The sequence below is a fragment of the Stenella coeruleoalba genome (genome assembly GCF_951394435.1).
Source record: "Stenella coeruleoalba genome assembly, chromosome: 2".
NCBI classification, from domain to species: Eukaryota; Metazoa; Chordata; class Mammalia; order Artiodactyla; family Delphinidae; genus Stenella; species Stenella coeruleoalba.
This window is the reverse complement of record NC_137147.1, coordinates 173,083,795-173,155,883: the sequence shown is the minus strand read 5'-3', so window position 1 is coordinate 173,155,883 and position 72,089 is coordinate 173,083,795. Positions and strand designations below refer to the sequence as shown.

General features: G+C 39.4%; 1 protein-coding gene across 1 annotated transcript; it reads right to left on the bottom strand.

Annotated features, from left to right (window-relative positions):
* Nucleotides 1–30,862: 30,862 nt before the first annotated feature.
* LOC307182397 (DNA topoisomerase I, mitochondrial-like) lies at nucleotides 30,863–67,170 on the bottom strand (the record flags this gene model as incomplete). The annotated part of the gene is given in 7 exon segments (XM_079913623.1): nucleotides 30,863–31,198; nucleotides 31,202–31,531; nucleotides 31,535–31,788; nucleotides 31,791–32,094; nucleotides 33,920–33,956; nucleotides 66,781–66,880; nucleotides 66,993–67,170. Coding segments are annotated over 7 exon segments (1,539 nt in total).
* Nucleotides 67,171–72,089: the final 4,919 nt, after the last annotated feature.

Sequence of the window (72,089 nt, the reverse complement as noted above, 5' to 3'; positions counted from 1 at the left end):
AACTGCTGTTACTGAACACTTATATTTCTTATGATTACTTAATATATATAAATCTATCTATCTAAACTATATAATAAATATCCTACTATGTACATTTATATGTTTAGAGATTTAGGGGGGGAGGATTGTTCCTTAAGAGAAATCCCTACAAAGGAACTTGCTGCATTAAACAGTATGCACATGATACTTTTTTTTTTCAGAGGGCTACCACTGTCTTTTTGTTTTATTAACTGTCCCTCAGCATTTCATTTCTTTTTTTAACATCTTTATTGGAGGATAATTGCTTTACAATGGTGTGTTAGTTTCTGTTTTATAACAAAGTGAATCAGCTATACATATACATATATGCCCATATCACCTCCCTCTTGTGTCTCCCTCCCACCTTCCCTATCCCACCCATCTAGGTGGTCACAAAACACGGAGCTGATCTCCCTGTGCTATGCAGCTGCTTCCACTAGCTATCTATTTTACATTTGGTAGTGTATAGATGTCCATGTCACTCTCTTCATCCCAGCTTAACCTTCCCACTCCCCGTGTCCTCAAGTCCATTCTCTAGTAGGTCTGCATCTTTATTCCTGTCCTTCCCCTAGGTTCTTCAGAACCTTTTTTTTTGTTTTTGGATTCCATATATATGTGTTAGCATGCGGTATTTGTTTTTCCCTTTCTGACTTATTTCACTCTGTATGACAGACTCTAGGTCCATCCACCTCACTACAAATAACTCAATTTTGTTTCTTTTTATGGCTGAGTAATATTCCATTGTATATATGTGCCACATCTTCTTTATCCATTCATCTGTCGATGGACACTGAGGTTGCTTCCATGACCTGGCTATTGTAAATAAAGGTGCAATGAACATTGTGGTACATGACTCTTTTTGAAATATGGTTTTCTCAGGGTGCATGCCTAGTAGTGGGATTGCTGGGTCATATGCTAGTTCTATTTGTAGATTTTTAAGGAACCTCTATACTGTTCTCCACAGTGGCTGTATCAATTTACATTCCCACCAACAGTGCAAGAGGGTTCCCTTTTCTCCACACCCTCTCCAGCATTTATTGTTTATAGAGTTTTTGATGATGGCCATTCTGACTGGTGTGAGGTGATACGTCATTGTAGTTTTGATCTGCATTTCTTTAATGATTAGTGATGTTGAGCATCCCTTCATGTGTTTCTTCACAATATGTATACCTTCTTTGGAGAAATACCTATGTAGGTCTTCGGCCCATTTTTGGATTGGGCTGTTTGTTTTTTTGATATTGAGCTACATGAGCTACTTGTAATTTTGGAGATTAATACTTTGTCAGTTGCCTCATCTGCAAATATTTTCTCCCATTCTGAGGGTTGTCTTTTCTTCTTGTTTATGGTTTCCTTTGCTGTGCAAAAGCTTTTTAAGTTTCAATAGGTCCCATTTCTTTATTTTTGTTTTTATTTCCATCTCTCTAGGAGGTGGGTCAAAAAGGATCTTGCTGTGATTTATGTCATAGTTTGTTCTGCCTATGTTTTCCTCTAAGAGTTTTATAGTGTCTGGCCTTACATTTACATCTTTAATCCATTTTGAGTTTATTTTTCTGTATGGTGTTAAGGAGTTTTCTAATTTCATTCTTTTACATGTAGCTGTCCAGTTTTCCCAGCACCACTTATTGAAGAGGCTGTCTTTTCTCCATTATATATTCTTGCCTCCTTTATGAAAAATAAGGTGACCATATGTGTGTGGGTTTATCTCTGGGCTTTCTATCCTGATCCATTGATCTATATTTATGTTCTTGTGCCAGTACCATACTTTCTTGATTACTGTAGCTTTGTAGTATAGTCTGAAGTATGGGAGCCTGATTCCTCTGGCTCCATTTTTCTTTCTCAAGATTGTTTTGGTTATTCAGGGTCTTTTGTGTTTCCATACAAAGTGTGAAATTTTTTGATCTAGTTCTCTGAAAAATGCCATTGTTAGTGTGATAGGGATTGCATTGAATCTGTAGATTGCTTTGGGTAGTATAGTCATTTTCATAAGGTTGATTTTTTCCAATCCAAGAACATGGTATATCTCTCCATCTGTTTGTATCATCTTTAATTTCTTTCATCAGTGTCTTATAGTTTTCTGCATACATGCCTTTTGTCTCTTTAGGTAGGTTTATTCCTAGGTGTTTTATTCTTTTTGTTGCAATGGTAAATGGGAGTGTTTCCTTAATTTCTCTTTCAGATTTTTCATCATTAGTGTATAGGAATGCAAGAGATTTCTGTGCATTAATTTGGTATCCTGCAACTTTACCAAATTCATTGATTAGCTCTAGTAGTTTTCTGGTAGCATCTTTAGGATTCTCTGTGTATATTATCATGTCATCTGCAAACAGTGACAGCTTTACTTCTTCTTTTCCAATTTGGATTCCTTTTATTTCTTTTTCTTCCCTGATTGATGTGGCTAAAACTTCCAAAACTATGTTGAATAATAGTGGTGAGAGTGAACAACCTTGTCTTGTTCCTGATCTTAGAGGAAATGATTTCAGTTTTTCACCATTGAGATTGATGTTGGCTGTGGGTTTGTCACATATGACCTTTATTATGTTGAGGTAAGTTCCCTCTATGCCTACTTTCTGGAGGGTTTTGATCATAAATTGGTGTCGAATTTTGTCGAAAGCTTTTTCTGCATCTATTGAGATGATCATATGGTTTTTCACCTTCAATTTGTTAATATGATGTATCACATTGATTGATTTGCATATACTGAAGAATCCTTGCATTCCTGAGATAAACCCCAGTTGATCATGTTTTATGATCCTTTTAATGTGCTGTTGATTCTGTTTGCTAGTATTTTGTTGAGGATTTTTACATCTATGTTCATCAGTGATATTGGCCTATAGTTTTCTTTCTTTGTGACATCTTTGTCTGGTTTTGGTGTCAGGGTGATGGTGGCCTCATAGAATGAGTTTGGGAGTGTGCCTCCCTCTGTTATATTTTGGAAAAATTTGAGATGGATAGGTGTTAGCTTTTCTGTAAATGTTTGATAGAATTCACCTGTGAATCCATCTGGTCCTGTGCTTCTGTTTGTTGGAAAATTTTTAATCATGGTCTCAATTTTAGGGCTTGTGATTGGTCTGTTTATATTTTCTATTTCTTCTTTGTTCAGTCTTGGAAGGTTGTGATTTTCTAAGAATTTGTGCATTTCTTCCAGGTTGTCCATTTTATTGGCATATAGTTTCTTGTAGTAATGTCTCATGATCCTTTGTGTTTCTGCAGTGTCAGTTGCTACTTCTCCTTTTTCATTTCTAATCCTATTGATTTGAGTCTTCTCCCTTTTTTTCTTGATGAGTCTGGCTAATGGTTTATCAGTTTTTCTTACCTTCTGAAAGAAACAACTTTCAGTTTTATTGATGTTTGCTATTGTTTCCTTCATTTCTTTTTCATTTATTTCTGATCTGATCTTTATGATTACTTTCCTTCATCTAACTTTGGGGTTTTTTTGTTCTTCTTTCTCTAATTGCTTGAGGTGTAAAGTTAGGTTGTTTATTTGAGCTTTTTCTTGTTTCTTGAGGTAAGAGGGTATTGCTGTAAACTTCCTTCTTAGAACTGCATTGCTGCATCCCATAGGATTTGGGTCATTGTGTTTTCATTGTCATTTTTTTCTAGGTATTTTTTTATTTCCTCTTTGATTTCTTCAGTGATCTCTGGTTATATAGTAGCGTATTGTTTAGCCTCCATGAGTTTTTATCTTTTACAGATTTTTTTCCTATAATTGGTAACTAGTCTCATAGCATTGTGTCGGAAAAGGTACTTGATACAATTTCAATATTCTTAAATTTACCAAGGCTTGACTTGTGACCCAATATATGATCTATCCTGGAGAATGTTCCATGAGCACTTGAGAAGAAAATGTATTCTGTTGTTTTTGGATGGAATGTCCTTTAAATATCAATTAAATCAATCTTGTTTAATGTATCATTTAAAGCTTCTGTTTCCTGATTTATTTTCATTTTGGATGATCTGTCCATTGGTGAAAGTGGGGTGTTAATGTCCCCTACTATGTTTATGTTACTGTTGAATTCCCCTTTTATGGCTGCTAGCACTTGCCTTTTGTATTGAGGTGCTCCTATATTGGGTGCATAAATATTTACAATTGTTATATCTTCTTCCTGGATTGATCCCTTGAACATTATGTAGTGTCCTTCTTTGTCTCTTGTAATAGTCTTTATTTTAAAGTCTATTTTGTCTGACATGAGAATTGCTACTCCAGCTTTCTTTTGATTTCCATTTGCATGGAGTATCTTTTTCCATCCCCTCACTTTCAGTCTTGTATGTGTCCCTAAGTCTGAAGTGGGTGTCTTGTAGACAGCATATATATTGGTCTTGTTTTTGTATCCATTCAGCGAGCCTGTGTCTTTTGGTTGGAGCATTTACTCCATTAACATTTAAGGTAATTATCGATATATATGTTCCCGTTACCATTTTGTTAATTGTTATGGTTTTGTTTTTTTAGGTCCTTTTCTCCTCTTGTGTTTCCCACTTAGAGAAATTCCTTTAGCATTTGTTGTAGAGCTGGTTTAGTGGTGCATAATTCTCTTAGCTTTTGCTTGCTTGTAAAATTAAAGGTCTTAATTTCTCAGTCAAATCTGAATGAGGTCATTGCTGGGTAGAGTAATCTTGATTGTAGGTTTTTCCCTTTCATCACTTTAAATAGTCCTGCCACTCCCTTCTGGCTTTCAGAGTTTCTGCTGAAAGATCAGCTGTTTACCTTATGGGGGTTCCCCTTTATGTCATTTGTTGTTTTTTCCTTTCTGCTTTTAATATTTTTTCTTTGTATTTAATTTTTGATAGTTTGATTAATATGTGTCTTGGTGTGTTTCTCCTTGAATTTATTCTGTGTGGAACTCTCTGCACTTCCTGGACTTGATTAACTCTTTCCTTTCCCATATTAGAGAAGTTTTCAACTATAATATCTTCAAATATTTTTTCAGTCCCTTTCTTTTTCTCTTCTTTTCTGTGACCCCTATAATTTGAATGTTGGTGCATTTAATGTTGTCCCAGAAGTCTCTGAGACTTTCCTCAATTCTTTTTGTTCTTTTTTCTTTATTCTGCTCTGTGGTAGTTATTTCCACTATTTTATCTTCCAGGTCAGTTATCTGTTCTTCTACCTCTGTTATTCTGCTATTGATTCCTTCTAGAGAAGTTTTAATTTCATTTATTGTGTTGTTCATCATTGTTTGTTTGCTCATTAGTTCTTCTAGGTCCTTGTTAAACATTTCTTGTATTTTCTCCATTCTATTTCCAAGATTTTGGATCATCTTTACTGTCATTACTCTGAATTCTTTTTTCAGGTAGACTGCCTATTTCCTCTTCTTTTATTTGGTCTGGTGGGATTTTACCTTGCTTCTTCATCTGCTGTGTATTTCTCTGTTTTCTCAGTTTGCTTAACTCACTGTGTTTGGGGTCTCCTTTTCGCAGCCTGCAGGTTCGTAATTCCCATTGTTTTTTGTTTCTGCCCCCAGTGGCTAAGGTTGGTTCAGTGGGTTGTGTGAGCTTCCTGGTGGAGGGAACTGCTGCCTGTGTTCTGGTGGATGAGGCTGGGTCTTGTGTTTTTGATGGGCAGGACCACGTCTGGTGGTGTGTTTTGGGTGTCTGTGACTTTATTATGACTTTAGGCAGCCTCTCTGCTAATGGGTGGGGTTGTGTTCCTGTCTTGCTAGTTGTTTGGCATAGGGTGTCCAGCACTGTAGCTTGCTCGTCGTTGAGTGGAGCTGGGTCTTAGCATTGAGATGGAGGTCTTTGGGAGGGGTTTTGTCATTTGATATTACTTGTAGCCGGGAGGTCCCTGGTGGATCAATGTCCTGAACTCAGTCTCCCACCTCAGAGGCCCAGGCCTGACACCCTGCTGGTGCATCAGTCAGCCACATGGCTCAGAAGAAAAGGGAGGAAAAAGAAAGAAAGAAAAAAATAATAAAACAAAACAAAGTTATTAAAATAAATAAACTATTAAAAATAAAAAAAATTAGTCTTAACAAAAGAAGAAAGAAAGAAGAGAGCAACCAAACCAATAAACAAATCCAACAATGATAACAAGTGCTAAAAACTATACTAAAAAAAAAGGACATGCACAATCCTAGGACAAATGGTAAAAGCAAATCTATACAGAGAAAATCACACACAGAAGCATAGACATACACACTCACAAAAAGAGAAAAAGGAAAAAAATGAAAATATCTATCTGTATATAAAAAAGAAGAGAGGAACCAAATCAATAAACAAATCTACCAATGATAATAAGCTCTAAATACTAAACCAAGGTAAACATAAAACAAGAAACAAATTAGATGCAGGAAAGCAAACCTCAAGTCTACAGTTGCTCCCAGAATCCACCATCTCACTTTTGGGGTGATTCATTGTCTATTCAGGTATTCCACAGATGCAGGTACATCAAGTTGATTGTGGAGATTTAACCCGATTCTCCTGAGGCTGCTGGGAGAGTTTTCCCTTTCTCTTCCTTTTTCGCACAGCTCCTGGGGTTCAGCTTTGGATTTGGCCCTGCCTCTGCGTGTAGGTTGCCTGAGGGCATCTGTTCCCCATCCAGACAGGACGGGGTTAAAGCAGCGGCTGATTAGAGGGCTCTGGCTCACTCAGGCCCAGGGGAGGGAGGGGTATGGAATGCAGGGCCAGCCTGCAGTGGCGTGACACTGCAACAGCCTGAGGCATGCTGTGTGTTCTACTGGGGAATTTGTCCCTGGATCACGGGACCCTGTCAGTGGCGGGCTGCACAGGCGTCTGGGGGGGAGGTATGGGTAGTGACCTGTGCTTGCACACAGGTTTCTTGGTGGTGGCAGCAGCAGCGTTAGCATGTCATGCCAGTCTCTGGGGTCCGCGCTGATAGCTGTGGCTCATGCCCGTCTCTGGAGTTCGTTTAGGTGGTGCTCTGAATCCCCTCTCCTTGCACACCCTGAAACAATCATCTCTTGCCTCTTAGGCAGTTCCAGACTTCTTCCCGTTCTCCCTCCCAGCCAACTGTGGCACACTAGCCCCCTTCAGGCTGTGTTCACGCAGCCAACCCCAGTCCTCTCCCTGGGATCTGACCTCCAAAGCCCGAGCCTCAGCTCCCAGCCCCGCCCACCCCAGCGGGTGAGCAGACAAGTCTCTCTGGCTGGTGAGTGCTGGTCGGCACTGATCCTCTGTGCGCGAATCTCTCTGCTTTGCCCTCTGCACCCCGTTGCTGCGCTCTCCTCTGTGGCTCCGAAGCTTCCCCCCCGCCACCCCCGTCTCTGCCAGTGAAGGGTCTTCCTAGTGTGTGGAAACTTTTCCTCCTTCACAGCTCCCTCCCTCTGGTGCAGGTCCCGTCCCTATTCTTTTGCCTCTCTTTTTCCTTTTGCCTTAACAGGTACATGGGGAATTTCTTGCCTTTTGGGAAGTCTGAGGGGTTCTGCCAGCGTTCAGTAGGTGTTCTGTAGTAGTTGTTCCACATGTAGATGTATTTCTGTTGTATTTGTGGGGAGGACGGTGATCTCCACATCTTATTCCTCTGCCATCTTGAAGGTCTCCTGATACTTATTTTTAAGTTGCTCTTTAGAAAGATTTTACCAACTTACAGAAGAAGTTTGGCTACTTTCTCGCATTCTGATTATACTGTTAGTATTTATTTGTCTTTGAATAGATGGAAAATATTACCTCCATTGTGTTTCTTTTTTTTTCATTGTGTTTCAATCGTACTTTTTTGCTTACTGTTGAGCCTGAACATCTTTTTAGCAGTTTATCCTTTTTTCTACTTTATTCATGTTTGAATTCCTTTAATGCTATAGCTTTTGCTCAATTTTCCATTAAAATGTTCCTATTTTATTTATTGATTTGAAAGAAATTTTTACATATCAGAATTAGCCATTTGCCTGTTATAGACACTAAATTTTTTTTTTCAGATCTGTGGTTTGCTTTTTAATAATGTTTACAGTGGTTTTCTGCCATTCTGAAATTTTTGTGCTATCTCCTTTGGTTTTTAAGTAAGGGTTTGTTGTTATGATTGTTGCTGATCTACAAACGTTCTCCCTATGATTTTGCAGGTGGCCAGGCATAGAAAGGCCTGCCCCACACGAAAATTGTTTATATATTCACCAACTTGCATCTAGTGTTCTTTGGATTTTTTGCTAGTTTTTGATCTAGCTATGACATAACAATCTAATATTTTCCATAAAATGCCTTTATATATTTTATAAAACATATTTTATGCTTTGTAATACCATTAAAAAAAGCCCACCTTGTACTTAATGGATTGGTGAGCCATATCATTATGGGTCACAATACTACATTTAATAGCACAATACTTACTGTTTGATGGCATAAACTATAGTTTTATGAAGACTCATCTTTATTTATTTTAGTGTTATGGTCTCATTCTTTAACCAGTCTAACCTACTTCTAGGAACATGCTGTTGATTTATTATAACTTCATAATGTGTTTTAATATGTGGAAGGACAAATTCTTATGTCTTCTTCAAAATTTTCCTAACTATTCTCTCAAAATATTCTTCAAGATTAACTTAGGAATAGTTTTGTCAAAAAAATTAAACTACACTGAGATTTATTATTAGAATTCCTTTACATTTATAGATTCATTTTTAGATATTTACTCATTTAAATTCTTTATTCTTATTATCCAGAAAAATATTGTGCCACTTCTTTTATGTAGCTCTTATTCTATGACACTCCATATAGTTTCAGAATTATGTATTGCTTATGTCTTTCACTAAGTTTATTCCTGAATAATCTGTAGATTATTTGCTATTGTGAATATAATGTTGGTTTTCTATTGTATTTTCTAACTAGTATATAGGAAAGCTACTAAGTTTTTGTATGTTTACTAAATAAATGGCCACTTATTTATATTTTTATTAGTTCAAATGATCTTGCAATTGAAGATCTTATGTTTTCTACAAGTTCAAGAAATAGTCAATAACTAATGACGAGTCTGTGCCAAACTGAATACCTCTTATTTCTTTTTGCTTTCTTTTCACACTTGCTGGGGCTTTCAGAACCCTGCTAACCAGTGAATGTGGCTAAGGCCTTGATAATCTGTTCTTTCATCAATAGGAGGTCCTCAAGCCCATCTCCATTCAGTGCAATTCCTGCTACTGGCTCAGATAAAATATCTTATCACAGAGCTATCCCTAGTTTGCCATGGATTTGTTTTTTTTTTTTTAAAGAAAAGTGTATAAGAATGGATGCTGAATTACACCTAATGTTGGTCAGTTTGTTTTTAGTTTGTCATAATGGACTGTATTTGCCACTGTTTTCTGAGCCTGACATTCTTGGACCAAGTAAACTCTTATGTATGACCTTCTTTCCTTTCTTCTTTCATAAGAAGAAATATTAAGAAATATATTAATATATATTTGATTATATAATATATCAAATATATTAAGGTAATATTTGATACATACAAAAGAACATAAGTAATTTATCTGTAAGTTATAGAACATAACTTCAAAAAGAACTCTTAAATCTCCACCCAGGAAGAAGGGCATTTCCAGTATCTTATGTCGTCCTACATATGACAGTCCCCTGTCTATGTTCCACCAAACCAACCAGTACCATGACCTGCATTATGTACTATTCTTCAAACACACCCTCTGGCTGAACATAGTAAAGATTTTTTGAAATCTTTCATCTATATTCTTAAGGGGGGGTAGTTTATAGTTTTATTCTCTATGCTATCTTAGTGATGTTTAGAAGTATCAAGCCTCAGGAAACGGAAAAGCTTCAATATTATTCTAAAATCATAGGATTTATCTGTTTCTTGAGGGCTTGACAGGACTCACTTTTAAAACCAAAGGTTTGGGGGCTTCCCTGGTGGCGCAGTTGTTGTGAGTCTGCCTGCCGATGCAGAGGACACGGGTTCGTGCCCCAGTCCGGGAAGATCCCACATGCCACGGTTGCTGAGCCTGCGCGTCTGGAGCCTGTGCTCTGCAACGCAAGGGGCCACAACAATGAGAGGCCTGTGTACCGCAAAAAACAAACAAACAAAAAAAACCCCCAAAGGTTTGGGGTAGTTCTTTCATGAATTTTCTCATTTTTTTGTAGTTTTTTTTTCTACTCAGGAGTGCTTTCTTTTGTTATGGTTTGTTTCGTTTGAGGGTTTTCTCTTTAACTCTTATTGCTTCACTTTTAGTGATGCACGTTTCATATACACAACACACACACATGCAAACATATTAGCCCAAAACTTAATCTTTGCTTTTTATTAATAATCTCTATATAACCTAATTCCTAATGTTGTTGGAATATGAATTTTCACTTGGCTTTCTTGTTAGATGTTCTAGCTCTGGATTCTAGCTGTAAATTCTACTCAGTTCTCCTTTTTAATTAATTTTTTTTCTATATTTACTGTTTTATTCCTTTTTAAATTAACAAATTGTTCTCTCTAGGTTCTGGAGTTGATTCTTAGTAGTGGAATTTTTATTCAAGCAGAATGTTATCAAAAACTTTAATACAATAGAAAAAAGGTAGGGATGTGATGTAAAAAAACAGAACGGAGCAGATCTAGACAGCACAGATGGAAAACAAATGTCAAAGAGTATGTTACGCGCCGCACATACATTGCTATGAATATGCAAATGGATTGAAATGTTAGTTTTTGTTTTCTCATTGACCAACATTGCGGTACGCGGGCCTCTCACTGCTGTGGCCTCTCCTGTTGCGGCGTACAGGCTCCGGACGCACAGGCTCAGCGGCCACGGCTCATGGGCCTAGCCGCTCCGCGGCATGTGGGATCTTCCCGGACCGGGGCACGAACCCGTGTCCCCTGCATCAGCAGGTGGACTCTCAACCACTGCACCACCAGGGAAGCCCTGAACCAACATACTTTTAAAAGGTGTTTAAATATGATTTTCTAAGGGAAAGTTGTGAATTTACAGCTCTGTTGCAATGGCTAGAGAACACAGTCTGGGCTCTTCTGATCAGGTCTGTCTGTGAAGTTGCTTTGTGACTTGTGAAAACAGCAGTTTTGTGTATTTGAAACTATACATTGGGGAATGTATTGTTTTCCTTCTTGACAATTTTTGTAAATGTCTCGTAAATATTTTAAAATAATATGTGTTCTCTTAGTGAAGTAGATTATCTGTATGTTTATTAAATTAATTGACTATATTATTCAGGTACTCTATAACAGTGATGGTTTCACCTGTGACTACCAACCTCTGCTTGGTATATAAGACTGTACAGTGTCTATAATTTGAAAAAAGTATATTTAGCATCAATTTGATTTGTTTTAATAATAATCCAATTTATTTTGGAATTTTTAATAAGACTTCAAGAGGGTGTGAGATTATGTTTACCAAAGGGAGAGCTGATTTTTAAAACCATGAGAATCGCCACTTAATAATCATTTGGGGCTACTTGATTGGTAAAATATAAGACAAGTGTGTTATATCTTCTTACTGTGAGATCTCATAGTTTCTCCTTGCATTTATAAGAGTTATTCCTTTAATAAATATGGTATAAAACTTTAGGTTCATAGTGTTATGTATCTGCTCATCTTTATTGCAAATCATAACTGCTGTCTTAAGATAACATTCTATTCTCCCAGTTAATGTTTTCTCTTTTCTGTTGATATTCATGGCATGGGATAGCAGGCCTATCCTATATTTACAACACTTTTCCAATTTTGTCTGAAGAGCCATGTCTTGGAAACAGAATACATCTGAACATTTTTCTATTAATATAAAAGTCCTTGTCTTTCAATAGGGTAATATATTCTACTTATAGCTATTTTAGTGTGTTTTTCTTTTCAGTCTCTTCATGTTTTTCTTTATTAAAATGTCATGTTTACTTTCTTGTATATTCATTCCTCCATATTCATGCATTAAATCATTCAAAATATTTATTAAGCACCTGTATGCCAAGTGCCATTATTCTTGCCCAGTCAATTTGTCCTTCTTCTGATGATAAATATAACAGTAATATCAACATTTATTAAAAGGGTAAGAGAGGTATGGTCCCAAACATTTTACATATATTGACACATTTAATACTTATGACAGATAAGTTGGTATCATTATTGTACCCATTTTGGAGAGGAGAAAACGGATGCACAAAAAAGTTCGGAGCCCACCCAAGGTGAATAGTTCACAATGATGGAGACAGGAAACGGGTCTGAATGGGTCTGATTCCAGGGGTCTCTGATTTGGAAGTTCATTCTCTACTCTATTCCACATCTTTAAACCTATTTGCACTTATATTTTGCAACATGAAAATGGAACCAGAATCTGTGTTTATTCTCTTTTAATTTCCATCCCTGTCTTTATTTCTGTGAGTGTTGGGAGAGTCTAGGGCCAGCTCACCCTGTAGACTCTAAGCTCCATGCTCTGTCTTTTCCCCCATACACTGACACATAACAAATAATTGTGAATATTGTGTAGGTGGACAGTCATCAGATTTACTCTCTGGTTTTCTGAGATATGCAACTTGTTCTTCATTAGTACTATTGAGTTGCTAAGTTCCTTGAATGTGTTTTCATTTCCTATTACTGTTTCATATTTTCAGGTCACTCCCTTTTGTTAGAGTTAAAAGTACCATTTGAATCTCAGTATTTCCCCCAATGCCTATAGTAAGTAACTATGTTTCTGCTTTGCTTGAAACGTCCCTCTCTTTAGAATACTGTATACCCCTTATATAGGGATCTGAGAACAGACTATCTCATGATTTCAAGTCATGAGATTTTGGTAAATATTTAAAAGTATTTTTTTGTCATTCAAAAACAAATAATACTGCATGAATTATAGCCAGAAGATCTAGACAAATTTTTCATGTTTTTAAAAATTGAAGTATAGTTAATTTACAATGCTGAGTTAGTTTCAGGTGTATAGCAAAGTGACTCAGTTATACATATATAGAGAGAGAGACAAATAGCATATGATATCACTTATATGTGGAATCTAAAAAAAATGATACTAAGGAAATTATTTACAAAACAGAAACAGACTCACAGATATAAAAAACAAACATGGTTACCAAAGGGGAAGAGGAGGAAGGATAAATTAGGAGTCCGGGATTATCATATACACACTACTGTATATAAAATAGATAAACAACAAGGACCTACTGTATAGCACCAGGAACTATACTCAATACCTCGTAATAACCTATAATGGAAAAGAATCTGAAAAAAGAATATAGAGAGACAAATGATTTTTTAACCAATTTTTTTTTAGCTCTCACTGAAATATGTACAATTTCATTGAAAGAATGTTCCATAGTTTTGTTTAACAATACCATGTACATGTATCAATGATGGTATAAAAATACTTATCCCTTTAATACTGGCTATTCCACTACTCTAGATAATCTCATCATATGTGAAGAAATCATAGAAAGGGCACCCAATCACCAATTACTTGAATTAGTAATAATTAATTGCCTTCTGCAGTCCCACGTCATAATAGTCCATCTCAGTCAGGACACGTGTCCTAAGTCACCACCTTCTCACCTCACTGATACACTTGGTGCAGCCACTGTACACATGAGGACAATACTGACTATTGAGAGAATCTGTTGGTTTTCTCCCAATGCAAAAAACGTACATTAATGGCTCTTTCTCTCTTCCCATTCTATGACAGGTCATTTATATCATTTTCTAAGTGTTCATGTGGGTTCTGGGAGCTCCGTATTAGCCAGACTAGTTTTGCTAACTAGACAAAGGACACGGCTCTTTCCACATTACAGGTTAGGTATCCTGGTTTCTACAGAGAGAATGGGCGGGGAAATGGCCTCTTAGCTGGAAGAAGAGAACAGAATTGAGACCACGTTATCCAAGCAATTATCCCCCGTGCTGTAGAGTGTACAGAGAGAAAAGCAGGAAGGCCAGAGAATTACTAAAAAGGAATTTACTGCTTCAGTGACCCCGTTAGACACCTGTTAAGACCTTTTGCTTCCACTAATGTTCCTAACAAAATCTCGGCAAAGAAGGGAAATCTAATGAAATGGTGGGAATTATGTTAAAACTGGGCATTTTCGTCTTCAATGTCACTGTAGCTGTTATTCCCTGGCAGCCTAATTGTAACTAATTAGAATCTAGTTAGATACAGAGACAGCATTAAAACGCTCTGCTGTTTTTTTCTCCTTTGCTGGTCACAGTTTGTGCTTCTGCCTGTCCTAGGCAGGGGGAGTTTCAGTTCTACAATCACTTTTCAAGTTTAGCTTTATCTGTTTATTTTTTTTTTCCAAATAATTTGCACAGATTTTGACATGATGCTGTGGACCACGTGGACCACTTTCCACACTCCCTGCCAGGTTAACCACCGAATCCACTCAAGAGGATAAAGCCCATCACTGCCCCAGTCGCTCTAATTGCAGGATGGCCAGAGGGTATCCATTTGGTCTGTAATTAGGTCATTTCTCTCTCATCCCCTGCAAGTGTGTATAATTATAAATTACTTTAAAATCCCACTGTGAGAAAAGAAATTCACTGTAATGTAAAAGGAAAGACAAAAGCTGCAGGAAGTATGCCTTTAAAAACATTTTTTTGGTGTTTCCTTCAAAATTGATCCTCAAAATTGGTTTTTTGTTCTACTATTCATTTTCCCAGCTGGGAACTTCATCATGGTATATTTAAATTGTGGATCAGTTTAAAGTTATACTGCAGCCTTGAGGTTTGATGCTTCCTGCAGAATTTACATTTGCAGATCAAAACTATTCTTTGGGGAAATAAAACTCTGGGGAGGCTGGCCTCTGAGTGATGCTTAAAGCTTAAAGCGTGTAGGCCCAACACTCTCATTCTCTCCAGGTGCCAGGCTTTGGCCCTTTTAACACTTGCCTGTCTGTCTCCACAATAAAAATGTTATACGTTATACCAGGTAAGATAAAATGTTTGGAAAAAAAAACAAACCAACTTGGCTCCTGTGTGTACGGCGATGGCTGTTCCTTTAATCTTGACTGAGCTGCTCTTCTATTTATTCATATTACCCAAAGCCATCGTTAAAGGTATGGTCCTGTACATCTGCAGAGAGACCATACAGGTAAGAACATGTATGTCCAACAACAGGGTAAACTCAGCCAAGCTTCTGCAGCAACGCTTGACCTGCTAAACCCGCTTCTGTCAGGGAATCAATCTCTGTGAATCTGAGGAAAATAGGGCAGGCATTGCTGAAGCTAAGAGAGCATACAAAGACCCCCAACTTCACCCACAAACTCTTCTATTTCCTAAGCACCGAAAAATGAGAGCAAGAAATGTCCTACTATCAGAAGTGGTGTATTCAAGTCATTTCTCTAAGAATATTCTGATGTTTTCATGATAATCCCTCTAGAAATGTGAACAATTCTTTTTTCAAAAAATTAAATGATTTTATTACTTTGCAAAGACTCTGACTTGCTTCTGACATGTCATTTAGAGGATAGATAGTAACATTTCACACTTGGAATATTCCAGATACTGTGCTGGGTTTTTTACACTCACCCTCTGAGGAGGCAACGTTATTTTTCCTTAACAAAAGGAAACTGGACACAGGAGATGAAGTGATGTGATCCAGGCGTAACCGGGAGGTCGTTGGACTCAGGCCTTCTGGTTTGAGGGCCCAGCTACAGACACAGCACGTTAAACCAGGGTGACAGGAATGTTGTCAGCAGCCACCTGTCACACACGACTAACCTGGGGACCTAACAGGGCAGGAAAAAGCTCACCAACTGCCTCATGGACTGGATGAAGCAGCGTCCCCTTAAATCCAGTGGTGTGTGTGATCACATTTGCCATTCAGAAGGGTAGCTCTATCCACAGAATATCAACTATTCCAAGTGCACCATGTACCCAACAAATATGAACAAATTGGTTCTAAAAATGATGGATTGATCTTAGAATCCAGGAGGTTTTTTTCTTCTTCTTCTTCTTTTCTCCCATGCAGATAGAATGCCATTTTCCTATGGACACCTCAGATAGTATCTATTCATCTCAAATCACAGAAAGAAAATCCTAGATTTTGTTGAATTCTATCATCAGTACTCTGAGGGCACTAAAAATAATTTTCAAACAAGCATAAATTATGACAGCTTCAAGATGGGTAGGAAATATGACCACATATCTTTTGTGATTTTTCTCCTGGTGTTGGTTAGCTCCCCCTGTGGCCTCAGATTGGGGGGGGGGCAGTCCTCTGGAGGATTTCAGCAAAGGGTCAGCTGTAACACTAAGATCTGCACCTCAGCCCTCCTGTCTCTTTACCCAGGTCAGTCAAAGTCACGGCAGCTCCAGGAAACTCTATAGGCTTGGGAACGCTGCAAGTATAGCAAGGGTGTTCCTTAGTCTGTTGGGAATGAAACAGGAATCTGGCAGGAGGTGACCAGAATTCCTTAGCCGGGCAGCGCAGCGTAGCCAACGCGAGGCAGGAAGAGTGGATTTAGAGCAAAAGACTCATTAGTCCGGGACCCACAGCTCAATCCCCGGCTTGATTTACTGCTAATTCATGTTCTCTTCACCATTTTCACTTCTGCAGCCAGTGAATCAGGGACTAGGGCTCACGTTCTGTTTTTCCTCAGTTAACCATCACCAGTTCCTGCTGCATTAGCAAATTGCTCTCTTGAGTATCTCTTTGCTGAAGGTTGGTTGCCTGGGCAATCTCAGTGGTCTTGACCTTTTGCAAAAGGACTTGGGGCAACAAGCTGCGATCATTAAAAACCACAAAATGGGGCCATAATAATGATTAGATTTGGGTGGTTTTTTTTTTCTTTTTTGGTACTTTTATCCTCCGGTTCCTTCAAGAAAAAAAAATATTTTTCATGATTCTTACATATTTCCAGTTTCCTGAACAGTTCACGAAGACAAGGCACAGTTATAGGGCTGCTGAGGGAAGTACATGCCTCCAACTAACCACGCAGAGGGCGTGGGGAACAAGGAATGGAGACAGATGGAGAAAGGACAAAATTTCAAATGCTATTATTTAGATTTTACAAAGATTTATAAATATGCCTTACTGTAACCAGATATCAACTCTCTTAAATAGGTAAGAACCTAACAGAGGCTTGTGTGTATATGCACTGTCTAGTGCTTCTAGAAAGTTCCTGTCTATGACAGTAACAAGTGTGATACAAGGTTGCCAGGCCAGAATGACAGCACCAGCTTTCTACAAACTAAATGGAAGCTTATTGCCTGGTTTGTTTCAACAAGTATATTTCTATAGTGTGTCTTATGTGTTTTCTAAGCGTTCCTAGGTGACTTAAAACTCCACTTTCAGCCTCATTGTGAACTGAATTAAATGTAATAAAGCTTGGATTCCAAACCACGTAATTTCCACTGAAAAGCTGATAATATCTCGGTACTCATTTACCTCCCAGAGCAATAGTCCGTGGGCTCATACATATCAGTTACGAATCTGGGATTAGACTTGGAAAATGGATCAAGAAGTTAATTAGGGGCTTCCCTGGTGGCGCAGTGGTTGGGAGTCTGCCTACCAATGCGAGGGACGCGGGTTCGTGCCCCGGTCCGGGAAGATGGGAGGATTCCCACATGCCGCGGAGCGGCTGGGCCCGTGAGCCGTGGTCGCTGAGCCTGCGCGTCCGGAGCCTGTGCTCCGCAACGGGAGAGGCCACAGCGGTGAGAGGCTCACGTGCTGCAAAAAAAAAAAAAAAGAAGTTAATTAAAATGAAGGTACAAAAATACAGAGAGAAAAACAAGAGTATGTTCTTAAACCCCTAATTATTAAGCACTGCCTATGGAAGCAAGCCCTACAGACCACCTGGAGTGGCCCCTGCGCGATGTGGACAAAGCCACTGTGACTGCACACCATGGGGTCTTCCCAGCCATCTCAAGCCCAGTGGTTTGGGGTGGAGGTATGACCCTGGGTTTGCTGCAGGTCACTTACATGGGCTTCTGTAGGACACACGAGCTGCCTCAACTGAATAACTGGATAAATTGTTTGTTTGTTTTATTACTGTGGATGTCCTGCCCAACACTTCTCTCTCCTGGGATCCTTACCATACACTTCAGGATATCTTTGGAGAGATAAGTGTGGAAATTTTACTGGGTTTTCTGGGGAAAGAGTAATATATGTTGATAAAATGTTAATGACACAGACACAATTAAGACAGCGGCAACCATAGGGTTAACCAGCTATTCTACTCTTACAACTATCTAAACAAGCCATTTCAGAACCAGTAAGTGAGAATGCTGTGACTTTCATGAAATAATCGTAAACAAATACAGTATCATTAAAATATCAGCACATAATGTCATGAAGTCTTCAGGATTAGATGATTACATACACCCGACCCTTAATAACAGAATATTTTCAGACGCTACACAAATGATTTAGATTTTTCAACTCAGCGTCACCTAATAAGATTTGTAATGTTGGGATTGATGGTATTTTGGAGGCAAAAAAATGAAGACACAAATTAACTGGAAGGTCGTCTTCATCACAACCAATCTAGAAATGCAAAAAGCCAATAAAACCATGGTTTATATTAAGTAGTCACTCGGTTTGGGCTCAGCTCATGGGAGACAAGCTGGTATTTGGGGACCAGGGTAGAAGAAGACATGAAGGGGATTAAGTAACACATCCTAACGATAGCAAAGGATTCAAAAGAAACCAGCTATTATGAAGGTCTCCTAAGAGCAATCCTAGGTCACCTCCAAAAGTTACATTTGCTCTGATACAGATATTCAAGGACTTGATTCCAGAATTGAATAGATTCAAAATATTCAGATTATTCAGTAATCCATGCCAGAAGCCAAGGGGATCTCCGAAAACCTATAGAGTATTAGGAACTCAATAAATGCTGATTCTGCTGAGAGATGATGGCAATGCCAGGACAGATACAGACAGCAATAAAAAGCAAAAGCTGAGATTATGTTGGAAATAAAGCATAAGTTTCAGTTAGTAAAATATAATTCACCCAGACTGCTCCACCCCTGATGAATCTTAACGGTAGACATCCAGCTAAGTGTCATATCTTAGATCTTTTATAAACCTTTACATGGTAGTTATGAGTCCTAGAAAACAGATTTAAACAAATGTGTCTTCTTTTATTATCCAACCAAAGGAGAAAATATTTTGTTTATTGGATGTGGTTGGAGACTTCCTGACCAGTAGTGCTGATGTACAAGCCAAAGAGTTGGTCCTGCTAGCCTCAGAAAGAACTCACACAGACATAAGAGAGATTCTCAAGCTCATTTTCCTCAGAGACCAAAATGACATGAGCGTTTTGTCCAGCCTTGAATCCTTTCCCATCGTGTACATGCTGTGGCATCATGAGTAACTCACTTTATTTATTGAGTTATAACTTCCTCATCCGAAAAGCAGATACAGTGTTATTTAACTTGCAGTGCTTTTGTGAAGATTAAATAGGATAATGTGTGACGGAATGCCTAAGAAATAGTGGATAAGCAAGAGAGCCTACCAGCTCGTCACATAACGGGAAATGCATACCATAAAATTGGGGAAGTAAGTTATATTTATATGTCAAAAAAGACTTCTCCTGTGATGTTACTCAAAATATATTACAGAAGTCTAAGAGGATCATAAGTTCTCAGAAATTAATTGCAAGCTGCCCTGAGCTGAAACAAAGCACCTTTTAAGTAAAAGGGAAAATTCAGCTCTGTTTGGAATAATACAGATTCATGGTACCATCTTTTCATGTTTATTAATAAGAACAAACTGAAATAAGGAGAAGAAATAATACATGTAGTGTGGACTTATTTTTCTAAAAAAATGGAAATGCAAATATTTGGATAACTTTTTAAAAATTTTAAATGAATATGTTTCGTTATCTCACTAGTTAGGATGTTAATGAGTGTGCCTGGTATAAGGGATTCTCTCTCGGTTTTAATCACTACCACTAAAATTGTATTATTTTTGATTATGTGAACTCCCATTTGTCTTATTCTACCCCTGCCACGACTGTGATTAACTTAAATAACTTGTAGAAATCATGGCACATAACCTGAACATCATGTCTTAAAAATTTCTTTAAAAATTTATAACAACCATATATATTCAAAATGTCTATCTAATATATTGACTCACATCTCACATTTTTCAATCGATCTTCCCCATGGAGTTCTGACTCTCCCCATTCCAGGCCAGGCTGCCCTTGGCCGTGGTGGGGTGAGAGCCATCTCTTCCCTCTATCATGAGAAAACATTCTACATAGGAAGGTCTTGCTTCTTTGTCTAAAGCTCTCCCCCAGGGTTAAATTCTGAGCTATGTATTCAAAGGAACTAGAAAGCAGTGATGCTACCTGGAAATGTTACACGTTAAACCTCCCTGGGCCCTTTCTCAGTACAACGTTGGGGGCTTCCCTGGTGGCGCAGTGGTTGAGAGTCCGCCTGCCGATGCAGGGGACACGTGTTCGTGCCCCGGTCCGGGAAGATCCCACATGCCGCAGAGCGGCTGGGCCCCTGAGCCATGGCCGCTGAGCCTGCGCGTCCGGCGCCTGTGCTCCGCAACGGGAGAGGCCACAGCAGTGAGAGGACCGCGTACCACAAAAAATAAATAAATAAATAAATAAATAAATAAATAAAAATACAGCGTTGGACCTGAAGACATGGATGTGGGATGGAAGGAAGGAAGGAAAGGTCAAAACTCCATGCTGCAGGGGGATCGCCACTCCTGAGCACCATGAGTTCCTTGAGGAGAGTGGGGTAGCATCCAGTGTGGCTGGAGACACCCGAGAAAACCCAGCCTGGTTCACAATGTAACCCTGGACGAAAGCCGATTCCACTGGCATCTTTCCTTCCTCCCACAGCCCACAGAGTGCCCTGTACCCACACACCTGCCTCTCTGGCGCATGGGATGCTGAGGACAGCCTCTGCCTGCTTCCCTCAGCCAGTACTAATCTCACAGCTTGATTCTGAGGCTAATTATTTGACTAGGACCGTCCATCCTAACAGTTACTGTGGAGCTAACACCGTTGAAAAATAGAACCATTTAGCTACAAGAAACCCATAACCTAGTCAGTGCCCAGCGTCTACGCGTTAAGAGCCACTGACAGCTCCAAGTGATGGGGCCCACCTTCTTCTCACAGAGCTTTAAGTGAGGAGCTTGAAAAGCTTCTCTTTTCAGTGTTCACTACCTTATTACCAAGAGAACATTCTTACAAAAGAAAAAAATCCTTCTGGTACAATTTAAACCGATTTCCCCTTGTTTGGAGGTCCGAGAAACCAGGTGAATTGCTTGAGAGAGTGTAAACTTCTTAGGCTTCTAGAATGTTCACAGTCAGGAAGATCCTTCGAAATCATAGTTCATCTCCCTCATTGGAATTAAAATGCCAGGGCTTCTAGTAACTTGACCAAATCCATACATTCAGTTAATCAGAGATCCCCATGAGCTTTAATCAGATGCCACACAAAGAAGTCTAAGTCCTTAATTTCTGGAATTATGATGCTTGCCCAGGAAAAGAGAGAAACTCTGAGATACTCAGTGGTAGTATTCACAGGTAATTATCAATAGATATATTTTTAACGTTTAACGTATATGTTTTACAGAAATGCTAGTTTTTGTTTTAAATGTCTTTTTTTTAACCATTTACCCTAGCAATGCATGAGAATACACTTTTTGGTTCATCTACATTAATAACAGCTGTAATCTGTCTTTTAAGGGTGTGCCAGTCTTGATAGGTGTGAAATGATAGTTCATTGTTACTTTAATTTACAAATCTCTGAGTTTTAGCTTCTACTTAATGTTTTTTCCCCCCAAATTTGAATTTTCTCTTATGTAAATAGCCACTTAATTGCCCATTTTTCTATTGGTTGTTCATATCTGCCTTACCAACTTTTAAGAATTCTTTATGGGACTTTCCTAGAGGTCAAGTGGTTATGACTCCGTGCTTCCACTGCAGGGGGCACGGGTTTGATCCCTGGTCAGGGAACTAAGATCTCACATGCCATGTGGCACAGCCAAAAAAAATTTTTTTACCGTCTTCAACAAAAAAGAATTCTTTATAATATAAAGTGTAATTACCCTCTTTATTTAATATTTTCCCTAAATTTATAGTTTTTTGATTGAGTTTGTTCATGATATCTTTTGCCATATGAAAGTTTCAAAGCTTTGAACAAATATATCTGTTTTTCTTTTATAATTTTATAATAAATTCATTCTTGATCATGAAAAAAAAATAGAGAAACTCAAACAATATGAGCAGGTTTAGTCAAGGGTCGGACCACCTGGGTTCTACTCCTGACTCTGCCACTAATATTGTGACTTTGGGGAAATTACTTCATCCGCCCTTCAGTTTCCTCATCTGAGAGACAGTGTCAGTGATGATACCGACCCTACATAATTGCCATGAGGATGACATGAGCTCACACACAGTAAGAACAGCTAACGTGCTTTCCTATGTCCAGCATGCTCTATGTGTACTCGATTTCCACAGCAAACCCTCGAGGTAGACACTATTGTCCTCCTCCTTTGACAGGTGAGAAGACAAGAGTCATCAAAAAGTCCAGGCACATGGTGAGGGATCAACAGACCTTGGCAGCAGGCACCAACACCGTCATCATTATCGTTACTAGTGATTTCCACGCAGGTTTGCCTTCAAAAGTTTTTTGGGCAGATTGGTCTGCCATTATGGTCCAACCCAGGGCAGTTCCCAAGCTTGGAAAATGGATACAATTTAAAAAAAAATCTCACCTGAAAAAAAAATCTACAGCCCAAAGAAAACCACAGACAGCATTCCAAAACCAAATGAAAATATTGGCATTGTGCACTCTGGAATTATCTCCATGCCGCTCGCTTTGATCGTATGGATAACAAAAAGGACAAAAGAAAACTTTTTTTCCCCGACTTGCCTGTGAAAATCACAAACATTTCAATATGTTATTATAGTATTAAGATTCACAAAACATAGGACATTCACATATATTTCTTTTTTCCTGAAATGCTCTTGTGACACTTGACAGCTCATTAAGGATCCGTACCAGCCCAAGCTGGGCTTACACGTGCTGGGAGCCAGCTGCTCTCACCTCTCAGAATGGAGCTGCCACAGGTGTGGACCGGCCAGTCGGCAGGGACGGTGGATCAGAGAAAGAGGATGTTTAGTAAGACTTCCTAGCCTCCCCTGCTGGCTTTTATTTTGACATACAGGTCTGTAACCCAAAGTGCACACGGATTAGAGACGTCATTTTATGTCAGTTGTAAGACAGGATACAACAAAACCTGAGAGCAGATATCCCAGCATTTGTCTGTCATGACACTTCCAGAAGGGAAGGTGCCACGGTCCAATCAAACAGCCGCCTTTTCACATTGGGTTTTCCTTTGCCCACTCAAGCTGTCAGCAGTTCTTACTGGGGGATTTCTCAAACTGCAAAACTTAACTTCTTACAAAAGAATTATGCTACTTCCCTACAAATGGGTCCATGATGCTGTGAATGGGTGGGTGTAACTTAGAAATTATTGCAATCCTAGAAAAAGGAAGTCACAACTCAAACCCAAAACCTGATGCCATCGGTTTCCAAATAGTGACACCTACCTAGCATGTCATGGGTTATATTAGAACATAGCAATTAAATTTAATTTTTCAAAAATAACCAATTTCAATCCGTTTGCTCATATAAAGAATAAACAATAAATATGTATTGAGGGATCAGCAGGGTATTAAAAGAGGATTCTTCCAGAACACATAAATTGCATAGTAACAGATGGCTTAAATTTATTGAACACTTACTATATGCTGGGGAAATCATTCCATACTTCACATATGTTGTCTCAGTCAATCTTTAAAAAATAAGAACATTAGGCCCAGAGAGCTGAAGTGTGCTACCTACAATCGCATAACAAGAAAGCAGCTTAGCTAGAATTCAGACTTTCCATAGCTTGATTCTAAAGGTTATACTCTCCTCTAAAGCTCACTCTCTCAGGGAGGGACACACATTCCTCGAGGTGTTTTTTCATAGGCCAGGGTGCACGTCAGTCAGGCTGAATGTGAAGCAACTTCTCAACTTTTCACTGTAGTCCTAGAGAAACAGCATGTTTAAGTGTTTGAAATTTCGAGATACTCTATCAAAAGTATTTCTGCAAAATTCCCACTTTTTTGTTCCAGCCAGCATAAATGTTTGTTTGTTTCCTTGTGAAAGCTGGGAAAGCAAAAACATTTTATATGTAGCAGGGGATTTGAAAAGTTGGAGGCTGACTTGCATAGCTGATGGAGACATGATGACCTGTCTGATGTCTTAGAAAGCGGGTGGAGAATTGCAAACTGGAATTTAAAATGTGTTCTTCATTTTAATGCCATTTATTAAATTTCAGAAAACAACACAAGATCCCACAAACCGAGTCAACTTTAGAATTGATCAACAAAATATATACTGACTGTATTTAATTCGTTTCTCACCCCAGACTGACCCTCAGTAAGTCAAAACTACGGAAAATTCTAAGGTTTGTGATTTTTGCATCATGTTTCACTTGACATCTTTAAAGTGAAATTATTTTGAAAAACATAGTTTCAAATGAGAATAGGGATAGCAGATAAAGATGGCAAGTTTTAAGTGTAGTGCTGATACTGAGAAAATCAGGTGTCCGGATCAGCCCAGTAAGACAGTGACCACAGTGCCCTTGCAGGGAAGATGCAGCCACTACCTGTGTGTGAGGGTGATCTAAGCAGCAGGGAGGAAGGTAAGTTTCCAGGCTTATGTGAAATATGTGTTACCTTATTGTGAGGAAGAGAATGAATTGCCCTGAGCATAACCCTATGAGCATAACTCATGTCATTTTGTTTTCAAAAATCATGGACATTTTGAAAGAAAATAGACAAATTATTTACAGCTAAACAAGAGCGAGGTCTTGGCTAGAATCAATTAAAAAAGAGTGCAAATCAAACAAAAATGTTTTTAATGCTTGACGTTTGTTTGATGGCCAATTTCAGAATTACCCTGAAAGATGATGCTTATGAAATAAGAGAAGATTAGGTAAAGTCCTGTTCTTCAGATATGAAAAATGTCTCCTTTTGATGAAAAGAGACAGCAAAGCTAAAGAAAAAAGTTACTGTCCTCTCACTACATTGCCAAATAATGCAGTTTCAAGCGCCCCCCATACCCAACTGATTTGGTTGAGAGATTTTAGGTTCTTAGCTAATGAATTCATATTATATTTTCTGTTTTCACTATATTTATAATGATCTTATCTATGAAGATATGCTCATTGAAATGTTTATCATTTTTCTTTTTTAAAATTTTCACTAGAGTATAGTTGATTTACAATGTTGTGTTAGTTTCAGGTGTACAGCAAAGTGACTCAGCTATATGTATAGATATATCCACTCTTTTTTTTAAGATTAATTAATTAACTTATTTAGGCTGTTTTGGGTTTTTGTTACTGCATGCGGGTTTTCTCTAATTGTGGTGAGCAGAGGCTACTCTTAGTTGCGGTGCGCAGGGCTTCTCTTTGCAGTGTCTTCTCTTGTTGCGGAGCATGGGCTCTAGGTGCGCGGGCTTCAGTAGTTGTGGCATGCAAGCTCAATAGTTGTGGTTGGTGGGCTTTAGAGCACAGGCTCAGTAGTTGTGGTGCACGGGCTTAGTTGCTCCGTGGCATGTGGGATCTTCCTGGACCAGGGATCGAACCCGTGTCCCCTGCATTGGCAGAAGGATTCTTAACTACTGCGCCACCAGGGAAGTCCCCATATACTCACTCTTTTCTCTTTTTTTAAATTTTAACAAGAAGCATACGTATGGGAGTAATTTGTCAATCTGGTACTATTCGCTTGAAGAATGGACAGGAGTCTGCACGGCTAGGGAACAATCTACAGGTAGTTAAAAGCATGAGTCATTGTGCATTAAGGCCACGGAAACCCTGTCTTTGCCAGGGTTAATGAAAAATTTTTTTAAACGGATAAATCCTGGCATATATGTTTGTTGACCCAGTGTTGGCTTGTTTGCCATGTCTTCTTAAATCCATGCCCTAAATCAAGGCAAACCTACATATGTTTCAACTTCTCATGAAGATTACTGTAGGGAAGATAAGGTTGGGTGAAAAAATTTGACCTTGGAGAATTATGAATCATTAGAGACTCTCGATTTGATACATGTTAAAGTATCTGTGGTAAAATTTAAAAAAAAATCTTTCATCCACAGAAAGACTGTGAATGAGTTTTTCCCAGACACTGTAATAGAATCTGATCAGTGTATGAGAGACCCTTACAGTAAAGACCCCTATAGTCAGCCGTAAACACAAGTGACCTAAGAGACACAGTTAAGGAATCTCTTCAGCAGTAGCCTGAAACACCGTGGCACAAACCTTAAATGCCCTCAGGGTGACATAAATTATTGAGCCAGGAGGCCAGAGAGAATGCCTGTCTGAAGACTTTTATCTTCCTCAGGTTCACCGGTAAGCGGTCCACAACCCCCCAGTCCCCACTCCAATATGTCCTTTGCCTGGCAGAACTTTGGGCAGCTCTCCTTAGTCATTATTCTGACTTTAAAAGTATCAGAAAATGCCATTCGTTTGCCTATTACATGAATCAGGGTCCTTACGACTTGTGATGTCAAAATGGGACCACATCCATCTGGGCATTGATCTTGATACTCAAGATTATCTTTATGTAATAAGGTATGATTTTCTGAAATTGCAAATGAGATCTGCATGGAAATGCATTGTCTTTTAGAAATGACATTTAAATAAATTTTAATTCAAATCAGCCATTGTTCACCCGTTATCTAATACAAGAATTTGTTTTGTATTTTGTCTTCTGAAGGTGAATAATGTGAAATGTTATTACTATGTAAGGGAGCCCCGTAATAAAACCCTGTGCCGCTTCCTTTAAAGAATAAATCAAAGTGTATTTACTGTCATTCGATCAACATTAAAAAAACTCACCTCCTGGCCCCAAGATGTTTTTGATAGGCTGCCACCGAAGAATGACTTAAAGTCTAGAATCTGTACTGTCCACCTTTGTGGACATAGGTATATCTGGAACCTGATTATAATTATGCCTTTCTCAGTTACTTACTTTTTTTCTTATACCCTCATAGCTAAGCTAACATCTACTTTTTTTTTTTTTTTTTGCAGTACGTGGGCCTCTCACTGTTGTGGCCTCTCCCGTTGCGGAGCACAGGCTCCGGACGCGCAGGCTCAGCTTGAACATTTAAGTTCTCAGTCTATTCAAGGTGGATATTTGCACATGATGGTGTGAACTGGGACCCCTTTTCATTCTCCCCTGCACTGGGATAGCTTATTTTGAGCGCTTGATTTGTTAAGCAACCTTCCTTTCCACACTAATGTGCGACGCTGACTCTGTCCATCAGATTTCCCTACGTGCATGGGTATGTTCCTGGGATCCGTTCCTTTGGTCTCTGTGACTTCTGTTGCATCAATGTACACTGTTCTCTGTTGCCCTTGTCTGTTAAGGCCATTCTGCAGATATGAGAATCTAAAAGCATCCATCCTTCCATCCCTTAACTTGCAGTGGCTTGCCTTCTCCTATGTTTGGTGATCTTTGTGAAAACATCCTTGACTTTAATCTGTGGGAATTTATCACAAGCCCAACTTAGGGAAACAGTCCTCCAGCAGGGCCCGTCTCTGCTTCTGTTGGTAGTCAGAGAACCTGTGCAGGATGAGATTTTATTGTTTTTCTTTTTCTTTTTGATGTCACTTGCTAATATGATTCTATGTTGCTTTTGTTTGTTTGTCTTTGTAGTTGTTTTAGTATTTTCAGTCACCAGTGGGTACTGAGAGCCTACGATGTGCAAAAATAAATATAATAAGATATTATGTGTTGAACACTTGGGTGTGTTGAACATTTAAAATATGATAGGTATTTTCGAACACGTGGTATACGCATTATCTCCTTTAATCCTTCTAACAACCAGGTGAGATGACTACTATCATTATCTGCAATTTATGGTGAGGAAATGGAAGCTTTGAGAAGCTAGGTTTAACCGGCCCGAGATCGTACAGCTATGTGAAGCTGGCATTTACTTCAGAGCCGACGCTCCTAAGTATTATGCTGGGCTGCCCCAAAGGCAAACATGCATCACTAACACAGCCCCTGTGTCCTAATCTCAGCTCAATCTTATTAACTGTTCAAATGTGCTCATCGATATGACCATGTGTGACATTCTATATGACTAGTAAAAGCAGGAATTTCCATAAATGAAAACAGGAGTGTGACGTGCCCTGTTGGTTGCAGGAAATTTTTCTGATTCCTAAGAGCATATATTTTAAGATATCCAGTCTTCCTCCACATAGCCAAGTGTTTCTAAGGAAGCTGACCCCATCGTCCGATCCAGTGGGTCTGGAGGAGTCTAAGGAGTCCAGCGGTCAGAAAGTAACCCTTGCCAAGGGTTGGTATGAAAAAAAAAGGTGGCCAAAATCAGGCCAATGAACCACAGGAGAAAATCTTTCCGAGCATGAGAAGCTGTCCTTTCCTACCGACGCAAGAGATGTAAAGGTAAGCCCCTTTCCGCCACTAGTTACTATTGTTTCCAGGTGATATGTTACAGCCATTTGTGATCACAAGAGGAAACCAACTATAGGATGAAGCCAAAAGCAGAGATAGTGGAATACAGGCTCAGTGGAAAGTACTAATCAGACCTTACTGGGTACCCTATCCCCCCTTTTTTTTTCATTATGAGAAATAATACATTACCTTTTGATTGGTAACCCAGAGTTTGATGATACTTGTTGCTAAATCCATTATATCTGATGAATGGTGGAAGGAATTTTATACGCGTATCGCTAAGTGAAAGAAACCAATCTGAAAAGTCTACATGCTGAATGATAACAACTGTATGACATTCTGGAAGAGAAGAAAAAAAAAACTATGGAGACAGTTAAGAGATTAGAGGTTGCCAGAGTTTGGGGTGGGGGAGGGTATATAGGCAGAGCACAGAGGACTTTTAGGGCAATGAAAAGACTCTGTATGATACTATAGTATGACTACGTGTCCTTATACATTTATCCAAACCCAAAGAATGTGCAACACAAGACTAAACTTTAAGGTAAAACTATGGATTAGAGTGATTATGATGTGTCGATGTTGCTTCACCAATTATAACAAGTGTACCACTCTGCTGGAGGATGTTGATAATGGGAGAAACTATGTAAGTGCAGGGACAGGGGGCATATGGAAATCTCTATAACTTCTTAGTTTTGCTGTTAACCTAAAACTGCTCTAAAAAATTGTCTTAAAATATCTTTTCAGAATTTGTAAAGTAAAATTTAAAAAAAGGAAAGATAGTAACAAAAGTTACTTAACTCTGGGAGTAGAGGTAAGAATGTTATTAAGGATGGGAATTTAGGAAGTTTTTTAAATTACTGGTAATATTTTATTAAGTTAATTAGTGTGTACACCAGTGGAGCAGCATCTCCTTGGAATTGAGACCCTTAGCACCCTGTGCGCTACGGGTCTTATCCCCTCCTACTTTATTAAGAAATATATTATAGGATCATCTCTTCTTTCTCCTAGATGATCAACATTTCCCTTATAAATGTCCTTGTTCCGTAGTTTGGGATTTTGAAATACAGAGACTGTCTTATACATAAAATATTCATAGCACTTAACTTAGTGTGAAAGTTACTAAAGATGCTGTATTAATTGTTTCTTCCTTTTCTGTATTGTATGATGGTTTGACACATTCAAAAGCTTTCTGGCCAAAAGAGAAACCCATTTCTTAAAGATAACAACGTGCTGAGCTGGGAGCACATTTTTCATGTGCAAACCAACCAATCCAAGTCTATGGCCTCAACCACTCCTTTATCTATTTCTCACAAACCAAGCTCCAAGTCATCCTTGGGCCGGGTACCACCAGCGAGACACCATCCTATAGCCCAGGCTTTCCTGTAATTATCCAAACCTAAACTCTTTACTCTGATATGTCTTGCTTTTCTCACAGAAATCCCAATAAAGGATGAGCTGGACTTTCCCCTTGTTCCTGTCTTCTCCCACCTGACCCAAACCTGGTGCTTCCCCTGTGGCCCTGCATCTCATGTGGTGGCTCTCTAGGACCTGTGTGTATAATCAACTCTTCCTTCTAAGCCTCATTCTTATTTCCTCCTGTGGCTGCCCTGAGATTATCATACCGTATCCAACACTTACATTCTTAGAACACATGTCAAATAAACATGTGTAGAGTCTTGCATTTCCTAACAAACAAATCAAAATTCTTGATCCCTAAATGTCTACCTGTAGCTTCTACAGGGTTTCACTATTTTGTGTATTATGCACATAATACATAAATGTTTCTTTACCTTGTGCTCAAAATATGTTTTTGTAAGGTGAGCTCAAAATTTTCACTAGTTTTTTAAATTGATGCTTAACTTTTCCCCACATTTGGGCAGACTTTTTAAACCTTCAAATATTACAAGGCTATTGGTTACGAAGAGCCAGCTTCTGTGTACAGGTCAAAGCATCTACACAGAGAAGTTGAGTTTCTCCATGGAAATTCATGGGTTTTGTCAAACTTGTTTGGAAACCAATAGATGGTAAAATCAGCTCGGGATTACTTTTAGTTTGTCTGAGAAGCAACTGGTTAATCTAATGGATCCTAAATCAATGTCATTTTGTCGGAACAAAGGCCATGAAGGTGGGAGGAGAGGAGGAAGGGGCAAACTCTTTTCTTAAACTTTTGACTTAGATCAAGTGTTACAAAAATAATGATAAGGAGTGAACAGCCACCTAGCTTACTTTACATTAGTATAAATTTGGCAGAATTGTCTAACATGGTTCCTGGTCTGATTGAATTGCATCTGGGAGGCTCTTAACATCCTTCCACATAAAAATCACCATCAAGCTGCCAGAATGTCCCCACCGACTTGTTTGGCAGCGTGGAAACCTGTGGCCTCAGACATGCACCAACAAGAGGGTGGGCTCCCTGAGTTTGCAGGGACCTGATGTGTGCCTTCTGAGACAGCTCTTTTTTTTTTTTGTACAAAATTCCCCCATCTGCTTTAATGGTGAAAAAAAATAAGTTCCAACGAGGCACAGAGATGCTCATTTAGAATTCAAAGTCTTTGCCTGCCATGTCGAGAGCCCTCTGTGTCTTGTTGTAGATCTTCTCCACGGGCACCCCAAACCTCTTACACCAGGCGACACTGATCTGGGGGTCCAGGTAGTTGAGCTTGGACGTGCCCAGGGCCACCTGCTTGCTGTCCTCCTTGTCTGTGGCCTGCAAGCGCAGTCTCCCGAGCTGCTCCTCCAGTTTCTCCAGCAGCCGTCCCCTCTTCTCCAGGAAGCTCTTGGACCTGCTGTCCCCTCTGGATTTGTGGTCGGCCCTTGCCTTCTTCAGCTGTGCCTTGGCCTCGGCCACCTGCTTCTTCTTCGCCGCAATCTTCTACCGAAGAGTCTGCATCGACTTCTCGAAGGTCTTGGGAGTCGCCCGCTGATGGTTGCAGAGAACGGCAACGGCCTGATTTGCTCTGTTGTAAGACAGAATCTTAGCGGCTACGCTGTCTTCAGCTCTGGTCAGTGCTCTCAGCTGGCCCTGCAGGGTGAGGCTGGCGTTGCAGGTCCGGAACACCTTGGCCGTCAGGCCATCCATCAGGTCCTGCAGGTGCTTGTTCAGACTGGTGGTGGTCAGTCTGTCAAAGAGCTCATCCCCAGGGCCTTTGTTCTCCATGAACAGCTGCAGATTCTCATACACCGGCTTCTCCACCCGCACTCTGTTTTAGTAGCGGATCGGGTCCTGTCCCAGGAAGTCGAATTCCACGACGTACGGGCAGCCACCGGCCCCTGGGTGCAGCTGGACGTGTTCCACGCGGAGGGAGTAGCCACCCACCGTGTCAGCCGCGTCGCCCTCCTCCGTCTCGTGCCCGGCTCGCAGCGCCAGCTTGTCGATGAAATAAAGGGCCACAGCGCGTCTCGCCTTCATTTCTCGGGACTTCCAGTCGGCCCGGTACTGAGAACGGATCTCGCCCAGACTCCTTTCAAGCGCTGAGCCACTTCATACTTCTCCCAATCTCTCTCCTCCTTCGGCTTGGAGCTGGGGTTCAGCATGGTGTACTTGATGGAGTTCTGCCCGTTCTCTGTCCACGCCGCCAGCCACGTGACCGTGCGGTCGCACCGCACCTCCTTCCACCGGTGACTTACCGGAGGCTCGGGTACTTCGGAGTCCCTGCTGCAGTTGATGGTCACGTCCTCCAGCAGGACACTCCTCTTCAGCATCCCCATCTTGGGGTGGTCGCCGCGGCCTCGGAACAACCCAGGGGGCTCGGTCTTGAAATTGCCGATCTTCTCTCAGTGCCCGTCTAAGATACAGCTCTTTGACAGAGTCAGCCCAGTGCATTTTCCATGCGGGAAAAGTGTCGTTATACCCTAGGAAACACGGTGACAATATCTGAAGTTAGGGGTTCTGTGGGATCTGAGGATTGATTCTAAACTCTCAGTTCCTAAATACACACAGTAGAGGGCCACGGTAGAGTTTTCAGGAGTGGCAAGGGAAACGCAGCTTTCATTTCTGTTTGATATTGAAGCACTTATTGTATCAACTAGTATCAAACAAGCACAAAAGCTCAAAACTGTATCGAGTACCATGCTTCCAAAGAATGGCCAAAAAACATGGAGCGTACTAAAGCGCTTATCTAACTTCCACGACCAATAATTTAAAAACTAAAAATCTGAAACTTTCAGTGCCTATAAGGCTTTGTTTAAGAACGGGGTGAGGGATTCTGAGAAAGCGTCAGAGGAGACTGTACACCTTTCCTTTTCCCATTCCCACCCCTGCCTTTACTGCAAACCATGGCTAGCAGCCACGCTGAGCCCCAAGCACAGACCAGCTCTGCTTTCACCCAGAGATTCCAGTCCAGGACCCAGGGGACAGGAGGGGAAGCTAAATGCAGCTCAGGTTCGTACACTGAAGCCAAATAATTGGTGAGTTTGGCCAAGATTCAAGTTCATTCTGAAGCATTAAATCAAAGTGTTACAGGCTTGGTTCCAACATTTAGAACAGCCCAAGTAGTGAATTGCCAATCAGTTACCTTCCTCTCCCTGTAATCAATCTAATCTAGGTGACAGAAGCGAAGAAGAGCCAGGACCTGGCCTGAATGGCAAAAAATAAGCCAAAGAATTAGAACAGTAAATTTCATTGTTAACAACCCTTCTGAGTAAGGAGGAGGTATTGAAGAAGGAAAGGAGTTAATCCAACAAAGAAGACACATGGAGGAGAAAGGAAATACCCATTTCAGTGCAAAATTAGAGAATAAGAGCAGGAATAGGAAAAAAGGGGGGGGAGTCTTAACACACCCCAAAAAGTTGGTCTAGATCGTAAGAGACATCTGATAGAGGGGTCTGAACTTGGGAAAAAAAAATGAACAAAGCAAGAGAAAACAGAAGAGACAAGAAACAAATTGGGGCAAAGGTGCATTCCCACAGGACACCGCAAGTGGAAGCTGGCAGGAAGAGATCTCGAACAAAGGTGGTAGGTCCTGGCTGGGATGAGGTCTGTGGCAGGGACGAGGAAAAACTCTGAGAGTCAGAGACATGAACTCTTTGGTTTTTAAGCATCGAAAACAATGAAGTTATTACTTGGAGGAAAAAAATAATTTGTTAAATAGATCAATAGCTCTCAGTTCACCAGAGATAACACTGAACTACATCAAGGGGAAATAAATGTAAATTACACTTTCCAGATCAAGATAATTTTGATGAACAGAATTACAGTCTCTAGCACATCACACAAGACTTAGGAGAATATTCAATGAAATCTGAAAATTTTTATACATAAACGGCAGATGTGAGGAAACTCGAATGCACTTTCTTTTTGCAAAACATAGATTGGACTGTCTTGATTGTAGTGACACCAGCCTCCATTTAGTGCCTGCCAAGGAAGACTCCTTCATGGAAGAAAGTTTACTCTGCTGACACATGACGCAAAACGGGTTTTGGTCTAAGAGACAGAGAGGGATGGCTGGAGGTACCTGGGGAGATGGAAAGGGGGTGATGACCTTCACTAATGAAAACGATGCAAAGACACAACACTATACCATTCAAGCTGCCCAAAGCAAAGATGAGTGACAATACTCAGTGAAAGCCAGTAACACGCAAGCACACGACATACATGTTCTTGCTCCAGGTGGAACATGACACTGTTAAACCTTTATGAGAAAACAAACATCAAATCAGTTCTTTTCCCTTTTCTCCATGTGGAAGTCCGTATTATCATTCGTGAAGGCTGGAACTTTTTTTTTTTCTGACAGATTCTTCTACTCTCTTTCTAGAAAAGAACTGAACTCAGGGAACTGTACAGCCTTCTCCACAGATTCTAAATACTCCTGACTCCGTAGATTATCTTCCAGCAGCTGTGAGGAACGTAAAGCTTTTCCTAGAATATGGGGGAGGGAGGAATTCTGAAGCATACTCTAGGCAGTTTTTCCGCAGCTCTCATGTGATTTTTAAGAGCCAGCCGGTCTGGAAAATGTTGAATTTGTTTGTAGGAAAGGTAAACACTGCCAAAATCAACAAGTTCCTTCCTTAGGGGGCTGTAGAGAAAATTGGTCTACAGATTAAGACAGTTCAGACAACTTAGGCTGGAGTAGAAGTGAACCCCCCCGGCATGCAGGTCTTACCCCAGAACTGTATTAGAAGGTGGATAAATCTCTGTTGGAGTAATTACAAACTGTGTACTCGAGAGGTAAAGGAAATTAAAATTGATCTCGTCTATAAATATCTTAGACAAAGTGAGTGTTTTGAATGAATAAGTAGGCCAAGAGGCTTAGTGAATCGGGTTAAATTGTTCAGCCACACTGCCTAGATTGCTTGTTCCGGGTGTCTTAACTGGGATCAGACCAATATAAAATGGTTTCACAGGCGATTGTTTACAAGTCAACAAAAATGCTTTGATTAAAATGGAGCAGCTAAACATTTTCTGCATGTCCTGTAATTAGGGCTGCCGGATAAAAAGCAGGACACAGCGTCATCTGAATTTCAAATAAACCACAAATAATGTTTTTCGTATAAGCACGCCCTCAATATTGCTTGAGACATACTTGTACAAAAAGAATTATTCACTGTTTATCCAAAATTCAAATATAACTGTGCATTCTCTGTTTTTATTTGCTAAATCTGGCACATTTACCTGTAATACCTATAAAATAGGGTATGTGTTTTCTATACTCCCAAATGCACACTGGATTCATATTTGAATAAGTTTAGCCAATACCTATGTACAGAACCATAAAGATTAAGTATTATTTATGAGATGAAAATCCAGGCAAGGTTTTCTAAGAAGTTAATTATAAGAGTTACTTTAGGGAATTGAATTTCCTGAGTTTTCTTCTAGGTTGTGCTTTATAACTATCTGGGGAGTTTTAAAAATCCAGGAGGCAGCTCAGACCGATTAAACCAGAACCTCTGGGTGGGATGCAGGCATCTGTACTTTTAAAAAACTCCACAGTGAATTATTGCTGCCAAGGTGAGAATCACTGCTCTAGACTGATTGGTACGACCTGCCAACCTGTGATCCCAAAGATAAAAGATGAAAAGGGAGCTGACGTTTCCAGGCTGTCATTCAGGGTATCACAAGTTTGGCTACCTTTGCCCCTGCCTGCTTTGAAATTTACAAGAGCATTCACATTCAGCTATGAATGGAGGATAAGTGAAGGACTGAGAAAAAATAAGATGAGAAGGTTTTTGAAAATCTACATCTTCATGTGGTACATATATACGCAATGAAATATTACGCAGACATCAAAAAGAATGAAATAATGCCAATTGCGGCAACATGGATGGACGTAGAGATTATCCTACTAAGTGAAGTAAGTCAGAAAGAGAAAGACAAATACCGTATGGTGTCACTTATATGTGGAATCTAAAGTATGACACAAATGAATTTATCTATGAAACAGAAACAGACGCATAGACATAGAGAACAGACTTGTGGTTGCCAAGGGGGAGGGGGTGTGGTGGAGGAAAGGATTGGGAATTTGGGATGAGCAGATGCAAACTAGTATATACAGGATGGATAAACAACAAGGTCCTAATGTATAGCACCGGGAACTATATTCAATATCCTGCAATAAACCATAACAGAAAAGAATATGAAAAAGAATATATATATATATACACATAACTGTCACTTTGTTGTACAGCAGAAATTAACACAACATTGTAAATCAACTATACTTCAATAAAATTTTTTTTAAAAGAAAAAAAGAGAAAAGTCTACATCTTCAAATATAGTAGCCTATGAACTTTCTCAGGCTGGGTTTTATGGACACAACTGTTAAGCAAAGTTAAACACCCATAAATCTCTGCTCTTATCGGGGGATTAAAACTATATGGAGACATATATATTTACATTTACAGGGTGCAGAGAGAAGTCACAAAGTTTATATTTCAAGTACATATTTCCCCATTGTCTTCTTTTTTTTTCTGCCAAAACATTACCTATCAGTGTCAGTTATAGAATTCTGAAAAATTACCAAAAGACCCAACCAAATTCAGTACTTTTAATTCAAATGATGGGCTGCAACTCCAGCGTGCTCTTAAATTACTAAATACTGCAAAGATCACTGAGGTTAGTTTTTCTCTGTAATTGTAACTGACAATGTATTGCGTGAAGATGAACATAGAGCATTCTTTCTGTTTTTGTCCTGGAAGTTGACTGATAAGCCTGATACAGTGCTGCATGCTTTCAAGCCTTCCTTGTCAGAAAGCCTGAAGAACTGTTATATTATTAAAACCCCAATCCTAGCACTTACAAAGAGCGTTCCAAAGCCAGCCTCCATATCTTATCACATACCAATGGCTCCACAGTGCATTTTTGACACAGAGTATATTTACTTTCAACACCAACAACCTTCCCTTTGCTCTCCTCTGGTACCCTAAACTCTCCTGGATTTAAGAATCCCATGTATACTTTGCAACAAGCTGTTTTTGTAATTTCAACCCTGAAAGGGATAAAGAGTTAACTACATCCTTCATTAATAATGTAGGACTGAGAGTCTCTAGATTCGTGCTGATAGAGTTTTTAGTTCTCCTGACACGAGAAGAGATAAAGACCAGAAATCATAAAATTATTTCATGTTTTACTTCATCTCCAGCCCACTGTGAACACTAAGATCTGTCTACACTTAAATGCAAAATGGTTTTCTTTGATGCGATCATGCCTTAGATATTAAGGGGCACATGTTGGTTAAGTGAAAAGAGAACTGAGCTGTCACCAGGTTCATCCCCCAATGTCTGTGATCACTCTGATTCTGTTCCCCATCCTGTTCTCTTCCTCTTCTGTATGTCCTTAACCAAGTCTTTAATCACCTCCTAGGTGTGTATTACCCTCAAATATGTATTTCCATCTCTAAATTCTCGTTAAGTTAGAATTTCATTTTTCCTGTGGTCCATGGAATATACCTCAGGGCTGTAGACTCGAAATCTTGAAGAAGCTTATTTAACACATCACGCTTCACATAATCAACAAGTTCACTCTCCCATTCTTCTCTCACAAAAGCTTACATATGCATCCTTTCATATACATATTCCTACTGCCAACTCCCTGTATCAGGCTCCATTAGCTCATAACCAAACTATTACTGTAACTTCCTAATTGGGCTCCCTTTATCTACCCCATATGGAGTTCTGATAATGATACTCCCAAGGACAAAGGATTTTAAAATTTTAGAATATTCTCATTTTCCACTGACTAAAGAGCTTCATGCTCAAGATGCAGAAATGAGAGTCTGGGAATAACAGTGGAGAGGGATCCTAGCAAATACTTTGGAATCTCAGTGGGAATGGTGGAAGTTTATATCCTAGGAGTGTGGAACAGCCAGGGCTTGATTTAGCCATCAAAAACTGCAACCTAGGGCTTCCCTGGTGGTGCAGTGGTTGAGAGTCCGCCTGCCGATGCAGGGGACACGGGTTCATGCCCCGGTCCGGGAAGATCCCACATGCCGCAGAGCGGCTGGGCCCGTGAGCCATGGCCGCTGAGCCTGTGTGTCCAGAGCCTGCGCTCCGCAAGGGGATAGGCCACAACCGTGAGAGGCCCGCGTACCGCAAAACTGCAACCTATCCTTGAGTAAATCCAATTCCTGATCTGATTAATGTCATCTGACCCTACTGTATGGTTCTAGGACTGGTTAGAGTAAACCTACTTGGAAAAAAATACAGTAACCTCCAGAACCCACACAATGGCTGTCATTTAATTAAAAATCTACTAGACATCCCAGGAATCATGGCCAAGAGAAAACACTAGAAATAAACTCTCATTTAACCAAGTTATTAAAGTTGGACTTTAAAATGGCTATATTGAATATTTTTTCAAAAACGATTGACAGAGTAGAACATTTTACTAGAGAATTGGAATCTATTAGAGAATAAATAAAAATTCTAGAGTTGACAATGTGATAAACTGAAATTTAGACTTTGATAGATGTGCTTAATGAGGAGATTGATATAGAACATGAGAGGATTAGTGAACTCATCAAGAGAAAAATGATGAAAACACAGTCTGAAGCCTAGAGACCAAAGCAAAAGAAAGAATAATACAGAAATGAGCATATGTATTTGTGTATTTCTGGGCAAGCCTCCCTCTATATATAACATCTATTTATATATTTATCTATCTATATCTATATTTATATGACATGGATAAAAACTATAATCTACATAATTAAAGGCTCAGAAGAATAGAGAGGGAATAAAGGAAAAAAATATTTGGATTTCCAAAACCTGACCAAAAAATCAAGATACAGATCTTAGAAAAGCTGTGGACCTCAAGCAGGGTAACCACACAACCCCCCCCCCGCCCCCAAAAAAACCCACAACTAGTCACAGCATAGAAAAATTACTGAAAATCAGAGACAAAAGAAAATAGTAAAAAACATTCAAAGAAAAATGCTATCTCTAAAGGAGCAATAATGACATACAGCTGATGTCTCAATAGAATATGAAATCAAGAAGACAATGGAATATCTTTAATGAAATAAAAAGGAAAGCTACTGCCAAACTAGAATTCTGTATCTAGAAAAAAAATCTTCGAAAAAATTAAAGATATTTGAATACATACAAAAACAGAGAATTTGTTGCCAGTACACTGAAACTAAAAAAAAAAAAAAAAGTTTTTCTTCAAGCAGAAGGAAAATGATCGCAGGTAGCAGCAAAACAAAAATGCAGGAAGAAATTTCAAACAACAGAATGTATCTCAGTGATTGGAATGTAGTATAATGATTGAATTTTATGACCAAAAAGAAGAGGATGCCTCTTCATTTTGAGGGGCCCAGTATCAGCCTCCTTAGGAAGTGCTATGTCTTTGTGAGCAGGAACTTTTCTTCTTTCTTGTATCACTAGTGACTAAAATGGTGACTAGCATATAGTAAGTACTCAAGAAATATTTGGTAATTGAATGACTAAATCAATAGTCTCTACAAATTTGCACCACATTTGAAAACCCTGGGCAATAATCAACATGACTTTTGCTACCCAGATACAAGGAAATGATGGACTGAGGTGAAAATCTATGCTTATTTGAGGGGGGGAAGGAAGAAGGGAGGAAGGGAAGAGAGAGAAACTCACATGATAGTTTGGAACTAACACTGAGAAAGAGAAGGGTAATGCTCAGCCCTTTTGTACCCTCCAGTCTTGATTTGTTGGAAGGAAAATTTTATAGCTGTGGTGCAGAAAAGGCAGTCAGGTTTCCCTTTGGAAATATTTAGCCATTTAGCATTTGTGGATCAATACTTTTTGAAAGGTCGTAGTAACAATTTTAAGAGCAGCACAGTAAGGCTAATAATGCCCACAATGAAATTTTATCATCAAGAAAAGGAATGAAGGCTAGTGCCTATGTTAGCAGATTGGTAATCAGTGAGACTCACTCTGTTATCCCGTGAAGCTGGAATGGAATGGCTGTGGTTGTAAGTGGATAATGTGACTCCCTGCCACCGTCACCTCAGGGTGCCAACAGCACGGCACGGCTATTATCATTCCAGGGTGGTCATGAGCTCCGCTATTCTCTTCTGCAAGTTTGGGGAAAGATATATTGCTGTCACAACAGGGTAATAGTAGACGGTATTACACAGGCAGGCAGAGAAAAAGGAAACAGACTTAGATCTTTAGAAAACTAACCACAGCCTCAGTTATAAGTTTCCAAAATAAGTAGTTGGCAAGTAAGAGCCTAAAACTGTCAGATCTCTCATTTAGTTGGGCCTTGCATTCTTGTCCTGGTGTTTGGATAACAAGAAAGAATATGTGTTGATAGATTACATGTTACAGAATTGGGCAGAAAATAACCCCCTAACAAGTGTAACTCCCTTTAAACCACTGAAGTTTCAGATAGTTGGTTCTCATTGTCTAAATAATGCATCAACTCCATGCATAAAAAGCAAATACCAAACTGCTGCTAATATGCATGGTTTAAATTTGGATTATTTGAGAAGTCCACACTAGTCTAGCATAAACTGAGCTCAAGGGGTGATAAATGCTTTCTTTCAAATTCTGTCATTTGCTCTATATTTCTGTAAACAAATTTTGGAAAGTACACACACACACACACACACACACACACACACACACACACAATATCCTGTATAAAATCCCTACCTAGGATCTTCCTCATTAGTAACTGGCATGCTTTCATAATTCTTTCTCAACCAGTGAGCTTGGTAAATTAGTCATTTGAGACTCACTTCTGTCCTTGTTTGTCACGTTTACGTCACAAGGGTGTTGGAAGGATTAATTAGTTAACATGCAAAATTCTTTGAAGATGAAAAGTGCTGTGAAATTGCTAAGTGGTGCTCACATTCCTTCATAGGACATATGTTTCTTTTTATATTTGTAAAAATTCATCCACCTCCTGTTAACACTTTTTGCTAGGATTATGTACTCAGATTGCTTTTTAGAAAATTGACTAGCCTTAGCTTTTCCTCCTCGAGGCTCGAAATATTTATTCACCTACAGCCTCATTTCTCTTCTCTGTTTTTTCCTACTAAGTATTATTTTTTTTTCTTACTGAGAGGTCCTAATATTATTTATGAAATCCTGTTTCCTAGTTATTTTTCCTACTTACATTTTTTTGTATTCATTGGAACAGTGGACTGGTATACCTAAAGATCACTAACGAGAAAAGGAAAAGTCACTATTCCTAACTTTTAGAGGCTTAAGCCATGAGAATCATTAGTTTGGTTCAAATGTTATAGTCCAAAGGGCAGGCAAGTCTATCTGTGAAATTCACTGAGCAAGAAAGAAGAAATTGCTTTTTTTCTCAAGACCTAAATTTTCATCAAAAGGCATTATTTAAAATGTCTTTTATGAAACTGGAATAGATATTCAAGGAAATCTGATGAAGTGCCCCCCGCTCCCACCTTCTGACCCTGGACGCAGCTAAGGGTACCTGCAGCTCACGAGCTGAGGCTCTGGATGCCAGAAGAGGTGTTCCTCTAGCAGATTAAAAGGCTCATTTCCAGTAAGCACCTAAATGTAGAGGTATTCACCTAGAGTTATCACAATTATTTTAACTACCTAGATCTGTAAAACAGAGGTGATCATCTAGGATAAACTCCTGAGATTTTCTTCACAGCTCTGACTATGAAGAACCCAGCCATTATTTTTCCACTACTTTTTTGACAACTTTCTATTTTGATTATAAAGTGGGACCTTGAGATGTTTAAATGTATCAGCTTTTTAAAAGAGGTGTTCTTCATATTACTCCTAAAGGATATTCTCCCCAAGAGATTATGGTACTGACCAATATCATTTTCATAAACAAAGGTTACAAAACACAGCTACATACAAATGCTTTTCCCTTTGTGTAATGAACTTAATTCCGCTAATATTTAAGCACATTAAAATCATATATTTCTTATGCTTCTTGTCTCAGATAGACAACCAATGAAATATCCACAAAATAAAATGGGAAATGACCTTGGTACAATATATTTACGATTATTGTATGTAACATATATATATCCTTAATTATAATACTATTATAAGAAAGCATATTTCACAAGAAATTTTATTTCCTTTTCTTTTTTTGATAAACAAAAAGTTGTACATAATTAATATATACAATTTGATGAGTTTGGAGATAAATAAACACCCATGGACCCATCACCACAATCTATGCCATAAAACCTATCCATCACCTCCTGAAGTCTCCTCAAACCCTCTTACTTCTCCTCCTCCCTTTTCCTCCTTTTTCTCCTCCTCCTCTTTCTTCTACCATAATTATTAATACTATTAGTATTTTGTGATTAAAGCACACATAAGATCTACCCACAGTAAATTTTTAAATGTACAATGCAGTATTGTTAACTAAAGACCCTACGCTGTACAAATCTCTAGGATTTATTCATCTGGTATAAATGAAATTTTGTACTCTTTGACTAATATTTCCCCATTTTCCTCTCCCCTCTGGCAATCACCATACCACACTCTGCTTCCATGGATTTGACAATTTTAGATTCATCATGTAAGTGGTATCACATAGTCTTTGTATTTCTGTGTCTGGCTTATTTCATTCAGCATTATATCCTCCAGGTTCATCCGTGTCATTGGAAATGACAGAATTTCCTTCTTTTTTAAGGTTAAATTACATTTTATGGTATGTAGATGAAAAAACATTTTCTTTTCCCACTCATTCATCAATGGACATTTAGGTTGCTTCCATGCCTTGGCTATTGCGAACAATTCATCAATGAACGTGGGAATGTATATTTCTCGTCGAGATCCTGATGTCAATTCCTTTGGACATACTCTCAGAAATGGTATTGCTGGATCACATGACGGTTCTGCTTTTAGTTTGTTGAGGAACCGCCCTACCGTTTTCCATAGCAGCTGTGCCACTTTACCTTCCTATCAACAGTGCACGAGGGTTCCCTCGCCGACATTTTTAATATTTTTTCTTTAATAAAAGCCAACCTAAAATGTGTAAGACAATATCTCATTGTGGTTTGAGTTTGCATTTCCTGATGATTGGTAATGTTGAGTGCCTTTTCATATATCTGTTTTGGTTTTTTTGTTTTTGTTTTTGTTTTTGTGGTACGCCGGCCTCTCACCGCTGCGGCCCCTCCCGCCGTGGAGCACAGGCTCCGGACGCGCAGACTCAGCGGCCACGGCGCACGGGCCCAGCCGCTCCGCGGCATGTGGGATCCTCCCGGACTGGGGCACGAACCTGCGTCCCCCGCATCGGCAGGCGGACTCCCAACCACTGCGCCACCAGGGAAGCCCATATATCTGTTTTTATATGGCTTCTTTGGAGAAATGTCTATGTTCTTTTGTCCATTTTTTAATTGGGTTATTTGTTTTCTTACTATTACATTGTATGAGTTTCTTATCAGATATATGGTTTGCAGATACTTTCTTCCAATCTGTACATTGCCTTGCTGTTGCTGTTTTTGATTGTTTCCTTGGCTGTGCAAAAGCTTTTTATTTTTATTTAGTCTCTCTTGTCAATTTTTGCTTTTGTTGATGTGCTTTTGATGTCATATTCAAGAAATTATTGCCAAGGCTACTGTTCACAATCTTTTTCCCTATGTTTTCTTCAAGGAGCTTGATGAGATGCCCTTGCAGATCAGTCAGGAAATGATGGGCTACAGAAAGTACAATTCCAGGACCGTGACTATCCACATAGGAAAGATAAAATTGTACCCTAACCTTGCAATGTATGAAAAGATCAATCCCAGGTGGAATAAAGATCTTGTAAACAAGCTCATAGAAATTCAGAAGAAAATATAGATTATCTTTATGACCTTAGTGTAAGAAGAGATTTCTCATACAAGACAGAAAAAAATGCAAATCATAGGGAAAAGATTAACAAATTCAACGATTTTAAAATTAGAAATGGTCAAATATCAAAAGACATAAAAAAATTAATGGATAAATTATAGCATAGGCAAGTACATTTGCAAAGTTTAAAAGTAAGAGATAATTGAAATCCAAAATATATGAAGAATTAAATAGAAGGCAAATGAGACCTGCAAATAGGCAAATTCACAGATGAAAAAACCCAACGGCCAATAAACCCAGGAAGAGAGATTCTCAGTAATAATTGGAAAAATGCAAAATAAAAGAACGTAAGAAACATTTCAGATTCAACAGACTGGCAAAAAGTTTGAGTACACCAAGTGTAGGTAAAGATAAGAAGCAATTAGAAAATTTTTACAGCACTAATGGGGTTATAAACTGTCTTAACTACTCAGGGGAGATATTTGGCATTATCTATTAAAACTGAAGGAGGATGCCCCAAGACCCATCTATCCTATTTCTAGGTATAAATACTATAAAGATTCCTGTCTTTGTGGGAAAGGAGGCATGCACTAAAAGACTTGGGGCAGTATTTTTATAGTTAAATTCTAAGTACAAACTAAATGCTAATCAGAAAAATGAGAATAAATAAACACATTGTGTGTATAGACACATGATGGGATATTTATATAATAAAATAAATTTGTTACAGTTACATGCATTAGAAATCCCAAAGACCCATTGATGGGGAAAAGCAAGATTTACCAAAATACATACAGTATGATGCAATTATACAAAGTTAAAAATATGTAATATATTGCTTAGGGATTTATACATATAGAGTAAAACTGTACACACTTCTTGATACTAACAAATAACAAAAAAATTTATAGCGTTTACCTCTAATGAGCAGCGAGGGAACTGTGATCAAAAAACAGTTTATCCATGACTTCAGTGGTATTTATGAGGTTTTACTTCTTAAATGGGGTGATGTATACGTGGATATTTGTTCCATTATGCTCAATAGCTGAAAAAATCTGAATGCCTGAAAGTTTTTTATGAAAGAAATAAAGGAAATAAAACATAAGCAACTGGTTTTTTATTTAGTCTCAATATTTATTTATTTATTTATTTGAATTATACATATATGTGTATTTTTTTTAAATTGGGGTATTGTTGTTTGGCAATGTTGTGTTAATTTCTGTACAGCGAAGTGAATCAGCTCTATGTATACATATATCCCCTCTTTTTTGGATTTACTTCCCATTTAGGTCACCACAGAGCACTGAGTCAAATTCCCTGTGCTATACAGCAGGTTCTCATTAGTTATCTATTTTAAACATATTAGTGTATATATGTCAATCCCAATCTCCCAATTCTTCCTACCCCCCTTCCCCACTTGGTGTCCATACATTTGTTCTCTATATCTGTGTCTCTATTTCTGCCTTGCAAACTGGTTCATCTGTACCATTTTTCTAGATTCCACATATATGCATTAATATACAATATTTTTTTCTCTTTCTGACTTACTTCACTCTGTATGACACTCTCTAGGTCCATCCATGTCTCTACAAATGACCCAATTTCATTCCTTTTTATGGCCGAGTAATATTACATTGTATATATGACCACATCTTCTTTATCCATTCATCTGTCAATGGACACTTAGGTTCCTTCCATGTCCTGGCTATTGTAAATAGTGCTGCAATGAACACTGGGGTGCATGTGTCTTTTTGAATTATGGTTTTCTCAGGGTATATGCCCAGGAGTGGGATTGCTGGATCATATGGTAGCTCTATTTTTAGGGGTTTTTTTTTAAGTTATTTTTAGCATTCAGGATTTCTTTTTAAAATTGTATTTATTTATTTATTTTTGGCTGTGTTGGATCTTTGTTTCTGTGTGAGGGTTTTCTCTAGTTGCGGTGAGCGGGGGCCACTCTTCATCGCGGTGCGCGGGCCTCTCACTGTCGCGGCCTCTCTTGTTGTGGAGCACAAGCTCCACATGTGCAGGCTCAGTAGTTGTGACTCATGGGCCTAGTTGCTTCGCGGCATGCAGCATCTTCCCAGACCAGGGCTCGAACCTGTGTCCCCTGCATTGGCAGGCAGACTCTCAACCACTGCGCCACCAGGGAAGCCCTATTTTTAGTTTTTTAAGGAACTTCCATACTGTTCTCCATAGTGGCTGTATCAATTTACATTCCCACCAATAGTGCAAGAGGGTTCCCTTGTCTCCACACCCCCTCTAGCATTTATTGTTTGTAGATTTTTTGATGACGGCCATTCTGACCGGTGTGAGGTGATACCTCATTGTAGTTTTGATTTGCATTTCTCTAATGATTAGTGATGTTGAGCATCCTTTCATGTGTTTGTTAGCAATCTGTATACCTTCTTTGGAGAAATGTCGATTTAGGTCTTCCGCCCATTTTTGGATTGGGTTGTTTGTTTTTTTGATATTGAGCTTCCTCAGCTATTTGTATATTTTAGAGATCAATCCCTTCTCTTTTGCTTCATTTGCAAATATTTTCTCCCATTTGGAGGGCTGTCTTTTCATCTTCTTTATGATTTCCTTTGCTTTGCAAAAGCTTTCAAGTTTCATTAAGCCCCATTTGTTTATTTTTGTTTTTATTTTCATTTCTCTAGGAGGTGGGTCAAAAAAGATCTTGCTGTGATTTATGTCAAAGAGTGTCCTTCCTATGTTTTCCTCTAAGAGTTTGATAGTGTCTGGTCTTACATTTAGGTCTTTAAAACATTTTTAGTTTATTTTTGTGTATGGTGTTAGGGAGTGTTCTAATTTCATTCTTTTACGTGTAGCTGTCCAGTTTTCCCAGCACCATTTGCTGAAGAGACTGTCTTTCTCCATTGTATATTCTTGCTTACTTTGTCATAGATTGGTCAACTGTTTTTTTAAAGACATTTTAGTTCTAAGAAGAAAATAGTAGCCATGAAATATAATCATAGCATACAAGGATGGATGTCTGCCTCAGCCTTGAACAATATCTACAGTCATAATTGTAAACAATGGATGTTAATTTAAGCAAAATTTTCAATATAATATGCTTTTCTTGGTAAGATGGGGGAATAGACATACTTTTGTAGCAAAGAGTTTGTGTAGATAAGCCAAATCATCTTCTTTCATAATGGCAACCTAAAACAGAATATCAAAACTCGACATTTATTGAGGAATACTGAGGTACAAGAAGAATCAGATAAAAGTGAAGATGGTTGCCTCTGGAAAGCAAGATACAGGGGTTTGAAGGGGTAGACAGAAGACTGCTGTTTTGAAAGATAAGCTTTGGAGGACTGTTTGAGTTTTAAACAATTTTTAAATATGTGTTTTAAAATATGAGTTTTAAAATATATGTGTATTATTCAATAAAAATAAATTGTAATTAAAAAATTAAGACTCCGTACAGAACAGAATCTGTAACCTCAGTTGAAGCTACACCTAACATTGACCTATATGTGTGGTTTGAGCCCCTTCCGTTCTATGGCATTCTTCTGTTTGTTCATGCACAGTTATCCAGAAAACTAATATTACATCTGTCATTTGAACTCTTGGCTACAAAATCCCCAAACACCAAAACAATTAAAAAAAAACTATAATTCTCACTCCCTGAGAAATCCAAACCAAAGAGTATGTATGATACATATATACATTAAAAAAATGGAGTCCATAACTGTGACTGCTCATGTTACCAGCCATTTGTGGAAAAGCAGAAAATAGAGATGCAGCAAAGGATTAGCTAATCTTGTTTCCTGCAGGATGTATTCTCAAGTGGGTTTATACAGCCTGTCTTGTTTTGAATGAGTCAAGAAAGGGAGTCACTCAGCACTGCTCCCCAGGGAAATCTATCCTGTGTCAGCAACAGAGCACCTGTGGTGATACCATCACTCGTACGGAGCAGAGGGACTAAGAAATAGAAACCACTGGGGAGAAAAAGAGAGACGGGGAAACAAGTTTCTGAAAAGGCATCCTTTGACACCAGCACACCATGTCATTTCCCAGGATTAAAAAGACTTCAACTCTATAAGGAAACTATTTTTTCCAAATCCAAATTCTCTGCCATTTCACCTACATTAAAGACGATCATGGCACAATGGGGATTTAAGAAAAAGTCAGCAAGACCCCTAATTCCAAAAAGTACTTTGTTGGGGTGTAAAGCAAGATGAGAAAATGATTCATACTGCAAAAATCAAGAAAATATTTTTATTCTATTCATCTGCATGTGAATAGGTAAATATAGTGAGCTGCAATGCGAAAACAGTATGATGCTAAATCATCATTTTTACCAAATTCTGCTTCTTCTATCCACACATTCCTGGTTAATGTTTGTTTCACGTCCCTTTCTTCCTCCTCTTCCTGCCCTCACTCTTCCCATCACCTGCTACTCTCCAGACACTTCTGCTTTTCATCTGCTCTTTGAAGAAGCCAAGTTTGCTCCTGCCTTGGGACTTTTAAACTCATTGTCCTTTCCACCCAAAATGTTCTTCCAGATTCAGATCCAGATGGTCATGCTCCTGGCTCCTTCTTGTCTAAATGAGCTTAAACGTGTCCACAAAAACCCTTTCCCTGACCACCCAATCTAAAGTAAACAGTGTTACTCCCTGTCACATAATCCAATTTTAATTCTCTGGATAGCACTTTCCAGTACCTAATTTTATACATAAAGATTTACTTATCAGTTTACTAACCTATACACATATACACAGAGAGAGAGAGAGAGAGAGAGAGAGAAAGAGCAAGAGAGAAAGAGGAATCCAAACTCTATGAAAGCCAAGATTCTGCTTGTCTTGTCTTCTGCTCTATCTTCAAAATCTAGATTAGTCTCTGCTCTGTATTTTTTTTTTTTTGGCTGTGTTGGGTCTTCATTGCTGTGCACAGGCTTTCTCTAGTTGCATCAAGGTGGGGGCTACACTTCATTGCTGTGCGTGGGTTTCTCATTGCGGTAGCTTCTCTTGTTGTGGAGCACGGGATCTAGGTGCGCGGGCTTCAGTAGTTGTGGCACACGGGCTCAGTAGTTGTGGTGCACGGGCTTAGTTGCTCCACGGCATGTGGGATTTTCCCAGACCAGGCCTTGAACCCGTGTCCACTGCACTGGCAGGCAGATTCTTAACCACTGCGCCACCAGGGAAGTCCCCCCTGTTCTGTATTGAGTGCTTGATAAATATTTATATTTTTCTGACAGGACATTTTATTTAAGGATATCTTTAATTACTAGCATCAGCTAAGACTAATAACATTGATTCCGATGTCTTTGAAAAGTTAACACGGCAATGACAGGGGTTAATGAATATAGGAATGGTAAAGGTATTTCCATTATGTTCGTATCTGAGTTGACTATATCATACAACATAAGTGATAAATATGCATCGTCTTTCTATTCAGGTGCTTTGCAACACAAGATTTGATTTAACCCGTGAGTTGTATATAACCTCTCTCTAAACATAATGTCAATAGACAAATCAATACATACGTAGCATATTATATTTGCATATCCTAACCTATCTACTTTTCTTGACAATTCTGGGTCTGCCCCAGAGTTCCCGGGGTGGCTCATGAGCAAAAGGGATTTGTTGGGTGGTATGAGTGAGGCTGGATTCAGTTGCAAATTGTTTTCTCTCCTTGAAGATGTGAATTAGCTGAGGTGTGAAGTCATCCTCATACTTTGGCACATGACTGAGGTGTTTGGTTGGAGGATTTCTAAAACAAATAAGCAGAGAATTAAACTGTGGGACAGCTTGCAGTGCAGCTGGAAATAGCAGTCTCTGATGAGCTTGTTGCACCAACAACCAAAATTAAATAATGCTCTGAAAAGCCACCCTGCCTCAAGTGCTCCATTGCACTGTTCCTCTGACATACCCTGCTTAGGTCAGGAGCCAAGGACAGACACGACTCTTATGAATACTGCCCTTCAAGACTGACATGCAGCCAAACTGAAAACCACATACCTACTTGGAAAGGAAACCAAGAGGCAGCCTGAAACGTGTTACATGAGAATCTTATTTATTTGATCACATATAAATGAAAGTCCAACCATTTCAGTCTCAAAATTGTCTTGGGTCACAAGGAGTGGTGCTATGAATGGACTTAGTAGGAATGAAGTGAAGTTTTGTGTGTTGACACAAGATGATCAACTATATTGCAAATATCTCAAGAGGGTGTGTAGAAGCCAAGACTTAATAAGCTACTAACCAAAAAGAGTTTTGCCTCTTAATGCTTTATAGATTTTTATAGCCATGAATGCTTTATAAATCTCAGAATGGGCCCATGCATCTGTAAAGGAGGTATTTCCTTATTTTCTATGAGATGAACATCTCTCTTCAACAAAGGACCCTTAGAAAACCTCTCTGTTCTTGATAACTTCATTTTAGAAACAACCCACCAAGAGGTACAGTTGGTGAGGATGCAAGATTCACACACATTCACTACCCCTGGTGTCAAAAGTAGTGAATACAGAAAATGCAGCATCCGTGACATTTTAAAAAGAATATCACCTTTTACTTATGACCATTTCTGAGTGTTATCGAAGTAAGAAAAGCCCTCTTGGTACTAACATAATATTGTAATTGGGTGAGTTGCATTTTTTAAGGTATAAAACTTGTAATAATGATACAATATCACCTTTTCATTGAAACTCATTTTCTTACTTCTAACATTCAAAAATGGGTTCTCATTTTACAAAGTGTCACCACTGTTTTCCTGACACCTTCTTCAACATCTTTTCCTGGAATATGGGCCAGACTGTCTTTCCTCTAAGTAGGGAAAAAGTGGTTACAATTTTTCCACTGAATTCTGGCCTGGGAGGGGTGGAGAGGTCCATTCAGCAAGTATCTACGAATGATTCTCTGTGTTCCAATGTGTTTTTAGGCATTAAACACTATGACCAGGCACTGGGCTGTATCGACTCTACACCAAGGTTATACTCAGGGTCACAAACTTGATTGGGGCTAGGTATTTCTATTCCCAGAATATAAGTTGTATTTCTTCCAGTACAGCATAAATTTGAACCCAAATATAAGTGGACAATAGTTAACAAAATGAGGTGAGTGACAAAATTAAAAGTTCTCAATAAGGCTCTACAATTATAATAATGTATCAGAAATATTAAAATGTGTTTCCACATGAAAAATTAGTATGGAAGCAAGAGTGAGGACATTGTAGGACATTCCTTGAATCCACAATCCTTTTAAGTTATTGACAAGTTTAAATATAAGTAAAAACCTAAAAACTTATTAAATGACTTATTTCCAATTATTTTCACAGAGCATTGTTTGAATTATTATAAGTTTGAAGCTTATTAAATACAAACAAATGTCAATTTTACAGCCTATATAAATGCACCATCTTCTTCTGAAATAAAAAAATTCACAATAATTCTTTGTCACAGACTTTGTTTCCGAGCCGATGGTGAATGCTGGCCAGGAAGATGGATCAAAGTGAGTGAAGATACTGGTGAAGTACAGGGTAGGTAGACAAGGGTCTCCTGTTGTCCAGAAACACCTGCAAATGTCTAAAATGCACTGGTCCTGGTTCCCAGATGTTGTTTCTTCCTCTTTATGAATTAAGAATTCCTATGACCTGGTTAAGCAAATACTCAGTGGAAGGATTGTCCATATTTCATGACGAAAAGCAGGGGAAAATAATACACACCTTGTCTTTCTATGACTAATGCAAAAATCTAATCATTCCACTAGCCCACACTGGGTTTAAACAGCTAGAGTCTGTCTGCTAGGTAAAAAGACTTAATGTCCCTCTTGAGAAGAAATTAACTGCTAAAACAGACTCCGGTGAAATGGAGTTCTGTCTTCTGTCCTCAATGCCGCCATTTTTCTCTTTGAATCTGGCTCTTCCATTCAAGCAGAATGAAAACTTGGATCTTTGCCTTGAGCAAATTTCATTTCCCAGGCTCAGATTCTGGGAATCTGTTTAATTGCAGAGGTGAGCTCCACTTGTAGCAGCTCTGAAATCAGTCAAATCCACTGTTCAAGAGCCAGAGAGGGGTTTCAAGAGCCAGAGAGGCGTGAAGTAAAATCAGAGTTTTTTGTTCTTCTTCTTCTTCTTTCTCTAATTGCTTTAGGTATAAATTTAGGTTATTTATTTGAGATTTTTCTTGTTTCTTGAGGTAGGATTGTATTGCTATAAACTTCCCTCTTACAACTGCTTTTGCTGCATCCCATAGGTTTTGGGTCATCGTGTTTTCATTGTCATTTGTTTCTAGGTATTTTTTATTTCCTCTTTGATTTCTTCAGTGATCTCTTGGTTATTTAGTAGTGTATTGTTTAGCCTCCATGCGTTTGTACTGTTTACAGATTTTTTCCTGTAATTGATATCTAGTCTCATAGTATTGTGATCAGAAAAGATACTTGAAATGATTTCAATTTTCTAAAATTTACCAAGGCTTGATTTGTGACCCAAGATATGATCTATCTTGGAAAATGCTCCATGAGCACTTGAGAAGAAAGTGTGTTCTGATGTTTTGGAATGGAATGTCCTATAAATATCAATTAAGTCCATCTTGTTTAATGTATCATTTAAAGCTTGTGTTTCCTTATGTATTTTCATTTTGGATGATCTGTCCATTGGTGAAAGTGAGGTGTTAAAGTCCCCTACTATGATTGTGTTACTGTCAATTTCCCATTTTATTGCTGTTAGCATTTGCCTTATGTATTGAGGTACTCCTATTTTGGGTGTATAAATATTTACATTGTTATATCTTCTTGGATTGATGCCTTGATCATTATGTAGTGTCCTTCTTTGTCTCTTGTAATAGTCTTTGTTTTAAAGTCTATTTTGTCTGATATGAGAATTGCTACTCCACCTTTCTTTTGATTTCCATTTGCATTGAATATCTTTTTCTATCCCCTCACTTTCAGTCTGTACATGTCCCTGTGGTCTGAAGTGAATCTCTTGTAGACAGCATATATACGGGTCTTGTTTTTGTATCCATTCAGCCAGTCTATGTCTTTTGGTTGGAACATTTAATCCATTTACATTTAAGATAATTATTGATATGTACATTCCTATTACCATTTTCTTAAGTTTTGTTTGTTATTGTAGGTCTTTTTCTTCTGTTGTGTTTCCTGCCTAGAGAAGTTCCTTTAGAATTTGTTGTAAACCTGGTTTGGTGGTGCTGAATTCTCTTAGCTTTTGCTTGTGTGTAAAGGTTTTAATTTCTCCATCAAATCTGAATGAGATCCTTGCTGGGCAATCTTGGTTGTAGGTTTTTCCCTTTCATCACTTTAAATATGTCTTGCCACTCCCTTCTGGCTTGCAGAGTTTCTGCTGAAAGATCAGCTGTTAACTTTATGGGGATTCCCTTGTATGTTATTTGTTGCTGTTCCATTGCTGCTTTTAATATTTTTTCTTTGTGTTTAATTTTTGATACTTTGATTAATATGTGTCCTGGCGTGTTTCTCCTTGGATTTATGCTGTATATGGCTCTCTGTGCTTCCTGGACTTGATTGACTATTTCCTTTCCTATATTAGGGAATTTTTCAACTATTATCTCTTCAAATATTTTCTCAGTCCCTTTTTCTCTTCTTCTTCTACGGCCCCTACAATTTGAATGTCGGTGCTTTTAATGTCCCAGAGGTCTCTGAGACTGTCCTCAATTCTTTTCATTCTTTTTTCTTTATTCCACTCTGTGGTAGTTATTTCCACTATTTTATCTTCCAGGTCATTTATCCATTCTTCTGCCTCAGTTATTCTGCTATTGTGTCCTTCTAGAGAGTTTTTAATTTCATTTATTGTGTTGCTCATCATTGTTTGTTTGCTCTTTATTTCTTCTAGATCCTTGTTAAGCATTTCTTGTATTTTCTCCATTCTATTTCCAAGATTTGGGATCATCTTTACTATCATTACTCTGAATTATTTTTAGGTTAGACTGTCTATTTTCTCTTCATTTGTTTGGTCTGGTGGATTTTTACTTTGCTCCTTCATCTGCTGTGTGTTTTTCTGTCTTCTCATTTTGCTTAACTGTGTTTGAGGTCTCCTTTTTGCAGGCTGCAGGTTCATAGTTCTTGTTGTTTTTGGTGTCTGCCCCCAGTGAGTAAGGTTGGTTCAGTGGGTTGTATAGGTTTCCTGGTTGAGGGGACTGGTGATTGTGTTCTGGTGGCTGAGGCTGGATCTTGTCTTTCTGGTGGGCAAGACCGCATCTGGTGGTGTGTTTTTCAGTGTCTGTGAACTTATTATGATTTTAGGCAGCCTCTCTGCTAATGGGTGGGGTTGGGGTCTTGTCTTGCTAGTTGTTTGGCATGGGGCGTCCAGCACTGGAGCTTGCTGGTCGTTGAGTGGAGCTGGGTCTTAGCGTTGAGATGGAGATCTCTGGGAGAGCTGTCGCCAATTGATATTACATGGGGCCAGGAGGTCTCTGGTGGACCAATGTCCTGAACTCGGCTCTCCCACCTCAGAGACTCACCCTGACACCTGGCTGGAGCACCAAGACCCTGTCAGTCACACGGCTCAGAAGAAAAGGGAGGAAAAAAAGAAAGAAAAATAAATAAAATAAAGTTATTAAAATAAAAAAAATTTTTGAAAGAAAATTTTTAAGTAATTAAAAACAGAAGAGAGCAAACAAACCAATAAATCTACCAATGATAAGAAGCATAAAATCTATACTAAGATAAACATAAAAATCAGAAACTAGTCAGTTGCAGACAGCAAACTCCTTTGCCATCTTGAAGGTCCTCCAATAATTGATATTTCTTGATGTAACTTCTCAATCAAAAGACAAGGTCAACCAATATTTGAAAAAAGAGCAAAGGAAATTCAATGGAGAAAAGGTAGTTTTTTCAGCAAATGGTTCTGCAACAATTGTGCCAAAAAAAAAAAAAAAAAAAAGAACCTAGACACTGATTTATCCCTCTCACAAAAATTAACTCAAAATGGATCATAGAACTGAAAGAAGATGCAAAACAATAAAACTTCTAGGGGGCTTCCCTGATGGCGCAGTGGTTGAGAGTCTGCCTACCGATGCAGGGGATGTGCGTTTGTGCCCCGGTCCAGGAGGATCCCACATGCCGCAGAGTGGCTGGGCCCACGGGCCATGGCTGCTGAGCCTGCATGTCCGGAGCCTGTGCTCCGCAACGGGAGAGGCCACAACAGTGAGAGGCCTGCGTACCGCAAAAAAAACCCCACAAAAAACAAACCAAAGAAAACAGAGGAGAAAATTTATGTCATCTTGAATTTGGCAATAAGTTTATTGATATAACACCAACAGTGTGATCCATGTTAAAAAAAAGTGATAAATTAGGCAGTATTAAAATAAAAGACATTTGCTCTGTAAAAGACATTGTTAAGAGAATAGAAAGACAAGTCACACCCTGGCAGAAAATATTTACAAAACTTGTATCTAATAAGGGGCTTGTATCCAAAAAACAAAAAATCCTCACACTCCTCATAATACAAAATACAAAGAATCCTCAGTGTCAACAAAAAGAAAAAAAACAGCCCAATTAAAAAAAAACAGTCAAAAGATCTGAATAGGCACCTCATGAAAGAAGATACACAGATAGAAAATAAGGATAAGAAAATTTGCTCATCACCAACGATCCTTAAAGAATTGCAAATTAAAACAATATTGAGATACCACCAAATAGCAATGAAAATGACAGAAATCCAAAAATCTGGCAATACCAAATGCTGGTTTGGAGGCAGAGCAACAGGAACTCTCATTCATTGCTGGTGGCAGTGAAAATGACAGTCACTTTGGAAGATGGTTTGTTGGTTTTCTTACAAAGCTAATCATAGTCTTATCAGATGATCCGAGAGTCATACTTTTAGATATTTACCCCACCGATTTGAAAATTTATGTCTGTACAAAAACCTGCGTATGATTGTTTACAGCAGTTTTACTCATAATCAACAAAACTGGAAGTAACCAGGATGTTCTTCAATACATAAATGGATAAACTAATTACGCATCTCCATACGAGGGAATTTTACTCAGCTGTAATGATAAATGTGGTCTCAAGTCATGAAAACACATGAAGGAATCTTAAATTCATATGATAAACAAAAGAAGCCAGCCTGAAAGAGGTAACATCATCTTATTTCAATTCAATTGCATTACAGAGAAAGCAAAACTACAATAATAGTTAAAAGATCAGCAGTTGCCACGAGTTTGGAGAACGAGCGAAGCATGGCAAGTGTGGACCCCATGGGACATTTTAGACCAGTGAAACTATTCTGTATGACCATGTAGTTGTGGATACCTGACGCATTTGTCAAAACCCACTGATGTTTACAGCACTAAGTGTGACCTTAATGCATCTCAGTTTTAAAAATTGTTCAGGAATTTGGCAGGTACCAGGAGAGAAAACAAAATGGGAAAGAAAAGACTCTAACTCTACAAATGTATAAGACAACGTCACCGAGGGGGCTGGGGGATAAAGAGGCTGACTCAGTAACTTTGCAAATGTGTGGACTCAGTGAGACTGAAGGAAATGGAGCTGCAGGTAAGCACTGTACTCTAGCTGGTGAGTGGTTTCCCACAGGGGTCCAGGTTCACACTTCTGATACTGCTGTGTATGTTTACTAAAAGTGAACAACTGAATACGAATGGTGATGGTGGAAGCCAGGTTGCTCTCCATAAGACTTAAAGTTTACAGGTAAGCTAGGAGAGGTTGTAATGTAATGTAATGGTAAAAGACTAGAGTCAAAGACATAAGTATGAAGTCATATCTAGCTTAATATATATAGATACACATGGCTACATATATAAATATTTATAAATATGTGTGCATAAGCCGTTAGTATACATACATATATTTCCTTCCTCTGTTACCTCAATGGACCTAGAAGCAAGAACACACAGTGGCAGTGAGCACACCCAGTACCCAATCTTGGTTTCTAATACGATTTTCCAATAAAAGGAACCAGCAATCCCTGGAGAAATTACTGGTTCTAGGACTGAGGCAGAAAACACACGAGTGGAGTAACATAAGGAGAGTCCAAAATAAAATCAGTGATGGGAGTAGGTCAAAGGAGTACAGAAGCCAACCTACAGAGCTCCCAGTTACCAAAGCTGGAACAATTTGCACAAAAAATAAGTAACGTACTACTGGATTATAAAAGCTAAAATAATGTCTATGAGTCTATTTTGATGTAAACATATGATTGAACAAATAAAGGAGGTAGAAGAAATATACCTCCCATGCAGAAGAATACCAAATAATTTATGTACATGTTCTGCTCCTGAGGAGCGGAAGGTAACATCCCACTCCTGAAGTGTGGGCTGCACATCATGACTTCCCTCCAAAGAGGAAAAAAAAGAGTAACTATGCAGTGGACGAACCTGACAAACACGACCTCAGCCAGGCTTTCAAGGTCAACATAACAGTGATTAGTCGTAATTGACAGTACGTGCCCGGGATAGAAGTTCGTAAAAATGGCATTTTACCCCTGTGACCTTCCTGCCCACAATCCATAACCTTGGGCTGATCACAAGAAAAAGAGACAAACCCAATTTAAGGGGCATTCTACAAAATATCTGACCAGTACTCCTCAACACTCTCAGGATCATCTAAACAACGGAAGTCTGAGAAACTGTCATAGCCCAGAGGAGCCTAAGTAGACATGACGACATGATGTCCTGGATGGGATTCTAGATGAAAACTGAGAAAATCCAAATAAGAGATGGTCTTTAGATAACAATAATATATAAGTATTGATTCATTAATTGTAATGAATGAGCCAACTAATGTAAGACATTTTTAATAGAGGAGACTGGGGTATCTGGGAACTCTTGGACTGTTCTCACAGTTTTTCTGCAAATCTAAAACTCTTCTAAAAAAAAGTTATTTAAAAAAAAGAATGTATCATCTAGTTACACGTTATCTTTAAATTTTATTCCAAGCACTCCATTGTAGTAATAAAGACTACTAATCCAAAATTCTAATATTTTGAAATATTATTTATTTTAAGGAGTCAATCACACTGACTGATTAACTGATCTTCTCCCAATTTCTTTTAGGAGATCATTTTAAAAAAAATCATTGCAAATGAAAATCTGAACATGCCATTTATCTCAGAGATTACCCTGCCTGCTATAAATGCAAGAGGCTACTTCAGACCAGCCATATACAAAAATGAATTTTTTTAAATGGTTCTAACTGACAATTTATTTCCTATGCTCCAATGCCTTTTACTAGTATGTTTCACAAATTGAAATGCCAAAATAACATAAAATAGAATAAACTAAAGTATCAGAAGCCTGAGTAATTTACTAAAGCCTTTGAATTTACTAAATTAATCTTGTTGCTGTCAGATAAGACCACATCTAAAATAGGCAACTAGATGGTGGCCTATCTTACCCTTGATTAACCTCTAGTGAAGACACTCTGAGTCTTTTCCACATATGTAATAATCCCTCGGTCAAGGTCCTTTTTAAAGTCTGAATTCAATCGTTATGCTGCTGCTTAATTTCATGTCTTCCTATTATTTTTTCAAATAAAGATAGAAAACTGTTACTGGCCATTTCCTGTGTAGCAACCATGCATGAAGATTAAAATTAAATAACCATTCTTTTAGGATTAAATGAGTATAGTCCCTTAAATCTTTCCAATTCAAAGCCAATCCTTTTGCCTTCTAGTGGGTGGTTATTATCTGAACACTTTTCTAATTTGCTATAGTCTTGTCTTTAATCCAGCACCGAAGAATTAAACTTGACATTCAAGACAATGTATTTGAAAACCCCTGTGTGATCTTGAAGAAAACTCGTCTACGAAAAGAAGAAGGCTACCTAATTTTATCATTGAAAATGAATTTTACTGAAAACATTTCCAGTTAGAATTTTAGCCTTCCTTTGGTGCACTTAGATACAAAAGAGAACGTAGAATCTGATAGAATATAATTTGTCAAAGAACATCTCCTCCACGTGACCAGGAACATCTCCTCCATGTGACTATGGCTATTTACTGGGACACTAGTGCGAGGGGTTTCTTGGCAAGTTTATTTCGATATAAAGTACTAATGGAAAGAAATGCTTGGTATTTTGCTGTCCCTGGCAGACCTCATGTCAGGCAGCAAGGTTCCTTGATCTGTGAAAAAGCTTTACCGCTGCGCACAGTATCTGCAATTTCTGAAACAAAATGGACTGCTTTTGTCAAATGGGCCTAAAGAGACACACCACCCTGTCCTCCGGGCTCTGCAGGGATCCTCCCCATAGGAAAGCTTGGTCATTTGGGCCTCCGTGAATAGGGTGAACTCATTGCTTTCATAAATGCAATGAGTTACTTATGTGGTCACAAAGGAAAATCTATGTAAAGCGCTTAGCACAGGCCTGGCATCTACTAAGGACTGCGAAGAAAAGCTAGTGCTTTTTAAAAAAAGGAATTTGCAAATTATAAATTTGAGGCCTTGCAATCATGGGAGAAAGATTTTTTTGGAAAAAAAAATCCCCATTTTGAAACGAGGCCTTTTTTTTTCTGATAGTTACTCTGCGTATTTTTTAAAATTTTTATTGGAGTGGAGTCGATTTACAATGTGTTTCAAGTGTACAGCACAGTAATTCGGTTACACATATACATATATTCATTCTTTTTCAGATTCTTTTCCCATATAGGTTATTGCATAATACTGAGTTCCCTGTGCTATGCAGTAGGTCCTTGTTGCTTATCTCTGCTTATTATTTGGAATTTATTTCTACTGCCTGTGGGCCTCACGTCCTCAGAGGTTTACCAGAAGTGAAGCTAACACGCCCAGCGTCGGCTCTCCATGGTGCCACACACTGCACCAGTTTGCAAAACCACATTTTAATCTGGTGGTTAAGGCACTCTGAAGACTCAGAGTGTCTTCACTAGAGGTTAATCAATCCTCTGACCTTTGAAGATCCCCTCCCCTGCCCACCTCCCACAAGGCCTCAGCTCCAGACATGCATCCCTGGGAGCCCCCTTGCCAAGGTCCCCCCTTCACAAGCCCTGGAACAGAACCTCTGCTTGTCCCTCCCACGGAACCTCAGCACTTCACCCTTCAAACTTAACACTTCCCCACCTGGTTCATCATATACGGAGATACTGACGCACCACCAAAGCCAGAGCAGCCAGGGCTGGGTGCGCGCGCGCCTGTGTGTGTGTGTGTGTGTGTGTGTGTGTGTGTGTGACTGTGAACAATAGAGAAACGAACACCAGACACACGGATGGGACACAGCAGTTCCCGGGAGGGTCCCTGACCAAACACCAAATGGAGGCTGTTTACCTGCCTCCTCTTGGGCTCGGTTAAAGTGCCCTGAAGACATGACCTGCATCATTTAAGTACTCTGTGGATTCTCCCTTAATATGACATTTCACGTCTCCGAGGATGATAATTACTATTCTGCAGTTTTCTGGAGTGCCGTCAGGGAGAAGACATCTAATAGTGCTGAGGACTTAAGCAAAGCAGTTCCCTAGATCTTTGTTTATCGGTGTTTACCTGTAAACAAGGTGAAGGTGAGGTAATGCTTTCAGATCTACAAAATCCTTCTGGCTAACTTATCCAGGTAATGGTGATAAACTTGACCTTTGTTGCTTGAGACATCTTGACAACTAAACTTTTCGTAAGGACTCACTGTGAATTTCCTCTTTAGGAATGTTCCTTTTCAAGAACGTTTTTGTTTTTCTTTCTTAAATCTAATCTCCTCCAACTTCTTCTGCACGCATGGACATGCTCAAACTAGGATGCACAAGCCCACACCTGGGGCTGAGTAACAAGTCTGCCCTGATAATACTTTTTTAAACCATATTCAGACTTTTAGAAAAATATATTCAGAGTTCATCTTTGGATTTTCAGTATATTTCAATCTTCTTGATGGAAAGGATATATCACAAGATATGACTTATTTATAAGATTCTCAATAAGGCAGCCCATGAGGGGAGTTATAAAAAAAAAAAAGAATGAAACAGCAACAGCACCAGGAGCCCAAATCTCTGTTTCAGGGGTGGATTGTAGCTTTCATCTCACACCTTGAGAAGCCTGATCGGTGGAAAGGGACACAGGTGTGACAGCTTGGTCACATCCCTGCTCTCGGGAGCTGTGTTTGGAATAGGGCTGTGCTTGGCAGGAATCCTGCTTTAGAAATGCAGGCAACTTCTGCTCAGAAAATCAAAATGGTACACAAGCCCCCAATCAGACTTACATCTTTTTACAAAGAGATTGCATTTTTTAAATGGTGCTAAGAGGGCATCTAAACCACCTGTCTTCTGCTTCTCTGTTGCCTGTCACAGAGGGTCATCTGGCTCGGGAAACATTTCCGTTTTATAAATAGAAAGGGCATTACAAATAGATTTTGCCTAAAGAAAAATATTAATGAGATAAATAACCCCAATTTTGGTGAAGTGTCAGCCAAAATATGTTCATCATTGTCAGTCTGAGTCAGCCACGCAGTATTCTCAAGTTCAGAACAGCTTGAGGCTGTTGTAAATTGGGTTTATAAAGAATGTCTTCACACTCAGGGACCGTATTTCCAAGTAAGAAGCAGGATGAATTTCCCCTCCTGTGTACGAAAGAAGGACTGAAAATTACCTGGAGGAAAGCTTTCCTGTTTGCGTTTTGTTTTCGTTACAATCACCACCTCTTCCCTCCCCGACCACCGTTGCCACTAGAAGTCACTACTCTACTCTGTAGATGGAAGATACAGGGGTGGCATCGTCTGGAGCCCAATTGCCTGGATGGAAATCCTGGCTCTCCCGGGTGACTCTGTGACAGTTAGCAAATCGCTTAACTTCTCCATACCTCAGTTTTCATCATCTATAAAATGGAGGTAATAACAATGACCTCAGGGCTTTCATAAGGGTCAAAAGAAATAGTGTAAAGTTCTCAGGTGAACGCTTTGCATAGAGATCAATAAAGATGAGCTGTCATTAATAGAAGTGCTCAAAGCATGTTCTCTGAGCCTCTTTTATAGAACATACCATTCACATGCTGGATTTCAGGTCTTACCCCCTCAAAACATTGTGAGGGTCTGTATTGAGAGCATCTTTAAATCCAACCAGCCTTGTTCCTAAAACCACAGTCTTTGTGAAAAAACCAATAACCCTCTTTTGTTCCTTGCAGTGAAAAGTCTTCATAGTAAATGTTTAGCATATCTCTGAAAACATTTGTTTAATGAGGACAATATTCTTTCAACCTAATTATTGATCACCTGTCATTCTACGTCAAAATTTACCATTATTTGATTTTTAAATTATTGGATTTTATAGGCCAACATGAAACACTTCTTTATAATTATGAAAATTGGAAATGTAGACCTTGCTCTGTCCAGAATGAGGGGGATGTAGAGAGAGTTGCCTGGGGATGACATTCCTTACAACCTGGCAGCCAGCACTGCAAAGTGCACACGTTTTCTGGAGGTGACTCTGCTGAGCGATGCTCGGGCAGGACAGCCAATCGCAATGCGAAGACAGCGCACCAATCACGGCAAATATTTAGCGAATACAGAACCTGCTGCGTGTCTATGAAATACACGGTTTATAGTAAATACATTAACCCTTATACCTAAAATAACATTTTAATAATAATTTTCTTTGTTTTACTGTTTGGGAAAATAGTCGTTTCTTGATCAGTACATTCAACATATACATCTTTTAACGGTCACCAACACAGTCCATTTTATTGCTCACGTGAACCAATTAAGACAGCAACGGGATGGTTGCCTGAACACACGTATTCCCTGATGAGAAGGGGAGGTTTGGACCAGGAAAGATTTCTGCCATCGTGCTCTGTGCATCTTTTCCCAGAAGGCATCAAAACTGTGTGAGAGAAATCCCACACAACTCAGGAAATAGAACACTCTTTACTCGTACTATAAATAATTTTATCTTTGGGGGATAGGATTTTGTTTTTAATTTAGAGTGAATTGAGCACCATAACACACACTAGCCTGCCCTGGAAGGAATAAGATTTGGTGACAATTGTCAATTAGATTAGATTTTTAAAATCATTATCATCTTAGTTTACGCTATAGTTATATGAGTCATTGTGACAATTCCCACCAGTTTATTCTAACATTTCAGTTAGGACTTTAGACCACTAAATATTATTTTTACAATTCTTATGATAAAAGGAAAACATGGCAGGTTTTTGTTTCTTTTGGTTTTATTCGTTCTTTTTCTCAGAATTCTCCCACATGTGTTTCAAAGCTGATAAACAATACTTTCTTCCTAGGAACTTGGCACTTTGTACATAAAGCAACCAAAGTACTATTATTTATGCCTGAAGATAAAACAGGAAGATACACAAAACATACAGACACACACAGACACACAGACACATACACACGCACAGAGTCACCAATCAAGAGCTCAGTGTTGACCAGGCCCTAAGCCAGAAGGCGAGTTGCTACAATTTTCCAAAATTCAACCAGACCAGGATTGACCCCCACCCAGCCAATAGCTGTCATCAGAGGCTTTGAAGAGGCTCTCCTAGATACATTCCAAATTGTTCTCTAGCCCCAGCAAAGGCGCAATGAAAGATCTATGGCATTTAAAAGACATTTTCCTGATGATTCAACCTTTGCAAGTTTGGAACATTCATTACTTTGGCCTTTCAAACCCCCTACAATTACCCAACTCAGTGTGGTGCAGTTCCAGGTGTCCAAACTGCCCAAACAAATCATCCAAAACTTGGTGGTTTAAAACAACAATCATCATTTACCATCTCAGTTTCTGGAGGTCAGACGTCCAGAGTGGCTTGGCTGGCCCATCCTCTTTCTGGCACCTTCCTGGTGATGCAGTCAAGTGGTTGCTCAGGCTAGGATATGGCCAGGGGTCTCCTCATCTGTCTGGTGCCAGGGCTGGGAAGACCCAAACAGCTGGGTTCCTCGGCATCCCCTCCTGTTGCTCTGGGCCGCTCCATGGGATCTCTCTCCAGCACGGCATGTTCAAAGAAGCAGGACTTCTTAGGTGTCAGCTCAGGGCTTCCAAGGTATGTCTTCCCACGAGTGCAGGAGCTCATAGGTCACCCAGCATCACTTCTCCGGTGTTCCAACTGTTAGAAGCAATCCCTTAATCCCATAATAGCAGGTATAGATGTTTCTTCCTTTAAAAAATTTAAGTTTGAAACACATATGTCAGACCAAAGATTGAGAGTTCTCCATAGGATGTAATAGTCACTCAAGAGTGCTATGTTTTCCTGATAGACATAGAAGATTTAGCCACTCATATTCATGACTGGTGATGTGGGAAAGTAAATGTAAATATCTTCCAAGTTTAAAAAAACACATATGTCGTGTTTATTTATTTTTATTTTCTTAAAGTATTTTTTCACACCCTCATATCTTTTTTTTTTTTTTCGCCCGTGCCATGCGGCATGCGGGGTCTTAGTTCCCATACCAGGGATGGAACCTGCACCCGCTGCAGTGAAAGCATGTAACCTTAACCACTGGACCGCCCGGGAAGTCCCTCTTTAATTTTTATTATATGCTGAAATAATTCTTGAGCAAATCCTTTGTGAAATAAGGAGAGTTATAAATAAATAGAATAGGTACAATAAACACATAAATCTGTGGATGAAGTGTTCACAAAGACCTCAGAGGGACGGCTTAGAAAATGTTCTAAGTCCCATGTGCTACTCTTTTACTATTTTCCTGAATATTATTCCCCAGAGAAGATGAAGGTTGGTGCCTTAAGCAGTAATATTCACAATTTTAAGCACGGGTAGAATGATAGATGTTGAAAATAAACATCCTTCTACGTTCTCTTACAAAATCACTGCCTCCAAACTACTGAGACTCTTTTCTGGACAGTTTCACTTTGAAAACCATTCTCATTTGAAGCTCATGGAAACTAGAGTAATTATTCATTCAAACCCAGTAAGCAATAATTAATTTTTGCCTTCTTGTTCATGCTTCATGAACTATTTCTGCAATCAACCAATATGCCACCACCTGGGTTAACACTAAGATGTTTGGTTGGTATTCGACAGGTGTTAACATTGACTAAGAATCAGAGCCTTTCAATTAGCAAAACCCATCCATGTTGCTGCAAATGGCATTATTTTGTTCAAAATTTTATTTTCAAGGTGACGTTTGTCACATGTTATGGAATCCATATATTGATCTATTATTTCAGCTCATTTCCACATTTTTTGATAATAAAACCTGATCAAGAAATTAAAGAAGGAGAAATTCTCAGTTTTAAATGTGCTTTGCATTTGCCAATATTAGTAGCCACACTAAAATTATCAAAAATAATTTAAGAAACAAAGAGAGACACATGTTAGGGGGACAGGCATCTTCGTCTGCCAGCTCCCATTGAGAAACTAGTGCCGGTTCTTATGGAGAATGTCAGGGCTGTGGTCAGAAGCCCCAGGTAAGAGCTGTTTAGTTAGGCGTTTGGGTTTAGAAATAAACAAGAGAGAGAAATTACAGAGTTAAATTGCCAAATATACTAAATATGTATCTTAAATATTTATCTTCCTGTTACGGATAATAAAATTAATTAATTTCTAAAGCTGAGGTCTTTCCTTCAGAGGTATCCTTTCTATTCTCCACAGGTAGGACGCAGGGTGGACCCAGTGACTCTTTCACATGGAGGATTAGAATGAACCGGACCCTCATCTCTGAATTCACACACTGATATAAAGGTCCCTACTGCCCAGAGACTTTGTCATATGTCCTGGGTTTTAATGAGTATCCTTTTAAATACAATCAAAGCTGAAATTTTATTGTTAGCTATCTCCAGTAAAAAGCCGCCATGGAGCCAGGGCTAGAACTAGAGAAGAGAGACTCAGCTGTGTTAATGTTCATTTCCCACATAAGGCAAAATTCCCAGAAAGGAAGTGATGTGTCCAGGTTCTTAATCTTCAGGACACCGGCAAGCTCTGAGCCTTGGGACGAGACTCACCCTCCCAGGTCCTCCAGCTCCGAATCTGTACGCTTGACGAATCATCTAAGCTCTCAACTGTCAGGATAACTTGAAACTAATCCTCAGGACTTCTGTAATAAGGCCTAAAAACTAAAATTAAATACCAAAAACAAGATCTTCGAGAAACAAACTTTATTTAAATTCCCCTTTTGAGACTCTCTTTGACTCTGACACCCCGGGACCCAGCACGTGGAGACAAGCCAGCTCCTATGCTGAGCAGACATTCTTACAAAGTAACCATTAATTCAGCCATCAAATACTTATTGCAATTCAGCTAGATATAAAACAAGGTAGCAGAAGCTCAGAAAGAGGCAGGTGTGAGCTGCAGTTCCTCCCAGGAGCTGCCGATAGCACACACAGCCATCTGAGATAAGCATACCTCAAAAGATAAAACAATTAGGAGGTAAAACAAGTGGTTATGATATTGGGATAGTGACGCACTGAAGGGGAAATGTCTAACCTATTTTGCTAAATGTAGAAATGGCTGCGGCTGGGCTCGGGGCTTGAGTTTCCCTGTAACGTCCTTCGGCTCCCTATAAAGTCACTCACTGCAGACAAACATCAAATCTACACAAGACACAGTGCACTTGCCATGCAAATGCATTTTCAAGGTGAGTCCCAGGGTTCCTGCTTCCAACCACTTAATCATCCCAAAGACACAATCCACAAATAAAAATGCTGGACGTGCCCTTGACTGTGGTCACTTTTTCAAGAAACCAGTTTTAATTGGTCAGTGACTAATCAATTCACAATTCCGGGCTTGTATCGACTAGCCCGACCTAGCACGCATTAAAAACAGTGAGCAGGATATTGAGCTCTCCGCCTAAAATCAAACGTGGACAGTTTTGCCTATAACGAGGAAGATTTATGAAACCAGGTCAGGAATTTAGAGCAACACATTAGACACAGGAACCCAGTCAAAAGTCTTCCTTTCAGTCACTAAGGTTTTTTTTTCCACAGAGCTGCTGCCCTGCTTCCAAACAGAAACTTTCAAAATTATAAACACATCCTAAATAACTTCTCCAGCACGCCCACATTAGATGAACAGGTAAATTCTGTGCAAATCGAGGGAGAGTTCACGTTCCAGTTTTTAATGGTGTGTGGCCCACTAGCTCATGGAGTCTTTATCCAAATAGTTCTTTAAGTTTTCACTTTCAACCTCCTCTTTTCTTTACCCTGGACCACAGATCTCAAGGGCCCAGAGCGGAAGGGCCCGTTTCAGGGAGAGGAGACGGGAGGTGCACGGCTGGGATGCGGGAGTGGGGAAGGCAGAACAAGCGCGGCCACAGGGACTGAGGACGTGAGACCCTGTCCCGCAGGCGACGGGAGAGCTTAGGTGTCCCCGGAGAGAAGCGGTGGCAGTGGGAGAAGCATCATCGCTAGTTGAGCATCTCTCCACAATCTCTCAGACCTCAGGATGGAGGCCGCCCGGTTCCGGTGCACGGAGCTGCCTTCCTCGTGGGCGGGCAGTTTGAACAGCACAGCGGGGAGCTTGGACTTGGCGGATGACCCTGAGCGGGGAGGACACAGCGACCCAAGAGCGGCTTTGCAAGCGGAATCAACAGATTTGTAGACAGACTGCATTGTGGGCGTTGAGGTTTGCGGGGTTTACACGTAACTCACCGGCTTCCGACGGACCTCCGGGCCCCTTGCTCTGTTTGCGGGGTCCCCTCCGTGGAAAGAGGCGCAGCCTCAAGGTCGGAGGTGGAGGAACGGGCACCACCTTTCCACGACCCAATGCTTTGCAATGACTATTGGCCCCTGAGGCCCCAAATGCAGATCGAATGCAAGATCGAATCATTCTTAAAAGAAAACTCTTTTTAAAAGATTCACAACAATAAGGCCCTTTGTTTTCATCTGCTTCCACCCTTTCTGTTTCTCAGAAGGATCTGAAACTGAAATTTCAGAATATCCTGAGAAACAAGACCTCTCTTCTGTTTCTGACCACATGGAAGAAGAAATAATAAGAAGGCCGAGAATCATCATGTTTACAGACCAATTCTTTAAAAAAGAAGATTAAGTATTTGATGTTCTGAATCCCTTTTCAAACGGACCCACATTGCTTGCATTTTGGAAATCATCAACTTGGGAGGATTTCCTAGTTATTGTTGGCACTATTCAAGCGTATGTTCTACAACCAGCTCTCTTTGAGGGCTTTACGCCTGTTTGCTTTTCACAGCGCCTAGCCACAATTCAGATAGGCTGGATTTTGACAAATACACACATGTCTGGCGTAAAAGTTTTAAGGAAGGGTGCATTGTCACCATTGCTCTGTGGAGATTAATCTTCCCCCACAAAGTTTATACATCCAGAAAATATTTATTTCCATCAAGAATGTAAACAGTACTAATAACTAAGTAATATGAGGAGGAGGTTTTGGTGGAATCGTTCTAGAAGCTGATCACACTCTCCAGGCATAAATCCCTTGAAACCAGCAAAGCACAATGGATGTAAATTCTCAAAGTGTCAAAGAATTATCCTCCAATAGCATAATACTAGGGAGTAAAAAGAGCAAAATGGTGAACAAATCCAATTTTCCATGTAAAAGTCTTAGAAGGTCATTTTCCATCGGCGCTTCTCGTGAAAAAGATTCGAAGTGGTTTACAAACACACACAGAGACCAAAACTACATCAAAGCATTATTAAGAAGATAGCAAATATGTAACACATGGAGCTCCCGGGAGGGTACCAGTGGTGCCCCAGCCCTCCTTCTCCCCTTTGGGGCCTGTGGAAGATGCTCTTCTCAGCCCTTCGTGGAGTGTAGGCCAAGGAAATAAGAGGGATGTGGCCTGAGCCCTTCCCAGGGGGGGTGATGGCCATCCCACGTGGAATTCTCAGGGTTCTATCCTCTTGGTTGAGTCATACGTCTAATATACATTTCAAATAATGGAGAAATTATCATTGTTTATATATGAAGTTTGGATACCATGGGTCAAGTACAGATATCCTGAAGGACAAAGCCATGAAAATTACTTTGCTCTTGAATTGCTTTGCAGTGATTAGTGTTTGATTAAATTCGAACGCCAAGCTGGAGAGAAGTGGAAATTCAAGGCTTCACCAGGAGAAATGACAGCATTTTCCATGGAAGAGGAAGAATTATGTAATATAATTAAAACATTTTATTATGAGGAAGGCACGTGCTCTAAGAACTTGTCTCGCATCACGATTATGACCGTAGGCTGCAGTCACACTACCATTTGACTGGCTCGGTAACTGTTTTTGCTGGGGGTACCATAAAAATCTTAATTTAATTTTTTCACTGTGTTCGGGGTCAGATATCCCCAGCAGGCACTAGCGCATTTGCCCACTGACCTGCACTTTTCTGAGCAATGTGAAGGAGCAGTGATAACTAGACACCAATTGAGCTTTGATTCTGACCCTCCACACTCCCCCTGGCAGTGCATTTAAGTCCCAGCCATAAAAAACTGAACCTCTACCAGTGGATTGACATCGTGAGAACTGTGCCAGCCTGAAGGAAAACTTAATCAATTCTGATGGAGTAAAAAACCATGGGTAAGATGGTCAGCAGAGGAGGAATGTCTTGCGTTTATTTTTTTCCATCTTTGACTTATGTTTTATTGATAACATATATATATATATATTACTTTTCTTTCTTTTTTAAAATTTTATTGCATCTTGCGTTTATGTACACTTTCAGTTTATGAAATATGTTTACATAGAGGACCTTGTTTGATAATCCCACCCACTCTGTGAATTAAAGAGTCAAGGATTTTTAGCCTCTTTTTTCAAATTACAATTTTTGTCCTTAATGAGCAGGGAACGTCAGGGGTCGTGATGTAATGCATCAGTCCTGTACAAAATGGGGCGAGCTCCCCAAACCATCGCTCTGGTACCATTTCCACCATTTCCAACCACTACTGCCAACCAGAAGCAGGGAGGTGAGTGATGTTATCGAGAGGTCCTTCAGTTAACAGTCTGAGCATGAAATAATGGAAGTTTCCCTTCCTGCTGTCTTGCCTCATGCCGCAGACAACATGCCATAGATCTGGTCCTCTGCTTTCCCTTACTCATCGCCTTCTTTCTGAAGCTTAACATCTGGGTGGGACCTGTTTTCAAGTGAGTACTATGGACAGACCCCACCACTGTTATTCCAGGCAGCTCTGCGAAGAGCAAAAGGACATAAAACAGGAGCAGTTACAGGGGGCATTCATGTTTACCTCTCTGGGATTTGGTTCCCTTGTCCTTAAAGAGTTTTTTCTGATGTGGACCATTTTTAAAGTCTTTGAATTTGTCACAATGTTGCTTCTGTTTTATGTTTTGGCTTTTTGACCGCGAGGCATGTGGGATCTTAGCTCCCTGACCAGGGATCGAACCCACAACCCCCTGCATTGGAAGGCGAAGTCTTAACCACTGAACTGCCAGGGAAGTCCCCTCTTTGTCTTTAAAATGAGGAACTAGGACAGAAGAAATCTCCAAGATCTAGGCCAGTTCACACATGAAGGTTTTGCAGTTTGGTAAAAATATTGGCAAGTCAATCATTCTTACAAAATTTAAGAATCTTTAGAGGTTCCATGAATTTGTACTTTCATGGCCAATGAACATCACTCTCCAAACTCATATCTCAACAATCCCAGAGCTATTATCACAGATTCATAAAGGGCAACTGACGCGCTAGGAGAGACACCCCCTACCTATAAAAGACTCAGAAATATCAACAGCGTGTGCAGACGCCCCTTCATCCCTTGTCTCCTCACCTTTGGAACCCCTGGTGCTACTGCCGAAAAAGCCATTCCAGGCAGGCAGAAAGCTTTAGAGAAACTGGAGGTAAAGAAGTGAAGAAAGGAATGAGACTGAAAAAGGAAATGCAGCATGGAGCTGACCAGGGACAGGTGCACAGAACGAGCTGACCTTCGCCAGCCCAAAAATATCTTTCCCCCACTGTGCCCGGCTGGCTGAAATTGCCTCACTGAGACATGCTTTTGGGATAATAAGCAGGGTTTTTTTTTTTTTTTTAATGTCACTAACTCTAGGAGAGTTCAGAGACTGTCAAGCCCTTCCTGCATTTGTGTGAGTTGGTTCAGATTGTTTTCCTCCTAATAGCCAGCTGAGAACAACAAGCCTGAGTTAATCAGAGTTTTGAATAGCTGGGAAGGAAAGGGGAGTAATTTGGGTGAAAGATAATCTGAGGGAATGGGCTTCCTTTGGCTGATGGAGATGAAGATGTTGAGAGGTCTGTAAATTAGGGCACTAGAAAATGGAGCAGCTGCAGAAAGTTCCTGCTCGAGAAAGAGGACTGGACACCGCGAGATGCTGTGTACTCGCGAGATTTAGGGAATATTATCTCTTGCGCGAAAAGGAAACTGAGGCTCAGAGAGATACAGGAACTTGCCAAAGTTACTGCCACCATTTCATGCCCCTGAATTCTCTTTCTTACGCTTCTTTCTGTTTTCTTACCATCCCCCTCTTCATGGCCACCAGGACTTAAATGTAGAGACCAATGAAGAGAAAAATGTCGTACAGCGGCAACTTCTGTGATCTAAGAAAATATGTTTTGGGTTCCAAATAGCTAATCTGTGACTGAGCTATTGAGATACAATTGTTCTTAAGCTGAGTAATTCATATACTTTTGATTTTTTTTCCCAGTTACATAAGCAAATTGATGAAAACCGTAGAAAGAATTCCTTATTTGTAATCTCAATCATTACATTGCATCACGGCTGGTATTGACATGTGGTCCTGCTGTACTACAAACTCTTCGAGCAGAGACTCTCCTGCACCAGCCATACTGGGAATTCAGTAAACATATTCAATGAATTAATAAATGTGAATGAATAAAGCCTTATCAAAATGGCCTGCTCAATAATATAGTTGTATGCACTTATTTTTTCAGGCCAGACACCACAGGAGACCATGAGCTGGCTTTGGTTCAGAATGATAATGAAAGGTCAGTCAAAAGCAAGTATGGGCAGTATAATTTGGTTTAGAATGAAGAGTCTGGACATGAATCTGTTTACTATCTTACTGAATTTGTATCTCCCTTTTTTTTTTTTGGTTTTTAATCCTTATTTTTCCAAGAGTTTCTTTTGACCATAGAGTTGAGAAGAATGGAATAATTCTGGGACCAAAAATGAGTTAAACTTGGCATTTTAAGAACATAGATCATTTCAGGATCAGAAAAACACAGAGAAGGAACATTATATCATTCATGATGAATTTTAAAACATCACATTTAGTCAGGTCACTGAGATGTTGATGAAACAGTACAGTTTTAGAACTCTGGGGGGACAAAAGCTTAAATCTTCTGTTTCCATGAGCAGCCTTGGGTCTAGCCTTTGAATTCCCAGTCTGACAGGAGAAGGCTGACCACTAAGTAATGGCAGATCTTTTGTTAATTGAGCTATCTGAAGCAGCAACTCAGAAACCGTGCTTATGAATAAGGAAATGCCTGCAGTGATATCAGTATTTCCAAGACATGATTTACATGTGGAAGAACAAGACAAATGATCATTTGAACCATGATCCCCCTGCCTGAAGGAAGGGACAAAGGTGCCCCATCAGAATACAGGAACTGGGTGTAGATGAAAGGATTCCAGAAACCCAGCAATAGTACTTCATGTACTTCGGAGCTATGGAGTAGAGCTTTGTGGGTTCAAACCCCAGGCCCACTCCATCCTACCTGCGCATCCTGGGGCAAGTTATTTAAATTTTCTTTATTTCTAAGCAGGAGCTGATAATAGTGCCCACTGTAGAGAGGAATCC